The sequence below is a fragment of the Gossypium hirsutum genome, chromosome D13 (genome assembly GCF_007990345.1).
Source record: "Gossypium hirsutum isolate 1008001.06 chromosome D13, Gossypium_hirsutum_v2.1, whole genome shotgun sequence".
Lineage (NCBI taxonomy): Eukaryota > Viridiplantae > Streptophyta > Magnoliopsida > Malvales > Malvaceae > Gossypium > Gossypium hirsutum.
In genome coordinates, this window is record NC_053449.1 from 18,744,486 (window position 1) to 18,809,712 (window position 65,227).

At 33.3% G+C, this 65,227-nt stretch overlaps 4 protein-coding genes and 1 pseudogene across 4 annotated transcripts; 4 read left to right on the forward strand and 1 right to left on the reverse strand.

Moving 5' to 3' along the window:
- The first annotated feature begins 15,881 nt into the window (after positions 1-15,881).
- LOC107919323 (uncharacterized) lies at positions 15,882-16,199 on the forward strand. Its single transcript, XM_016848802.1, has one exon. It carries the CDS (start codon positions 15,882-15,884, stop codon positions 16,197-16,199), a length of 318 nt encoding a protein of 105 aa, XP_016704291.1.
- A 10,337-nt stretch (positions 16,200-26,536) lies between these two features.
- Positions 26,537-30,040, forward strand: LOC107919958 (phosphatidylinositol 4-kinase gamma 5). Its single transcript, XM_016849410.2, has 2 exons — positions 26,537-26,931; positions 27,486-30,040. The coding sequence occupies exon 2, from the start codon at positions 27,793-27,795 to the stop codon at positions 29,716-29,718; it is 1,926 nt and encodes a 641-aa protein (XP_016704899.1). The 5' UTR covers positions 26,537-26,931; positions 27,486-27,792; the 3' UTR covers positions 29,719-30,040.
- A 4,732-nt stretch (positions 30,041-34,772) lies between these two features.
- On the reverse strand, positions 34,773-36,771 carry LOC107919733 (uncharacterized). The gene is made up of 3 exons (XM_016849118.2): positions 35,449-36,771; positions 35,332-35,375; positions 34,773-35,233 (listed from the first exon to the last, which is right to left on the reverse strand). Exons 1-3 carry the CDS (start codon positions 35,528-35,530, stop codon positions 34,925-34,927), a joined length of 435 nt encoding a protein of 144 aa, XP_016704607.1. The 5' UTR covers positions 35,531-36,771; the 3' UTR covers positions 34,773-34,924.
- An 11,704-nt stretch (positions 36,772-48,475) lies between these two features.
- On the forward strand, positions 48,476-49,712 carry LOC107919322 (protein MAINTENANCE OF MERISTEMS-like). Its single transcript, XM_016848801.1, has 3 exons — positions 48,476-49,242; positions 49,325-49,389; positions 49,588-49,712. Exons 1-3 carry the CDS (start codon positions 48,476-48,478, stop codon positions 49,710-49,712), a joined length of 957 nt encoding a protein of 318 aa, XP_016704290.1.
- Positions 49,713-54,063: 4,351 nt separating this feature from the next.
- On the forward strand, positions 54,064-59,568 carry LOC107920529 (heat shock protein 90-5, chloroplastic-like; annotated as a pseudogene).
- The last annotated feature ends 5,659 nt before the right edge of the window (positions 59,569-65,227 follow it).

Below are 65,227 nucleotides of genomic sequence, written 5' to 3' on the forward strand. Positions count from 1 at the left end.
TGAGATTCCAAAAACAAAAGAGAGTGAAAAGAAAAAAGAGATTGAAAAAGAAATTGAAAAAGAAGAAAAAGAAAGAGTGGAAAAAGAAATTGAAAGAGAGCTTGAACAGAAATTGAGTGGAAAAGAAAAAGAGTTTGCAAAAGAAAATAGTGAAAGAGATGAGAGAGAACAAGAAAAAGTGAGCGTTGTTTTTACTAACCCACATGTGAGTTGTTCTTGTTCTATTTCTTCTTTTCAGATTTCTAAAGATTCGTGCGACGATTTTCAATTACAATACTTCCCTAATGAGAGGCGATTCAAGTTGATTCAGAAAGGTAAGAATATAGAAGACCCTTGTCCACCGGCACATAAAGGTAAGAAAGGTGAGGGATCTATGCCGTGTGAGTCTCCATTTTTCCACTTGAACGTTTGTGATAATTTTGATGATGATTTAGTCTTTGAAAAGGTTTCATGTCTTGACATGGCTAATTGTCATTCTTTGTTTGATGATAATTTTATTTTAAATGGAGGCATGAAGAGTTGTGTATTTGACGTGTTTCGTGTTGAAAATTTTGTTGATGATATTGGATTATTTCAGCTTGTGCAAACTTTGGACGTGCGAGATTGGAGGTATCCACATAAAAGGTTTGATTTAGTCAATTGTCATGGTTATGTGAATCATTTATATTCTTATACGAAATCCTTTTGTATAAGCATGCCTGTGAAAATGAAATTTTTACTGCACTATGGAATAAGTGATCAAAATCGTGAGTTCAAACCTAGAATTTGCTATGTTGACTCGTTTTATGGGAAACTTGGGCATTCCAAACTTAGTGCAAATAATTTGATTGATGCTGTGGATTTTGAAAAATATTTGTATCCTGACGCAAATGATTGTTTTCCTTTGGTTAGCCTTGAAGTGTATGTTTTGAACGATGAATGCAAGAATAAAGTTAGTACAAATTGCGATGCTGATCTGCAAACAAATGAAATTTTGTCCCAATTCCAATTCGTCCCGTTCGACCGAGGAAAGCTAAGTAAAAGTTGCTGCGATCGAGTGAACCAATGGCTCGACTTGAGGACAAGTCGTTCTAAAGAAGGGGGGATGATATGACCCTACCCCGAAAACATCCTTGGTTCAGTTCATCAGGCGACAATCGCAAATTCTTGCAAGTTGATCGAGATTGTTTCAGTTCAATGGAGCTCAAATTCGATCTAATTTCAGCTCATTAAATTTGAACTTCAATTTATTTTAACTTATGCTTTTAAATAGTTGCTGGAATAAATTAAGTTCATTAGTTAGTTTATTAATTTCAGCATGCACATGATTTAATTTGGGTCTAATAATTTTTATATTAAATTTGCTTTATTTAGTATATGATTTAATTATGTTTTCAATTAGTACACATTAATTTGTCATAGGTTAAGGCATGCATTTAATTTGTCTATGTTTCAGCCGAATTTATTATGTCTCATTGATGACTTAATGTGCTTGAAGTCCAGCCAAAATTAATATATTAATTAACTTGTTTTGTTCATGCATGAGTTAATTATGTATTAAAGAAAGCTGCCGAATTTAATGAGGGGTTAATTTAAGTCCAGCCGAATTTTATTGTCTTTAGATGCATTATTTGACCGAATTTATTTTGTGTCTGCAGGTCATTGAATTCGGCTACTTAATGGCTAAGGAGACATGCATTTAAGGTGCTGTTACCATGCAAGGAACGGCATTTAAAGAAGGTCATTGAAATTCAGCTACTTAATGGCAAAGGAAACATGCATTAAGGAGATGTTCCCATGCATGGAACGGTATTTAAAGGGAAGTAAAAACATGAATTAAATGAGGTGTTCCCATGCATGGACGGCATTAATTAGTTGCTGGAGCTTGCATGCATGGCATTAATTAGTTAATTTTTCGTGTTCAACAGCAGCAATAAAGGAGTTGCTGGTGCTTTTTCATATGGCCATTTAATGGACGAAATTAATTGTATTGTGCAGCAAAGGAGCTGTCCAGCATGCGTGGGATGGTCATAAAGGAGCTGCTGAATTTCTCCTCCATGCATGGACATCATTTAAAGAAGAGTTGTTGTTTTCTATTTCCCATGAGCCATTTTCGTGTTCCTCAAATGCCATAAAGGTGCCGCCCAATTGAGAGAATGAATGAGCAGTATTTAAAAGGGGAGTTGCAATTAAAGAAAGTGGGCTGTTGGTTTCAAGCTTCCCTTCGAGTATTGCAAGGGTGAATCATAAATTCACATTGCATGGCCGATGGAGTCTCCAAAGCTGCTCATTAATGCTTCCAATAATTTTTCAGCTAATCAAAGTAAATTTTAAATAGCTCATCAAATTGTTGGCCGAACTTAGCTTGTCCCTTTCAGTTCCCAACGTAGATCATTTCTCTTCCTCAAGTTGGCCTTTGAGCTCCCCAAGCAACCATAAGAGCTTTCACACAAGTTGGACGAATTAGGCCAATCTAAACAATTCTATTTAGCCATTTTAGCTCAACCATCACCTCATTAATTCAAGGCTATTAGAAGACATCAAATGGCTGTCCATTGACGTCTCCAAAGCTAGGAATCTTCAAGGAAGCTTCAAGGGACGTTCTAGGAAGCTACATGAAATTTTCAATTCATTTGTTTTGAAAATAAGCTGACTTTTTAGCTGCTCAAGTGTCCATTCGGCTAGCCTAGGAATTTAACTATAAATAGTTTGCTTTGTAATTGTTTTGGCGTTAGACAATATACTTTTAAACTTTATATGAAATCTGATTACTTTGTGAGTTTGTTTTCAACTCTCATTGTTCTCCAAAGACTTGTCTGACTTATCAAGTAACCCTTGTGGCGTCAACCCGTCTTTCTATCCGAACTTATCACTTTAATCCCGAAAGTGTGGCGTTCGATTCGTACTAAGGTTCCTATCATTTTTGATAGCGGGTCGAAGTTTCTATCCACTTAACAAACCTTCCATTGACACCTTACCAACCTAAGCATTCTCATAAGTTACGGGTTAACACACTACTATTGTGTTAGTTCGGCTTTTGAATCCTTAGCCAAATTACATCCATTGTCTTCTAATTCATTTCCTAAACCAACAAAACTCTTTTGAGCCTAAATAATTCCTTTTCTTCTAGCCTATTTTGTAAAGCTTTCAAATTACTCCAATTCACGATCGGGCACATCTACGACTCGACTCTCCTTCCCGAGCCGGGGCGTATCAGTGGCGCTCCTTAGGTCCATCATATCAGCATTAAATGCAACTTGTTGGGTACGCTTGCGAGCGGTTTTCATGTGTGCGTATCTGGTCTTTGAAAATTTATTCATTTTTGTCCGTTCACATTTAGACCGTTGATTTTCTTAGGTTACACGAATCATTTTAGAGGCGAGAAGGGAACTTCTTCTGTAAAAGGATGTCCTTCTGAACCATAAATCATTTATCCATAGAACTTTCTGCAATCAAGAAAAAGGTAATTTTTAGAAATCTTAAAATTTATGTTTTCTTCTTTTACTTGAGTTATAGTGAATATGGGGGGCATCGGTAATCAAATAGTTCAATCTTATTTTTCGCGAGAACGATCGTCTCCGGTTCTACTGACGAATAAACTCTACTCTTGCACTACCAAGTCAAAGGAATTGTGACGAGTGTTGGTCGTCCGAAGAATAAAACTTCCTAATTTTGCATACGAGTTCTCTATTCCAGAGGGGTCACATCAATTGTGTGAGACCACTAAATATAGCTTCCTGCTCCCTCTCTCTCTCTTGAGGCTGAGTTTTACCTGCCATTGCATTCCTTCTTTTGTAGCCTGCTCAAGGACTACAACGTCTCCCTTAATCAACTCTCGAACTTCGCCTAGTGGATAGCCACAGTATATTTTATTAAATGCTCTCGGTGTGGCGAGGTTCCCTTGCTCGCAGTTTTTTAACATCTATATCAATTGAAAGGCCATAACCGTGAGAACTTGTTGGGGTTCTATTATTTCTCTCCTCTTAAGAAGGTGAATATTATTATCGTGAATCAATGCTTGAACCTTCATCTAAATTGGGGGAAGTATAGTCGAGTTTGCAACAAACTCGACGAGAATTTTGGGTTCTCGATAAGTGGTCTTCGTCAAGTCAAGATATGTGCTTGCTCCAACGGAGCTTCCCCTCAAATGAAGTCGTGGCTTAGTTTCAAAGACTTTACATTAGGTGTCTGTTGGTTTTGGATGATCTGACCATAGCGAGGAGACCTAGTAATAGCGAGGAGGTCGTCTGTTCTATCAGTGCACTACCTGAGCGGTGTACATGGCCTCATGACTCCTTTGATGAATAAGGCCTAATATTGATGGTTTGCATAAAAGAGCCAATAAATTTTTATCATTTTTGTGAGATGAAGTTGCACCCATTTGCTCTTGTGGGGAATGTGGTAGTCAACAAGTTAATTTGTTAGCTACTTCTACTGATCACACGGTTATTGCTAGTAAAGGAATTAAACAGGGCTCCAATGATACTTCAAATGGGACTGATAGCATTTCTCACGAGCTCAACGAAGCTATGGACATTGATTCGCTAGTTACTGGGGCGCGCAAGAAACATAAAACCAATGTAGGAGCTGTGCGCATTAGTTTTACAAATGAGGAGGATAGGAACAACATACAGTTGGAGTGTCAAAATAAAAGAAAGTCAGACCATGTTGGTGTTATTACCACTGTTGTTGGAACTCCAAGTCCTCGCAATTCTCAGCGGGAACTCACCATTTATTCCCCTTGTGAGCTCGTCGATCGTCGTCGATAAGGACACGCCTCTAGCTATCTCTCAAGGCTCTCATTTTGTACTTATCATTGAGGAAGTACCCGTCGAGATTAGTGGGGTTTCATATCTGTGGCGTGGGAACTTAAACCCATAAACCCCTCAGTGATGAGTCTTTTCTCGTCTTTGCAATTCTTACTGTCTGATGCCAACATGGTTAGATTAAAGTACGAAGAAGCGCGTTAGAAGGAGCTCGTGGAGATTAAGACAGAGTTGGCAAGAGCTCTTGAGCAATACAATAAGATGATGGAGGAGAACTTGATTATCAATAAGCAAAACTAAGATCTCTAAGAGTGTCTGTCCATTATGGAAGTTAAAGCTGAGGGTTTAAAGTACGAGTTGATTGCTAAAAAGGAGAACAAAGAAGCATTGCAGCTGAGCTAAACAGGGCTACAAAAGAGCACATAGCCGAAAAAGATAGGATTATCCGAGAGTACCACGATAAAGTGGATAGCACGATCAAGGAACAACGTCAGGTCTTGGAGGATTTTAAGAAAAAGACAGCTGAGAATATTTTAGGTTCTATTTTGAAGCTGCAGATGAATACACTGCTCTATGCCCAAGTTGTTGTTGGTCTTTTTGATGTTTACAAAGTGGATCTTAATGCTCTCGTGGGGGTGGATATAAGTTTGCTAAGTTTCGATGTGTTATTCCCCTCGAGTGTTGCATAGGATTCTTTTGTGTCGACTTGGAAGATTTCTCCAGATTTTTACTTGGAAGAGGACCCAGCTAACGCGAACATGGTCCCTTCTAATGCGAATGAGGATGTTACTCATGCGAACAATGCTGTTGCCCTTGCTGATAACACGAACCAATGTGCTGATGGGGAAAATAAAAGTAATGTATTTTAAGTATATTATGCGTGTTGTAATTTATGTTCATAATGAAATGAGGGTTTTTGTTTAAGGAAATCTATTTTTTGCGAGTGTGTTATACTCGTCGTATAATTATATCATTATAAAGGCTTTAAGTAAAATCTTCAAAAATCATCAGCTGCGAATATGGATATACAAGTTGTTTTGTACTTGGGAAAATTTTCTAAAATAATAAGCTGGGAATGTGGATTTGTGAACTTTTTATCCTTGGAAATTTTCTAAAATAATAAGCTGGGAATGTGAATTCGCGAACTATTTTATCCTTGAAATTTTTCTAAAATAATATGCTGGAAATGTGAATCCACGAGCTATTTTATATTTAGAAAATTTTTGAGGATGGTAAGGCTTTGAGATTTTAACTCTGGCTGATTGTGTTTAGGGCTACGGTTGTTCACCTACTAGCTTTAATATGGCAGCTGGGAGCTTTCTTCTCACTAACTGCGTTGGAGGCTACGACTTTTCGCCTGCAAGCTTTAACATGATAGTTGGGAGCTTTGCTCTCGCTAACTATGTTGGAGGCTGTAGCACTTCATTTGTGAGCCTTAATATGATAGCTGGGAGCTTTGATCTTGCTAATTGCTTAGAGGCTGCGGCTGTTTGCTTGAGAGCCTTAATATAATAGTTGGGAGTTCTGCTCTCGCTAATTGTGTTGAAGGCTGCGGCTATTCGCCTGTAAGCCTTAATATGACAACTGGGAACTTTTCTCTCGCTAACTTTATTGGTGGCTACGGCTCTTCGCTTGCAAGCCTTAATATAACAGCTGAGAGCTTTGCTCTCACTAACTACGTTGGAGGGTGCGACTCTTCGCCTACGAGCCTTAATATAACAACTAAGAGTTTTGCTCTCACTATCTGTGTTGGAGGTTGCAGTTCTTCGTCTGTGAGCCTTTATATGACAAAAAATGCTATTGGAAAAATATTTTTATTCATAAGATAAGGACTCATACATAGTATATTTTTATATGTCGAGCATTCCAGGTTCGCAGTACAATTGTGCCCTCCATTCTTACTAGTTTATACGCTCCATAACCTATCTTTTCTATCACTTTGTATGAACCTTCCCAATTCGAATCCATTTTTCCTCGTTGGAAGGTAAGTAGGCCGGCCTCTGTGTTTCTTAAAGTGAGGTTGCTCACTTGAAATTGTTAGTTCCTGAACTTAAAGTTATAGTAGCGAGCTACTTGTTAGGTGCGTGCTGCATTTCTAATTTCAGTTGTTTCTCTTAGTTCGTCGATCAGATCGATGTTAAGCCTGAGGGCTTCTTAGTTAGCTTTTTCATCAAAGTTTTGTATTCTGAGCGATCTCAAACCAATCTCCGCAGCGATTACAACTTCTGCGCTGTAGACGAGAGAAAAAGTTGTTTCTCTCGTCGTAGTGTAAGGTGTAGTTCGCAAAGCCCATAAAATTCCTGGTAATTCTTTCATCCAAGTTCTCTTAGCTTCATCCACTTTTTTCCTGACGGTTGTAAATATTTTTTTGTTCATAGCTTCCACCTACCTGTTGGTTTGTGGCATTTTTACCAAATTTTGAGCTAGTAGTATCCTCGCCTAAAGGTCTTCTGTCCAAGCAGTTTACCTCCTAAGCGGTCGCCACAAATTCCTTCGTGGATCTCTCTCATAATGTATTCAGCTTCAGTTATTATCAAACACCATAATAGTGGGTCTGAAAACCCTTTTTTATACAATACACACTCTAGAAGGGTATACCTCGTAACCTTGTGTTGTAGATTTGTGAACTATTTCCTGTCTTGACTTTCTTGTTCACCTTGCAATGTGCAGATTATCAATGTCATCCATATCTTCTTTTGGGCTTTACAAAGTATCTAAGATGCATCATAGCTTAGGGCATCCCTATGCTCGGGTAGGATTTTTCCTTTTTGTTCAATAATGATGGAGGATGCTAATTTTGACAAAGCATCGGCCCGTGTGTTGTCATTTTTTGGGAGCTGTTTAACCTCAGCTTTGTCGAATTTTGTAAGTAGTTGAGTTGCAATCGCATGGTATTTTTTTCAGCACTACTTCTTTTACATTATATTCGCCATTTATTTTCCTCGCCACTAATTGGAAATCTGTGTGGACGATCAAATCCCTTGCTCCCAACTGACGTGCCAATTGTAATCTTGATATCAACACTTCATATTCAACGGTGTTATTTGATGTTTGGAACTCAAATGATAATCCACATTTCTATTCATTACCACTGGAGTCAATCACAAGTGCGTTCACCCCTGATCTTGTTTTGGCTACGGAGCCGTCAACATAGACTAGCCAAATTTTTGGATTGTCTGTTGTATGTATACTTTCTGGGGGTGGATTTACTATCATGGTGTTCAACAAACAAAAAATAATTTTTATTACAAAATATGAGACACATGATACTTCACCATAAAATTCTAGAGTTGCTAGCATGTTATGCCTTATCATAAAATATATCTGATTAAATTGGTAACTTTCATCAATGTTCATACATCAAATAATCTTTACAAGGTATTTTACTATTCGATATATCAGGTTATAACCCGTATTACCTGTTGCGTTCTTGGTCTTATCAAATGAGCACTTCACTATGAAGTCTGCTAGTACCTATCCTTTTATTGCTGTCCATAGGGCGAAGTCTATCCCGAATTCATTGAGCTTGATACTCTAATTTGTTACTCTTTCCGAGGTATCTTCTTTGGATAGTACCTCTTTCATAGGTTGGTTAGTAACTATGACGAATGGATGGGCTTGGAAGTACGATCGTAATTTACGGGTTGCAATGATCAAGGCATAGATACATTTTTCCATTTTGTGTACATTAGTTCACCGTTTTAGAGTACCTTGCTGACATAGTATACGGGGAATTGATGGGCGCCCTCTAAATTAACTAATACTGTTACGACAATCTCTTCCAAGGTGGCCAAGTAAAGGTAAAGTGTTTCTCTTGTCTGAGGTGACTTTAACAGTGGAGAGGAAATGAGATACTATTTCAGTTTCTCGAAGGCTATGTGGCATTCTTCAGTCCACGAAACCGAGGTTCTTAAAGCTTTGAAGAAATGGATGTATTTTTCTGGTATTCTAGAGATGAATCTGTTAAGTGCCACAACCCTGCTTGTGAGACGTTCGACTTCTTTTGTGGTTCGCGAGGGAGGCATTTCCATGATGGCCTGAATCTTTTTTAGATTCACCTTTATCCCTATTTCTGATATTATAAAGCCCAATAACCTACCGGCTCGCACACCAAATGCGCACTTATCTGGATTTAGCTTTATGCTATAAGTTCTTAGCACTGCGAACGTCTTTGATAGGATTCGCACGTGCTCTCCCATGGACTTACTTTTCACAAGCATATCATCCACATAAACGTTTAGACTGGGACCTCTCTAATTTTTGAATATCCTGTTCACCAACATCTGGTAGGTCGTCCCCGGGCTCTTAAGGCCAAATTGCACGTCTCAATAGCAAAAGATACATTCTTCGGTGTTGAAGGTTGTTTTTTCTTGGTCATCCCAGTCCAGAAGAATCTGATTGTAACCCAAAAAGCATCTATGAAACTCATGAATCGATGGGCCGTGAAGGTGTAAGCTAACCGATCGATCGAGGGTAAGGGAAAACTGTCCTTCGGGCATGCCTTATTGAAGTTTGTGAAGTCAATGCACATTCTTCACTTACCACTCACCTTCTTTATTGTTACCACATTTGTGACCCAGTCTGGGTATTCCATCTTCCTAATAAACCCTGTTGACAGCAACTAGGCAACCTCTTGTCTTACTGCTTCAACCACTTGCGGTGCGAACTTCTTTCTTTTCTGCTTTATTAGCTTTGCCTCGGGGAACACATTCAACTTGTGCATGATTATCTGTAGGTCCACACTTGGCATGTCCACCGTGGACTAGACGAAGACATTCGAGTTTTTTCCTAATGCACTTGATCAATGTGCTTTTTCATCCTCTTTTATGCTAACAAACTCTTGACCATTCTCTCTTCGTTGTCGTAGAAGAGCTGCAGAGTGTCAATATACTCCACAATTGTGGGCTTTTTATTCCTATGCTCGTCTATCACATCTAAACTGTCCAGGTCTAAAGCTTGGCTTTCTAATTCAAACTCCTGCGAACTCTGCCCCACAGTTATGGGTTCATTTGTTTGCTTCACAGACAACATGTAGCATTATCTCGCTATGCACTGATTAGATCACAAGAAACCAACCCTAGTCTTTATTGGAAACTTAATTTTCATGCTGATAGTCACCACTACCATCTTCGCCATTCTCATTATTGGTATCCCAAAAATGGCATTATATGCCATCGAGTAGTCCATTAAGTAAAACTGGAAATACTCTGTGGTTGTATGCTCGTCATCCCTTAAGGTGACTGGAAGGGTGATTGGGTCTTTCACCTCGACTGGATGGTTTGTAAAATCGCATAGCGAGCTGGCTTTTGAAAATGATCATTTTTCTGTATGCTTCACAAGATAGAACCTCCACAGCGTTTCCACTGTCGACCAGTATTCTTTTGACTTCGAAGTCGACGACTGTTTCTAAGATTACTATCAAGGTGTTACCCTCTTTGTCACAGACTAAATCTTTGTCATTGTTATCAAATTCAACACTCCACTTTTCTTATCACCGCGGCCTCTTTGGGGTGCTGACTAATATCACATTTCTCATGTGTGCTCGTCTCTTTGTGTTCGAGCCTGATCAGTCGTCATCGATACCCACAATCACGTGGATGGTACTTGCACCTTCCGTTTGCCCTTGGGGTCACCTCCAGAGCTCTGACCCTACTGCGAGCTACTCTAATTGAAGAATTCAATGAGTTCACCATTTCGGACCACTTCATAATGGCATCCTTCAATGTGAAGCAATATTCGGTTTTGTGCCCTATATCATCGTGGAAAGTACATCAGTTCTTGAAGTTTGCCCTCTTACCAATGTTCCTCATCGGGGACGGTTTAGGTAAGATGCCAAGGCTCTTTACCTGGCTAAGAATGTATGTACATGTGGCGTTCAGAAGGGTGTAGGCCTCAGACCTTCCCTGGGGGGATATCTCCTGGATGTTATTGCTTAAGGGTTCTTGAATGCATCTCTGGGTTTGATTTCATTGAGGTCGGTTATTTCTAACACGCAAGGGTTGGTTAGGGTGCCCTACTTGTTGTGAGGTCCTTCTCTATTTCTAGGTTGTCTATCTTCTTTTTGAAAGGTAGCTTATGATACTCTTTTAAGCTCCTTGGGCTCTACGAACTTATGAACCCGCTCATATAAGTCTGCCAGACTCTGTGGTCTGTTATCTGTAAATGAGTACTACACGTGGTCATTTTGTACTCCCATGATAAAGGCATCTATTGCCCACTGGTCCTCCAAGTGCTTCGTGTTGAGGGTTACTGCATGGAATCTTTTCACATAGTTTTGAAGGGATTCGCCTTTTCGCTGTTTCACTGATATTAATCCCATGGGTGTGTTCATGATCGCTCAGTGGGCTCTGAACCTGCCCAAGAACATTTGGCCCAATTTGAGAAGTTGCGGACCTTTGTTGCGTTTCCTTTTAACGTTGTCAAGAATACTTTTTACTTCGCTGCGTCCGATGCTTCCAATACATTCATATAATCGTTGTATTGCATCAGGTGAGCCCGTGGGTCCCTTTTCCCCTCGAACATGTCTTTTGGGACCTTGAAATCATGTGGTAAGCCTATTGTGGCGATTTCGGAGGCCAACGAGTTGTTGGAGCAGCACAACCAATCCATGTCTTATGACTTAGGATGTAATGCTCGTACGTCTCAGCACAGCTTGTCCATTTCATTTTGTCATTCTTTCACTTGTTTACTGGAGACTTCATCTTATGTATTGACGTTGTCCTGGGAACCAGAGTTGTCTGTGTGCATCTTTCTTCGCATCTCCTCGTTCTATCTTAGTAACTCTTGATAGAAAGCTTATGTTCTACAAATCGTGCTTCTTGAGCGGCCATTTGATCTCTCATGAACTTCATTTGCTCTTGGAAAGCTAGGAATTGTTGTGGGGGTGCCTCTTGATTGAGCGGAAGCGGTAGTCTTTAACCTATGGAGACATTCGGGTCTAAGGAAGGGGAAGGTGCTCGACAAATTGCATTGTCAAGGTTTTTCGGCCTACCGATGAACCATGCAGAAAATAAGTCTGTCTCATTGTATTAAGCACCGAAACCCGACACTCTGACTTGTCCTAACGAAGGGTTGGAGGGGAAGTTTCATTTGGGTGAGCTATTTGCTTCGAATGTTGAAAAAAACTTAATCAAACTAGGAGAAATCTGATGATCGAAAGTAAGCTCCACGCTCACCGCACCAATTGTTGAGTAATATTTTACTTGTGCCTTATTGATATTAGTAGTCAGGTATTTATACATGTTGTTATTGGTACTATTATTGCTTAATATAGGGCCCCACTATTTTTTCTTGACTTTGCTGCTTCCAGTATTAACATTCTCTGTCCCTAGTACTGACATTCTCTACAAACTCTAGGTTTGTTGGGCACGTGTTTACGGAGCACGCAGTCCTTTCTGCTCTAGGGACTGGCATTTTGGGCGAGCTTCGTACCTACTTGACACGTGTTTGGGTGGCCTGTAGAGCATGTGGCACTTTCTACGAGTTCCTTAGGTATATGTGAAATGAGACTGCGACCTTCCTTAGGTCCCCATAAGCTGGGTCTGTAACCTTATCTCACGAGTTGGTTCTACGAGCTATACCTACGATCCTTCCTTATGATCTCGCGCAAGGTTCCTATGAACTGGGTCTATAGCCTTGCCTTACGATATGGTTCACCTTGTTGTCCTCTCATGGTCGGGTCATGGGTCAAAGGCTCGAATATTTTTTAGGATCTAAGTCTCAAGTAATTAACGTATAACAAATAAAAAAATTAAATTAAATTATTTGCAACAAATATAAATCCAACTATTATACAGGGCACTTGTTGATATATTCGCGTGTGAAATGGTATGTGAATTGTGCAAGTATAAAAATCGAATCAAGTAGTAAAGTGATAAGTGAGATCGTCTCAATAGGTATCGGATTAGGTATAAAAGTGGTCAAGTTATTATAACAAATTATGATTAATTTTATGGCAAAAGCAAGTTAAGTACGCAGTGGTAAATTAAAGTAGTAAGGATGTGTACAAAATGTATATTGACTAATACAAAACAATGCTAAGCAAAAGTAAAAATGCAAAGGCAATTACGAGAATAATTATGTAAATAATCTGCAAGCGAATAAATAAATAACTAAGAATGCTATGGCAAAGATACTACCACAAAGGATTAAGGGTCTACGATGTTGATTTGGAAGGTTGGAACTACTAAGAATCTGTCCTTACTTTCAGTAACGCCTCAGCAAATTCGTACTCAATCTAGTGCTCGAAAGAAACCTAAAGTGACTTGCTTCTTTCGAGAGCTAGATCTCAAGTTACCTGGCTTGTCTATAGGCTTTGGTATAGTACCCTACACTGTTTTGTTTTCATTCTATACAAACGCTGCTCTATGTTTAGAGTCTATTGCAAGTATTCGGTCGAATACCCGCTTGTATCATTTAATTCCAATCTAACTAATCTAACCTTTTTACAATTAGATTCAATTTATGGGCATACTGCACACTCATCTATGTCTAAAGAATGTACGCATACAATTTGGAAATAAAAATAATTGAATGAAACAGTAGATTAAATCATATATATGTTTCAACCATTAACGAAAATAAAAGTTTTATCATGTAATCTCAACCCTATGAAATTTAGCTCATGGGTTGGCAATTAAAATTCAAGTTCAAAATAACACCCAACATCGTTTCAATCAAACCAATTCACAGGAGAACAGATTAAGAAATAATGGAAGAACTTAGAAAGATGGTTATCACCAAGTCAATTTGCAATCCAGCAACATAGTGTCCTGTGGTGGCTGAGAGGGACTGCCTTCGGTTTCCTCCTTGTGTCTCTACTTAGCCGCTACTTTTTATTGTTGCCTCCGAATCTCCACACCTTTGAGGGGTTCCTCCTTTGGCTTTTTCTAAGCTTTTCTTCCTAGAGTAACTCCAACAACCCACCATTTTTTCTCTTCTTTTTTAAGTAGATTTTTCTGGTACAAGTAGAGTTAGGCTAAAAATAGTATGCATTGAATGTTGACTCAGTCATCTTCCTGAAATTGCTACAGCATTCGTATTGGCAAATTGTGCAACCTTTTGCCCTGACAAACCTTCACTCATTTATTTCTTTCTCCACATCCTGCACCTGCCAAACCAGCAAACACAACCCTTCCACATGCAATTAAAAGTACCTAACATTTAAACACAGTTCAAGCTCCTAATGCAATGATAAAAATATCAATGAAATGTACTAGAATGCAACTAAATGTACCAAGTACAAGCAATTAGCTAGGTTTAAAGGCATGAAATATAACTCTTTTTAAGAGTTATCAATATAGTAGTTTAGTTTTAAGCATGGGATGTGCCTTTGGTATAGCAAAGATTGTTTATTAAACATTGTGATATTTTGTTGTATAAGATTTCTAGACCACATCACCCTGCTCTTTTAGATGTTGAGAAAATTTTCAATTATCCAAAAATATATGTAATTTATTGTTGTCATACTAAATTTATATTTAATATAAAAATTAAAACTTTTTTCTTTTCTTTTAGCAAATTTAGTGTTTTTTTTTTACATCTAACATGACAGCTCGAAGAACCTTAAATGCTATTTGGAGTTGAGATTGCAACGATGAATTTTTAAATATGTTCTACCTAGTGTGAATAAGTTGATTTTTTTTAATGCAGATTTGATATGATTTGTAGTTGGGTTTCGTATTTGGTCGGAATGAAAGTGATATGCTACAATTTTGTCTTTTGATTGAAAGTTTGTTCTCATGGTAATATTTAGGGCTATAGTATAGTAATGAATCATAATATTTGACAAAGTGAGATGGGTGGATTGTATTTTGTGATGTGTTTCTATTTTTTCCTTTGTCATTTTGATTTTGTTTTGTTTTCCATTGGAAGATTTGGTTTTGTTGGCCTTTTGATTTTGTTGCCTTTACAGAATGAGGGCATGTACTTTTGTTGACTTTAGGGGTTTAGTAAAATTTTATTTTGATTGTGCAAATAAAAAAATAGCATCGTATGTACTGTTTGTCCCACTAAAATCATTAAAAACTTAATATTTTAGTTACTATTTATATGTTTTTAAAAAATAATTTTACTCTTTTTTAAATACAATGGTCAAATTTAAAAAATGAAGTTCATTTTCTTTACCAATTTTTCCCTCTTTCAACCTCGTCCTTCTTAACTACACCCATGCCCTCTTCCTCGATCTCAACCCTCTTCACTATTTACCCAGCTCTAACTAGCATACACCAAACCATCATCGTAACCAGCCTAAATCAGGACCACCTTGCCCAATCCTAAATCTCTCTTGCTCCACTGGTCACCATCTCCAACTTACACACCACTAACATCCTCATCCCCAAATAATTACATCCAAAGCCAGCGAGCAACAATAAGCATCAATAGTCAATAACCAATCAAACCATTTTTTGAAGACCTTTTTCGATCAAAGTTTAATTCGTGGAGATCTCATCACTTTCTTAACGTTCCGGACAATGAAGTTCAAGTCCATGACACGGGGGCAACATACTGGAAACTTGTAACCATGTTAATAAAATCTTATTGTTAATAAAATCAAATTATTTTCCTTATTTCTAGGTAAATAGTTGATGCGCATCAAAGATTTAGTGGTTGAAAATTATGGATTTTTTTTTAGATTTTTCTCTAGTTGTTAGTGCCTATTTTTAGTTTTTCTGTCATGTAAAAGCCTATATAAATAGGCTCTTGGATTATGAATCAGTGTACTCATCATCTTAGTTTTCTCTTTCCTTATTATCTTCATTTGGTTGTTATCTCTTTCAGTAAGTTAACAGTGGTATTAGAGCTAGGTTAAAATAAGAGTATTTTCGATGAGAGGAAAAAGTTCCTATGGCTTTTGAAAATTTTGTGCAACCAACTATTCCACGTTTTGATGGTCACTGTGATCATTTGAGCATGTTGATGAAGAAATTATTGCGGTCTAAAGAATATTGGCAAGTCATTGAGCACGGTGTAGCAACACCAAGAGATGGAGAAAGGCTTGCAGAAGCACAGCAAAATAAACTGAAAAAGCTGAAGCTGAAAGATTTGAAAGCAAAGAATTACTTATTTCAAGCTATTGATTATTTGATCCTGGAAACCATTTTTTGCAAAGAAACTTTCAAGGATATTTAGGACTCTATGAAGACAAAATATCAAGGTTCTTCCAGAGTGAAGCGTGCACAACTTCAGTCCCTACGGAGGGACTTTGAGATTCTTCAGATAAAGGACGATGAGTCTATTACATGCTATTATTTACAAACCATGGGAATCGCAAATAATATGCGATTTCATGGTGAGAAGATGAACGGCACAACCATTGCTGAGAAGATACTACGGTCTTTATCACTAAAGTATGATTATGTTGTCTGCTCAATTGAAGAATCCAATGATATTGATGCACTCACTCTTGATGAAGTTCAGAACTCCTTGTTGGTCCATAAGCAGAAGATGAACTGAACTTCTACCTCAATAGAGCAGGCTTTGAAAGCTTCAGTTCATTCTTTCAAAGGAAGAGGTAAAAGTCGAGGAAGGGGAAGAAGTAGAGGAGACAGTTGGAATAAAGATGGTGTCAGGCATGCCAAACCAAATGATAAAGGCAAACAATGGGATCAACAATTTGACAAATCAAAGGTAGAATGTTTTAGATGTCATAGGTTTGTTCATTATCGTTCTGAATGTCGTACTAATTTGTCTAATGACAAGGAAAAGGGAGAAAAGTCAAATTTTATAGAAAAAGAAGAAATTGAAACCTTGTTGATGGCAATTCATAACAAGCAAGAGGAGTCGTAGAACTCATGTTTATGGTATGTGGATAAGGGCTGTAGCAACCACATGTACGATAATAAGTCTTCTTTCTCTTATCTAAATGAATACTTTCACACTATTGTGTCTTTTAGAGATAAATCTATTGTTGATGTAGTTGGAAAGGGTGATATTAGTATAACCAAGAATGGTTTTGTAGAGAAAATTTCTAATGTTTTCTTTGTGCCTGTTTTAAAAAGTAACTTGTTAAGTGCTAGTCAATTGCAAGAAAAATTTGTTATCCTTCTAGAGGTGCTATTGCAGTGGTTTCTATAAGTTCCAATAGGTGGTTTCCATTGGTGATTGATTGTATTCAACCTTGTTTGATGGTTAAACTGAAGGGCGACGCATGGCTTTGAAATTTTTGTTATGGTCATCTTAATTTTGAGGGTTTGAAGACTCTTAAACAGAAAGAGAGAGTCAACGGTCTTCTTTAAATTGTCATTCTATCCCAGGTGTGTGAAAATTGTGTTGTTAGCAAACAACATCGTGAATAATTTCCCAGTAGAAAGTATTGGAGAGCAAAACGTGTGTTGGAATTGGTTTATTCAAATATTTGTGGACCGATAAAACCATCATCTAATAGAGGTAAAAAATTATTTCCTTACTTTCATTGATGATTATTCCCGAAAAACATGGATTTACTTCTTGCAAGAGAAATCAAAAGCATTTAATGCATTTACTAGCTTCAAAGCACTTGTTAAGAATGAAACCGAGAAAACCATTCAAGTTCTTCATACTGACTGTGGTGGAGAATATTGCTCTAAGGAATTTGAAACATTTTGTAAAAGTCATGGCATTTGAAAAGAGCTTACCACTACATATACCCCTACCAAAATAGCATATCGGAGAGGAAAAATAGAACTATACTGAATATGGTGAGGAGCATGCTTGCTAGTGAAAGGGTCCCAAGACAGTTTTTACCAGAGGCAGTAAATTGGAGCATCCACGTCTTGAATAGAAGCCTAATTTTTTCTGTTCAAAACATGACACCTGAAGAAGCTTGGAGTGGAAGGATACCAGTTGTAGATCACTTCAAAATTTTTGGTTGCATAGCTTATGCACATGTTCCAGATGCAAAGAGAAAGAAGCTTGATGACAAAGGAGAGAAATGTGTCTTTCTAGGTGTAAGTAAAACATCTAAAGCATATAAATTGTTTAATCCTTTAACAGAGAAAATTGTGATTAGCATAGATGTAATTTTTTATGAGGGGAACACTTGGAATTGGAATGACCAGCAACCTTCTCAAACCTTTGTTGACACTAAAATTGAATTTGAAAGGCAGCAACCTTTAGATCAGCAGACTCAAGCAACATTTGAGCTTGAGAGTTCACCAAACGATGCTCCAACAACCATCGAAGTAGAAGTAACTGAACCTCGTCCTAGTCATATTCGATGGAGACCAGCTTGGATGAGAGATTTTGAGGTAATTGGCATTTGTCAAACTGAAGATCCAATCATCCACTTTGCCTTATTTACAGATTGTGATCCAACAACATTTGAAAATGATGTAAAGGAGTCGAAATGGCGAAAGGCAATGGATGAAGGATTGCAGCTATAAAAAGGAATGATACATGGGAGTTGACTGAGCTTCTAGAAGGGCACAAGATAATTGGTGTCAAATGGGTATACAAGACAAAGTTAAAAGAGAATGGAGAAGTTGACAAGTATAAGGCGCGCTTAGTGGTCAAAGGTTATAAGCAAGAGTTTGGGGTGGATTACAAAGAATTTTTTGCTCCTGCTGCAAGGCATGATACAATCAGATTGGTAATTTTGCTTGCAGCCCAGTACTCTTGGCCTATCTTCCAGTTAGATGTGAAGTCGGCATTTTTACATAGTGAGCTCCAAAAGTAAGTATTTATTAAACAACCTACTGGTTATGTTAAACATAGAACTGAAAATAAGGTTTATAAACTAAAAAAGGCTTTATATGGATTGAAACAAGCCCCACATGCTTGGTGTAGTCGAATTGAGGATTATTTCTTGAAAGTTGGTTTTACCAAGTTGCCTTATAAGTCTACTCTTTTTATTAAAACTGGCGATGAAGAGAAAATACTTATTGTGAGTTTATATGTTGATCTTATTTTCACTGGAAACTGTAGTTCCATGTTTAATGAATTCAAGAAATCTATGATGATTGAGTTTGAAATGTCAGATCTTGGTATGATGCATTATTTTTTAGGCATAAAAGTAGTGCAATCAGCTGATGGAATATTTATTTCTCAAAGGAAATATGTTCAAGATATTCTGAACAGGTTTTATATGAAGGATTGCAATCCAGCAAGCACCCTCATTGAGTTTGGTTTGAAGTTGAGAAAAGAGGGAAAGAAAGTGAACAGCACTCTTTATAAGCAAATTGTTGGTAGCTTAACGTACTTAACTGGTACAAGACCTGAAACAATGTATTCTGTGAGTTTGATTAGTAGGTTTATGGAGAATCCTACAGATATGCATTTATTGGTTGTCAAGAGAATCCTTCGTTACTTGCAAGGAACCAAGGGTTTTAGGTTGTTTTATAAAAAAGGTGAAATTTCAGATTTATTTGGGTTCACTGACAGTGACTTTGCAGGAGATCTGGATGATAGAAAAAGTACTTCAGGTTATGTTTTCATAATAGGAACTGGAACTGTTTCATGGTCATCCAAGAAACAATCCATTGTTACTTAATCAATGACTGAAGCTGAATTTATTGCTGCAACAGCCTGTGCTTGTCAAGTTATTTGGCTGAGGAAAATCTTGGAGGAGTTGAAGTTCAAGAGAATGGGAGCTACAACAATTTTCTGTGACAATAATTCAGCTATCAAACTCTCAAAAAATCTAATTTTACGTGGTAGAAGCAAGCATATTGATGTAAAGTACTATTTTTTGAGAAATCTTAACAACGATTGGGTAATTGATCTCAAGTACTGCAAGAGCAAAGATCAACTAGCTGACATATTTACCAAACCTCTCAAATTATTTTCCTTCCAAAATTTGAGGAGGTTAATGGGAGTTTGCACTCTAGAAGATCAGGTTTGAAGAATGGCACCAGTAAACTGAAGTTTAAAGAGTTTTTCAGTTTAAAAGAGGGATTGTTAATAAAATCTGGTTGTTAATAAAATCGGATTGTTTTCCTTATTTCTAGGCAAATAGTTTATGCACATCAAAGATTTAGTGGTTGAAAATTATGGATTTATTTTGTTTAGATTTTTTTCTCTAGTTGTTAGTGCCTATTTTTAGTTTTCCTGTTATGTAAAAGCCTATATAAATAGGCTCTTGGTTTATGAATCAGTGTACTCATCATCTTAGTTTTCTCTTTCCTTATTATCTTCATCTTGCTATTATCTCTTTATGTAAGTTAACAAACCATCCAATGACAGAGCTCCGAGAAAGAAAAGAGAATAGTTAGAGATTAAAGTATCAATTTTGAACAGATAGTGTTGAATTCTCAGATATCTGAACCATGGAAATTAGCTATAGGAAGAAGAGATCTCGGTTAGTGGTGCCCGGTCAGATTTTTTGCGCCAAAGATAGCAGCTCTCAACGATGTTTACGGCAGTGCTAGGATATTCTCGTGAAGGAAGACGTGACACAGACAAACGACGCGGGCGATGTGAGCGGAGCAGGGACTGCGATGGCGTGGCTTGAATGAAGGTGGCTAGGGTTTTTGTTTTTGTCGAAAAGAAAAAGAAAAAAGAAGAAAATGTAAAGAAAGAGGAAAAAATAAAAGGAACAAGAAAGGAAGAGAAAAGAAAAAGAAAAGAAAGTATAAGCGAAAGGAAAGAGGAAAAATAAATAATAAATCAATAAAGTGGTTTTATATATTTAATATATTTAATATTTTTTTTAATAATTTCACATTTTTAAAAGAATATTTTAAAAATGCCACATAAAAGAAAATATGTCATACCAGAGTCGTAAATTTCGTCAAAATTAATCACTAATTTTTGAAAAAATAAAGTAGCATTCAAAATGAGTTTTAACTCCCCACCCGCTTTCCAAACCTCCATCAAAAATAAAGTAGCGCATATATGATATGTTGTTAATGGCCAATAAGTCGACTGAAAATTATCGAGCAAAGGCCTTATCGGAGAATGTCTGCCATTGCCCTTGCTCTTCTTCCATTTCTTTCATGCTTTTCTCTAATTCTTGTGTCATATTTTTACTTGCTTTTTATCACCCTTTTAATGGCCATATTTACATTTACTTGAAGACCATTGGTCATCATGTCTAACCCTAAACAGAAGTTGGCGACCGTCAACTTCGATTTTGCAACTATATTTTCAAGGTTTAATAAAAGTGGCCATTACGAATGTGATGGGCAAAAGGGTGTTGGTGATCTCAATGCAAAGGATAAGAAAGTGGAGCTAGATGCAATGAAGCTCCATCTCTTTACGAATCCAAAGAAGAAGAAGAAAATCCTAAAAATTTGAAACAATACAGAAAAGAAGATGAACAGATGAAATTAGAAATGGAAGGCAACATTAAAATGGAATGTTGTTCAACACAAAGATTAAACATTCAAATCGGGGATCTGTAAGGGCGAAAGTTTAAAGGTCGAACATTGCCACACAAGTTGAATCCGTATAAGACTGTACTTCTTCTATTAGACGTTGATTAGAAAAATACCATCTTGTATTCTTGTTTTTCAATATTAGTGAATTTTTCTTCCTTTGCTCATAATTTTTTTCCAATAAAAATTTTCCACGTAAAATCAGCATGTTCTTATTTTTCTTTTCTTATTACTTTGCGGTCATTCCTACTACCGTTATTAACGTATAGTATAACATATACTTGTATCTAATATTTTTGATTCAGTTTTTCTAATTATTACAGTCTGATGAAATGCTGGACTTCTAAAAAAGGAAAGAAATACTAGGCAAATTGCAAATATTAGTAAGAATAATCAACTTGATGGGAATTATTCTAAATAATTAAAATCTCAATTATTGTTTATCCTTTATACTAGGATTTTCGATATTTCCCCTAACATTTGTGAATATCCACTTTGTTTCGGTTTCTAGTCTTATGATATATTTATATGTTATACTTTTGTATCATATGTAATTTGAATATGTTAACCTCAGCGCTAAATATATAATTATGTTTATTATTCAGTAAGTTTGTGAGCTTTAGTGGTGTAGGGAGAGGATTGACAAGTTCTAGTCTGTCCTTTTGAACTTGTTCACCACTACAAATGTATCTCCCTTATGTTCATGTATTTCCTGTCTTTAGCCAATTTGAGAGCTAATGTGAAAGCCTTGGACTTAACAAGAGTTTGTTTGTTTAAATCCAAATAGTTTTCGGAAAATGATTTTTAAAAAATAATTTATTTTTTTGAAAATTTTAATATTTTTTGTTGTTTGACAAATTTCTTAAAAATATTTCATAAAAATTATTTTCGATGAAACAAATATACATTTGAGATTTTCTTATCTTTTTTTTATTTAATTGATTTTATTTTATATCTATAAATTTATATTTTACATTGCTTTTTCATATATTAAAAATATTTTGTTAAATTCAGGTTCATTACAATGCCATTTTTTAATTACATGACTACCAAGTGAGTCTTTTTTATTTAAAAATGTGACATCAATAAAATTGACAAAAAAAAATTAACAATGTCAATGGACTTGATATTCAAATCTGAAAAGTAGAGGGACTAAATTCTTAAAAATGAAAGTACAAAGACTAAATTGCAAATTCGTAAAGAGTACTCGCCGAAAGAAAGGAAAAGATCTCGTTGTCCCCAGTGAAGGTATTAACATGATTCCATCATCATTTACTTTACCTGTTGTTCCCGTTTGAGAAGCAGTGCCCGTAGGAAGAAGTTTTGCTAAGCTGGTGTCTTCTGATGGGGAGCAAAACATTGTTTTTCCTTAGCGTGCCAAGCTCGATAGGAAAGAATATCATTACTCTCTAGATGATATAACCAGACATTTGGACGAAAGTATGCCGAGAAAAGTAAAAGAGTGTGTGGTGTCTTCTGAATCATCGGCATGCCCTAACGGTCCTTTTATGAAGGATTTGATACTATCCCTTCAATAGCTAGTGCTCACTACTTGTCCTAGTTGGTGAGGTTGGCTAACTCCCCAATAGCTTGCCCATGGTCTGGCGAGCCCTTTGCTAGGACACTGCAACTCTTAGGGGGTAATGTGTTACTACGCATGTAGCTTAACTACCTCTAGCACGTCAGATCAATGAACCGTGCCATATATATATATTTATGTTGATGAATCACTATGAAAATGAAGGAGGAAAAACAAACACTCAACAAGCATCAAATTTAAAATAATCGTCTCTTCTTCCATAGTTCTCTCACATCATATCATATGATTAGTTATTCTTTAAAAATTAAAATACATTAATATCCTTAATTCATTACATTATATATTGTAATTTGAATTTGACTCTTAAGTAATTTCATTGATTGAAGTTGTCTTATTAATTCAATTAGTTTCTTAATAAAAATAATAATAAATTTTATTAAATTACGATAGTATAAACTATAATAATTTCATAAAATTTCATAATTTTTTGTTTGTTAGTATTCTAACGATTCTATCATCATATTTTCTGTTTTATTTATATAAATCGTACAAGTCAATTTTTAAATAAATTAAGATTACCTAATTATTTGTTTGAAATAAAAAAAAACTTTTGATATTTAAATATATATATTAAAAAACATTTTAAATCTATATCAAGTATCAAATTGATTCAAAATTTTACTACGTGCATTACAAGTATAGTTATATTGATGAACTGGACAATCATATTGTTAAAATATTAATACCAACAAGTATTGAGTGCAATGGTAATATGCATTATATTCCCAATAAGAGAACAATGTTTGAATCTCAGAGACGATATTGTTGAAAACAATAGCCATGAACCTTGACCATAGACAATAAAACGTACATGAAAAATACTAAATAATTATTAAAATAATCATATAAAAATATATAATTAGGTTAGCGAAAGTAAATATCGCAGGAATCAAATTATCCTCTTGACTAAAGTCAAACCTTAATCCGAATTTTGAATTTGATGTCTACCTTGATATATAATTTATGAAATAAATTATTAAATTAATTATATTTTTAATTAAAAAAAGGAGAGAGAAGAGTGAGAGAGAAAAAAACGTGAGGCGCAGACGAGCAGAAGCGCCCACAGGAAATTATATTTAATATTCCCTGTCTGACGATATTATCTTTACTTCCCATTTTTTAATTAAAAAATATTTATTTTCCATTTGTCTGTCTGCTTTGGACGAATCTGTCTGACCCTGACGCGGCTCCATATCATTGGATAGACATTGTCGGATTTTCGATTCTGAACCGTGCAAAGCACCTGGTCAGCCGGCAAACTGGACATTAATCTAAAATAATTTTACATGGTTTTCAACACAAACATTCGGATACCCAAAGAATAGATTTTGATCTTTGCTCATAAATATAACCTTAATTAACTTATTTAAGCTTGTTTTGCATAAAACTAATGAACTAATAATATATATAATTAACTTACTTAAGTTAGTTAACCTTAATTAACTTACTTAAGCGTACTTAAGCTTGATTTGGATACCCATCGCATAAATCCCTCACATATTTCATAATGATAATCACATTGCTATGTCACCACTATTAGACAAGAGGGCTCTCCCTATAAATAGCCTCTGGAATAAAGGACAAATGATTTTCCTCATTGGTAACTTTGAGCACTTACTCCCTACAAATCAATCTTCCCAGCCTTCGTAGCAATTTACCTCCTCCTTTTACCTTTTTTTGGCTCTTCGCTTGTTTAGGTGAACCGGCCTTCTTTGCACTATCGCCCTCTCTTCCTTGTCTCCTCCCTTATTGAAATTTGTATCAACAAATCTATATGAGAATAAAATGAAAAAGAGTGAAAAGTTTTATGAGATTATGTTGATTTGCTCCCATCAAAATAACAATGCGTTACATAGAAAAAAATTATGGATCTTCATCAATCACATCGAGTTCATGTAAGAATATTGCAATGCATTCTTCAATTACATCGAGAGGCAAAACTAGGGGTTTCGCCCCCCTAAAATGGAAAATTTTCCATTTAGGTCTTTTAAAATTTTAAATTAGTAAATGTAAAATTACACTTTGGCCCTCTTAAAAATATAAAATTTTGATTTAATCCTTTAAAATTTATAAAGATATAGGATATTAAAATGGTGAAATTACAGTTTTACTATCGTAAAAATTATAATTTAATTTCGACTTCCCTAAAAAAAATTTTCTAATTTCGTCCTTGATTATATCTAAACATACATGTTGAGATTCGATTAGCAACTCTCCTTTAAAACTTTTTTCATATAATTAGTTTATTGAAATACCTCCAAACGCGTATTATTTTTATACAATATATATTTTCATTTATAATCTCTCTTCAACTATTAAATAAGAAAAAAAAAACTCAAATCTCGTTTCTATAATAATAATAGCAATTAAGTTAAAATTGGTTGCTTATGAGAAGTTATGAATTTTCATTTAAATTACATTTCTATCAAGAGTAATGAATGCATGTGTGCGGATACACACAATTTCATCATTGAAAAAGAAATTTTGATTTTAATATGAAAAGAAGGCCTTATAAATATCTTTCGTTTTTTACTTTTGAGTAGAATATAAGATGGAATTTTTTTTCTCTCAATTGACGTAACAATAAATGTTTATATTTTAAAAATAATTAATACTCAATTTGGTCCCAAACTTTACTTGTTTTCTCACTTTGATATCTAGACTTTTTTTGTCTCAATTTAGTAGTCATGTAGTGTTATTAGAACGCATCACATTAGCCTTCTTTTAATTTTTAATATTATATATTATATTGATTAAAAATATAAAAAATCATATATAATATATAAATAATTAAATTTTTTTTTAAAAAAGTTTAAAAAATATTTTTTTATAAATTTAAATTTTAAAAAGTCAAAATAGTGTATAAAAATTGAAAAAAATTATAATTTTTAAAACGTGTTTAAAATTTAGAAAATTACAAAAAAAAATCTTAAATTTTCAAATATATATTCTGGAAAATTTATCATAAATTTTTTTTTCAGAAACTCTAAATTTATCAAAAATGGACAAAGTTCAACTAAAAAAATATAAAGTTTAGAAATTGATTTTTTAAAGAAAAGAGAAATTGAAAACGTGAAAAAGTTTAACGTTGAAAAAATAAAAAAATAAATAGTTTTTAATAAATTGTAAAAAAAATATGTTTTAAAAAAGTTATATTTATGAAGAAATTTAAAATTTAAAGTCAACACTAGTCAACGGTCAATGGTGGGTTAAAGTCAAAAGTTCTTTTAAATATATAAATATATAATTTTTTATTTTTTTGAATTTAAATTCAATGATTTTATTTTAAATAAATTTAATTATCATGTGAGATGTGTGAAATACAAAAACTGAGCTGACCTTAATAATAAAATGATAGTTTACATATGAAATTAAAACAAAAAAGGTTTAGGAACCAAAGTTAGAAAACAGACATAATTTGGGGTAAAACTGAACATTAAATAAAAGAGTATGAATATCTGTGATTATTATCCTATACATTGTCACAAATAATGCCATTTATTTTTACACAAAAGAATTAGATCGCCGATCAAATCGGCAAAGAAAAATAAACCGTAAAAAGATGGGGCTCCGTCCACGTCATATATAAATCCCCCAAGAGAAACAGACAAAGAAATGCCATACAACGGTCCAATTCCGCAATTCCCCTTCCAGTTCCTTTCTACATCCAACGGTCCAAATTTTCTTGTTCTAGAGCCTTCCCACAGAAGCCCCAATTTTCTAGTTCGCGTAATACTTGAATAAAAATAAATTCTAATTAAATGAAAATATTTTGTTGTACATTTTAAAGGTTGGATTCGATGTTTAAGAACACCATAATGTCTCACATTAATAATAACTTTGTCCCAAAGCAACTGAATCGTTATCACTGGGATAGAAACCCTAAATATGAATAAGTTTGGGATATAAAATAAATGAATGGAATGGGAGTATATTAAAATGCTGAGTGGATAAAAGGATAAAGGCCGGTGTTAACTAGGGTTAGTTAATTAACCCTGGAAGGGTAACACAATAGAGTTAAAAAGACCGTTTCTTCCGGAAAGGATAGAGCCATACAGAGTTGGAAGGAAAAGGAAAATAGGCAGTGAGTGAGATAAAGAAGGAGACTTTCCTTTGTTTAGACAACTGAGTCTACTCGGACGAGTCTTTCCCTTGTTTTTTTGCACTTACCTTTAAATTCTTCCTCTTTCTTCACCGATTCTAAAATCAACTCCTCCAATTTATTTTCTTGAAACTTTAAATTTGCGGATAATCGGAGATTTCTATGTGCCCTTTATTCGGATCTTAACAGCCGGTAAGCTAATTTTCATAAAATTTTTGTTTTAAGTTTTTTTTGGAGCTTCAATGTTGGTGTTTTTATGTAAATGGAATGTTGAAGATTCAATGTCCAGAGAGTTCTCGTTATTATGTATTGGTTGAATTAATTGAAAAAAAAAATTACGTTTCAATTCGTGCGTTTCTTTTTAGAAATGAGAGTGACAAAAAAGTTTACTATTGAAATTTCCTTTGCAGTTGCTAATATGAATGTTTTCTAAGCTAATATTCATGTTAACAACTTACTTTGATTCGTTGAATATTGAAGAAATGCATTGATTTCACTCTCTCTCTCTCTCTCTTTCTCTCTCTCTTTTTAGATGTGGGATTTTCTTTGTTTTGGATACCATGAATGCATTCATTTTGTTAACTGATACTTTACTTAGGTCTTAGCTAGCTTTATACACTAGTTTGTCTACGTTCTAATAGATTTCGGGATATTTGGTGTATATATTGATGGTAATACTGTTTTGTGCTAAATCAAAATCAGGGTTGTTTATTCCGAGTCTTTGTTCTTTCTTTTATTTTTTTCAGGTTTTTTGGGGGATTTCTACTGTTTGTGGACACCTTATTGGATGTAGTACAAGGATAGATCTTCATTTTGGTCTGCCGGTTCTGTCAATTGGGTTATGTTCTTCTATTTTCTCTGATTTAGTTTTTGTGTTGGGGTTTTAGTTTTGGTTTCATTGATAGATGATTGTTGGTGAATTAGAGTTTTCCGTTGTTCATTTGCGATTGGGTTCCCAATTTGGGGTCTTCTTGGAGGGGAAGAAGCTCTCTTCTAGTGTTGCTTCTGCCTCCAACTGCCACGAAACCGGTGATCGGTTTTTCTAGACATTTTATGTCTCGCAAGTTGGACAGTCTTGTTCAAACTCAGATGGCAGTGGCAGTGTTCAAAAGTCCTCTTAGAGGGGAATATCCTAGGAACAATAGAATGGAAGGGAAACAACCTGTTGGGAGGAGACGGGTTTTTGTGCAAACAGAGACCGGTTGTGTATTGGGCATGGAGTTGGATCGCAGTGACAGTGCTCATACAGTTAAAAGAAGGTTGCAGGTTGCCCTCAATTTCCCTGCCGAGCAAAGCTCGCTGACTTTTGGGGATGTGGAGTTGAAGAATGATCTTAGTGCCATTCGGAACGACTCTCCGCTTCTCTTAACAAGGAACTATCTACACAGAAGCTCCTCTACTCCCTGTCTTTCGCCTACTGGAAAAGATCTTCAGCAGAGAGATAAAAGTGGTCCTATTGAGATACTGGGACATTCTGATAGCTTTAACGTATTAAAAGTTGTGGTGAAGGACATTGTTAAGGCAATTAAGATGGGTGTTGATCCAGTTCCTGTTCATAGTGGTCTGGGGGGTGCCTACTACTTTAGGAATCCTAGAGGTGAGAATGTTGCTATCGTGAAGCCGACAGATGAAGAACCTTTTGCACCAAACAATCCAAAAGGCTTTGTTGGTAAAGCCCTTGGTCAACCAGGTTTGAAACGTTCGGTTCGTGTGGGGGAGACTGGTTTCAGAGAAGTTGTTGCCTACCTTCTGGACCATGATCATTTTGCCAATGTGCCACCAACCGCGCTGGTGAAGATTACTCACTCAGTCTTCAACGTTAATGATGGTGTGAACAGAAATAGGCCTCACAAGAATCTGGTTAGCAAGATTGCATCGTGCCAACAGTTTATTCGGCATGATTTTGATGCTAGTGATCATGGAACTTCAAGCTTCCCTGTTTCTTCTGTGCACCACATAGGAATACTTGATATACGTATATTCAACACGGACAGGCATGCAGGAAATCTTTTAGTGAGAAAGCTTGATGGTATTGGAAGGTTTGGTCAGATGGAACTCATTCCTATTGATCACGGCCTTTGCTTGCCAGAAACTTTGGAGGATCCATACTTTGAGTGGATTCATTGGCCTCAGGCTTCAATTCCTTTCTCTGAGGATGAACTTGAGTATATACAGAAGCTTGATCCTATGAAGGATTGTGAGATGCTGCGAAGGGAACTCCCCATGATTCGGGAGGCTTGCCTACGCGTTCTGGTACTCTGCACTATTTTCCTCAAGGAAGCTGCTGCTTTTGGTCTCTGTCTTGCTGAAATTGGTGAGATGATGAGTAGAGAATTCCGGGCTGGAGAGGAGGAACCTAGTGAGCTAGAAGTTATTTGTCTTGAGGCAAGGAGGTTGATAGCAGAGAGGGAGCTGTCATCACCTAAGTCTGATGTGCGAGATGCAGAGTTCCAATTTGATATCGACTTTGAGGAACCAGAGTTAGACTTAAACCCGAAAATGGCTACAGATGATTTTATGAGCAGAGCACCATTCCAATTGGGAAATGGATTTGTAAGTAATCATTTTCCACTTTCAAAGCTGGAGGAATGCTTCGAGGAAGACGAAGAAGAAAGTGAAGAAGAAACCGAGCAGCCATGTTTTTCCACTTTCAAAGCTCTTGAAAGGATCCCATCCACTTCAAAGCTGTCAATGTCATTCAAAAATACCAGCTTAGGTGACAAGAGCCAGAAGTATTCAAAATTTTCTGGAACAAAGCAAGAAAATGGTTACCTTAATAACTCATCTGGGCATAGGAGTGCAAATGAGCAGCTCCCAGGAAATGTGAGCTTTGTGAAGCTGGCGGACATGAATGAGGAGGAATGGAATCTTTTCCTAGAGAAGTTCCAGGAGTTGCTCTACCCGGGATTTGAAAAACGAAAATCGGTTACTTTAGGTCAGAAGCAGATACAGAGGCTCGGTACTTCGTGCCAGTTTTGATATCGAGATATCTGTATATCGATACCAGATAGTCGAAATGAGTTTTAGGATTGTTTGCACTTGGTTCTGAAGGACTGTTAGGAGAGATTTGAGTAATATGGGTTTGGCCCCGGGAATTGTTGTAGTTTGGGAGCAGCATTACGAGGAATAGATGTAAATATTCTTTGGCTTCATTTCAGCTAAGTAGAATTGGTTTTATTTCTTCTTTTAAGGTCTTTGATTTTGTTTTTTGTTTTTTGTTTCCTTTTTCTTTCACTTGAATCACCTTCTTATGGACCTTGTTTGATAAATAATATATAAAAAGGGAGAGCATTTATGTAAATAAAGAATAGTTCAATATTTGTGTTTCAGAAAGCTTGCTTTCAAGTTCATAGCGGATTCATTTTGAGATTGGGAATTTTTCTTCTTGCTATTCCATGGGTTCTTCTGGATGTGAAAGTGATGGAACATCCATACAGTTCCGTGTCTAATTCATGAAAGAGATGCATATATCTTTTTCAATAAATAAAAAAAGATCAAGTTTCGATTAAATTTGAGATGGGTTAATAGGGTCAAGTTTTTTTATTGATATTTAAGATAGATTGTATTATTAAAAAAATTCATGTGTTTTGTTGCTTTCAAATTTCACTTTCTTAACTTAGGCAGTCTTGTTTTATAGTTAAAAGTGTAAACTAATCAATGTAATTTTAGAGTGTTTTATATTTGATATTGATATAAACAAAGACAAATTATATTGATCAAATTATTAATGGAAATATCTTAAAAGAAATGACGTGGATTTTGATAATAATCAAGTATTATTGCCGGCTTTTAAGGGGTTTTTTTTTTTTTTAAGTATTTGAGTTGGACCTTTTTTAGATAGAGAAATTAAAAACATTTAATCATAGCAGAAACTATATCGACATTAATATTATTTTGTAAAATCTCCATTTTAATTATCTTGATGGAGAAGGTCGTAAATTCTGAAAAAAATTATATGAAAACAGAAGAGTGAAAAGGCGATGATAAATTAGATGAGGTGTTTTGAGTGAGTGATTGAAAAACAAATGGATGGCAATTGAATTTCATTTTTCTTTTTCGGCCTGGAGGATTTTTATTTTCTTTAAAACCAACCACTTTTTATGATTTTCCTTTTCAAAAAGACAGATGCTTGTCTAATTCCATGAAAATGAAACATTATTTTGGCACCAACATGGTGCAGTACGCTTATGTGTCTGATTCAATAGGTGGGTTTGAATCCACCTCAGTATGTAGAATTGGAATTTTTCTTATTAACTGGATGTCTTACTTGAATTGAATGTATGTTGAGATAAAATCCCTACCAGGATTTGATTGAAAGTGAGGACTTAAAATGGACAAAACCAGAGTGGTTTGAAAGAAAGCATGGAGGTGGATGCTAACATTGAAAGCAAGGGACATATAATTAGAAAGCAACAAAAGAACTTCACATAATGTTGGTTGGGGTCCCAATTAAGACACTGCCATTTTATCAGTTAACCAAAGGTTGGACCCCCTTCTATCCCATGCTCTTACACTTGCCTTTCTTTCTTTTGCCTTGTTCACAATATCCCATGTGTCTTTCGAAAATTATGTAGAAAGAAAAGCTGGAAGAATGGAGCTGCCCTCTGCCTGCAAGTTGGATTGTTTGTTTTGGGAAGTCTTTCAATGGCTGGAACATGGTTTTTCTTTCCCTTTAATTTGTCAGCTGTTTTCATTTAATGAAATGTATTTTTGGACTTTTCAAAATTATATTTGATTTATTGTTACATGTTATTATTTACTATCATCAAAAAATTAGTTCAAATTAAAAGTGATCTAAGTTAAGGTTTATTGAGATTTAGTTATTAAATATAGTATCGGCTAAATATGTGTAGATACTCTAGTAATTAATTTCTAATTGATGATAGACTGATTAGAAATTAGGGTTAGGGTTATGACCCTTAAATTAAGCATACATAATTTTTCTCTGAATTACTTGTGTGCTAATTTGGAAGATCAAAACTATAAGATCAAAGATTCTAAAAAAATCAATAGATTTAGATACGTTTATGCATTTAGTTTTATTCTTAATGATTTGTCATAATAAATCTTAATTAATAAAATCTTGTATCAGATCTTATTTTTATAATTCTTACCCCTCTGCTTCAATATATATATATTTCTTAATAAAAGGGAAAGGGAAGGACTTCTATATGTAAACATAAATCACTTTATTTGTTATTTAATCTATTGAATATGATTTTTTTTTAAAGTTAGTTTATTATTTTTAGTAAGTCAAAAGAATTTATTAAAATTCTGAAAGTCACAAACTAGCTTAAAATGTGGTCATTTTTTTTAATGATATATAATTGTAATTTTGAAATTAGAAGGAAGTAAATAGCAAAAATATCAATATAACATTATTAGAAGAAGAAGAAGATATTTGTAGTTCCACTAAGTCTCCATTGATGTGATTCTGCTGTATAGTTTGTCGAATAGTGAAGTGAACAAACTGATCAGAGGTGGAACTGGAAGTACACAAAATTTAACTTATATATAAGTTTATAATCATCTAGATATAAAAATTTAGTGTAAAAAAATATGTAATATTTTAAATACACAAAAAAAAACTCAAATATTATTTTAAAAAAAAACAACACAGGAAAAGCAAATTATAATTTTGAATAAAATATTTAAAGGTTAGTATTTATATATATGGGAGTCAAAAAGAAGATCTTCTGCCTTAAACTTAGCCTGCAGATGAACCTCAAACGGTATACAGATTTATTTTCATATAATAAGGAAAAGTTTAAAAAATGAAGATGATAAAAGTGTAGAAAGCAGAGTTGAACTAAATCAGGATAAACGTTGAAAGCTGGTTTGGTGAAGCAGAATAGGGCTTTGTAACAGCCTGCTTAAAAACTGTTTTGGATAGAGTTGGAGGTGGAGCCCTATTCCTAATCCCGTTTTCATAAACCTGGGTCTTGTTTCTTGCTTATCTTGCTGCCACTTGTGGGTCGTCGTCTATCTCATACTTAATATATATATAGGGAATAGGGATTGATTGTAATTGAAGATACAATGATAAATCCCTAGAGAAAAGCAAACAATGATTAGCAGGAGACCGCTAATAGTATCCTGCCCTCTTAGGAACTATGTTATGCATACTTGCAGGTGAAGTACTCATTCAAGTACGTAAAAATATATGAGAAGATGACAGAAATGGAGGTTCCGCAACAAATTATTAGTATTATTTGTGAAAAGGGGGAAATTAATTAAGCAACAGTCAGACCTTGTGTCTGAGGAATAATATTATATGCTGTGTAAGTTACATACATGCATGCATTGGGATGGTGGCATGCGTGGCTTGAGATCAGCATGTTAGATACTCAAGCAGGCGTCGTCCCCAGCCCACTCAAATCTCAAAAACAGGCCATTTTTTCAGTTTGTTTGGGCAACTACCCAATAGGCCTAGCCTAAGCCCCAACCCTCTTACATTTCTTAATTTTATTATTGAAATCTATAGGCTTAATATATTATTTAGTACTTGAATTTGACACTTTTTCTTAATGTGATATTTGTGTTTTTTTGTCCAATCTGGTGACCATATTTGACAAAAATTATATATTTTGGTGTCCAAAAGTAACGGTGTTAACATTTTAATATTTAATTCAGGTTTTAGAGTTGATTTGACAAAGTTTAATTACTAATATTATTAATATAAAAAAGTATCAAATTTAAGTATAAAATTATGCATTACGCCAAATTTATAACTACGGAATATATGTTTGAAAATTATTTGATAATTTAATAAAAATTAAGTACTAAATGTAATTATATTATTTTAAATCTTTACTTTTAAAAATTATTTATCTTTTAATTTTATTAATATTAACTTGACTAAACATGCATGATATATAGTTTTAACATTAGTAAGGGAAACACAAATTCCCCTCGTGCTTTAAATATGATAAATAGGCTTCTAAGATAGCTTAAGAGCTAAAATCTCTATGTACTTTTCTTGAAAAGAATACATTAAATTAATCTTTCACATGTTTCAGTTAAGTCTTTTAGTTAATAGTTCATGTTATTGACGTTACTATGCTAGTATGGTGATTAATGAGCATTGAATCAGCTATCTTAATGTTGGTACGTGATGTGATAACTATCGTATGAGTTTGAATTAACAAGGCATTGCGATAACTTTCACTCGTGCCAAGATGATTTTTAAATATGACTTGATATTTTATTCCATTTTAAATCATATTTAATTTTAGTTTTACCTCCACTTAACAGCCTTTCTTCTTTCTCAAGAATCACTTTGCTCTCTTTCTTGTTTTTTTTAAGGTTTTTCCAGAGGTGTGCCTCTTCAAATAATAGCTCTTACCCATTAATCTTCTACTATGTATATGTTTGAAATTGAGATGTAAGCCAAATGCTGATCCAATCACCATCTAAAGGGACTCTCTAATTCTGTGGTCAAACGAAAGTAAATAAAGGTTGAAGAAGCCTCAATTTTTTGTTGGAATCAGCTACTTGTATTTTATATTTAAAGACAAATTTACCTTGTATTATAGAATTTATTATGTACTCAAAATTATTTTAATATAATTTAAAGACCACAAAAAAAAACCTCGTACTGTATTTTGAAAGGATATATTAAAAATTATAAAATTTTCATAAAAAATTACAAATAATATAATTTAAAGCTAAATTTTACAAATGAAATTTAAGAAATGGTAGTCAAATCTATAATTATGTGTTATTTTTTTTAAAAAAAATTAATAAACCCAAGCTTACAAATATGAAATATCTATAATAATAATAATAACTAAAGATGCTAAGGGAGGGGTTGATGCCCCGACCAGCCCCCTCTTTAGTTAGGTCCTGATTAGTATTTAAATTTTAAAAATGACAATCGAAAGTAAAATATACACTCTGAATGCAGAGATTATAATTAGAATGGTCTGGTTTTTCCTACATCCTTTCAATACTTAAGTTGATTCTGGGCAATTTAAGCTCTGTCGGTCATGCATCAAATGACCCCCCAAAAAAGGACAGTCGAAAGTAAAGTATAATTACAAAAAGAAGGCATAAATACTTTATGTTTTAACAACATTCATACATAGATGTAAGCAAAACCAGAACTGTATTTTAACAGAATATTCCCCATCAAAACTAACATTCCTTATTCAAAGAAAACTATTAATATATATATTTTCCATGATTAGTTATTCTTAGGAGGGTGGTGCCTTGGTGCATGATAATCAGCATTGAAAGCCACAAAACCTGACTGATGTTCATCCACTTCATCAGGCAAATTCACAGTAATTTGGTCGCACCCTTTATTATTATTATTATTATTATCCCCACACTTTGATAACTTTGAAGTCGACCCACCAAGTCCAAAGGCACCACTCATATTTTCCACATCATTCAGCTTCTTCATTTGCACCATTTTCCTCCCTCTTAGCCATTTCTTGTTTATAGCAGCAGTTACACTTGCAGCATGTTCATCACCACCTTTCAACAATCCCTGGTAAAACCCCACTTCTTTTTTTCAGATATACAAAACATTCATTTATAATGCAACAAGAAAAGTTAAATTAGACACCTTGTTATTAGTTTTATTACCTTTCTAATTGGAACTGTCATATGGTTTGAATCTGGGATCCCATCTGTATAAAACAAAATTATAAGCAACATGCAATATTAAATAAAAAGGATTTTGATGTAGTGTTATGTATGTACCTTTGGTGGCTTGTGCAATGGAGATCAATGCAGCAAATAGAAGCAAAATGGAGAGGCATGTTATGACCCTCTCAGCAGCCATTTGTCTTGCTAGAAATGGCTTATGTTGAGTAAATGAAAAGAGAAGCAAACTAGGGTTTTAGAGGTAGGGAGATTGATTGATTGATGACCAAATTATCAAGTCAAATATAGGTTATAGCACCTATGTAGCAAAACCCAAGTCAAGGCTATGGTTTCCAACATCTGCCTAGCTTTTCAAAGTGATTATATATAGAGAGAAGAAATCTAGTTGAATTGATTTTTTTTTTTAATATTTACACATGGAAGATATTTGAATACTATAATATATTGCATCTGAACACTCCAATATATCACCCCACTTGTGTCAACGAGATTGAAGTTGAAACTATATGGGAATCTCAATGCTTTTTTCGTTTGCAATCACAAACGGAATTTGTAGTAAATTTAAGTACTTGTTTCAAGGTCCAAGATGAAAACTGGGGTCTAAGAGAGAGGGTTTTTTTTTTTTTTTTTGTTCGTAACAAATTTGCGTGGAAAACATCGAAGCTATGGTAACAATGCAAAAAGTTTTGAAAGAGAGAGGATCCAAGGGTTTAAAAGTGGTCCATCAAGCAGCTTAGTATTAGAGGTAATGGTGGAAGCTTAGATAACGTAAAATGCAAGGTACGTGTGTTCTGCGCCTGTCTGCCGCCATGCAGTCAACGAGAAATATTAGGTTTTCGTTTTTGTTTGCCCCAAGCAGGCTATATTGATATACGGTTTCAAATCTTGATTTCCCAAATGAGTAGGCTACTATTCCCCAATCCCCACACCTTTGTTTTTCTTGAATGATTTTCAGCCTTTTCAAATCCTCCCTCTATTGAAATTTGGCAAACAATGGTTGCTACATCTTAAAATATTTAAAGTATTAATATCATATTGATCAAGTTCTTTCGTTTACTTATCTTTTAATTTAGATGTTAATTACTAAGTCAAATATAATGAATAGATGATGTTATAAGCATATATCTATACTTATTACATTAATAACTTCGATATAATGTACAAAAAAAAAAGAATCCTTCTAAACTTTTATTGGGTCTATCTACTTATTTAATCTATCAAATTTAGATTATCTATATGGTAGGTTTAAACATGTTATAATCTATCCATATGTTTTAATTATGCTGCAAAACCATTGTTAATTTGTTAACCTAACTATATATATTTACAATTTATGCATCATTGATAGGAATAAATCAACATCTCACACATTTTACTAATAAGTAATTCTTACTAATAAGATTGAGTCAAACAACCTGAATATATTATTTAAACATAGGAAAAACAAGATAAATTCTTTTATAAATCATTCTCATCACATTATCCATAGTCCTTTTTCAATTATTTAATAACATTTCAACAATTTTTTCTATGTTATTGATATATAATTTTAGTATGTTTTTACCTAGAACCCTAAAACTCGAATCCAAAACATTAAATCATAAACTCTAAATCTCAAATCTCAAACCTCAAATTCTAATCATAAACCCTAAGTTTTAAACCTTGAATCTAAAACTTCAAACTTTGAACACTAAACTTCAAATCCTACACTTTAAACCCGAAACCCTCAAAAATTGGAATTTAAGCTTGAGCTCAGGGATTAAGATTTAAGGTTTGGAGTTTGAATTCGAAATTTAAGGTTAAGGTTTTGGGATTGGAATTCAATATTCAAAATAAAAAATATTAAAATGATGTATTAATAATATGAAAATTTTGTTAAAATATTATTAAATAATTAAGAAGTAACAGGGAAGGGTCCAAAAACAGACCCAATGGGGATGTAAACCAAGACACCGCAATCTTTTTTAATAGCTAAGAATTTGTGAAACCCTGGTCCTAAGGGTAGGATAGGTTAGCATAGGTGGGTAGCTCGAGCGTAGTTTCCACAACACCATTTGAATGATTCGGTGGGTCTAAACCCGCCAGCCACCACCGGCTAACATATTTTCACACACCTACACGTCGAAGTATGTGCCATAGTTGTGTCGGAATACAACCAGAAGCATGTTCTGCCACATGCCCACCACATAATTATATTGTACGAAACCGTAGTTGGAGAAGAAACAATCTAGGAAGAAACTGCTTCAGCGTTTGCTAGCTTATAAACATGAGATTGGATGATAGATAAAATTAGTAATGCAAGTACTTCTAAACTAGTAAGTACTATAGAATATATGTCATCTGGAAACAGATTATATTTTAAAAATAATTGTATAACCAATACAAATGAAAACTTAGTTTTACCCTCTAGTTCTCAACCCGAGGAAGAAGAGGATAATATTAGTACAAACAGTACACCAATAGGAATTAAAACTGTACAAATTCTTATATTTCCTACCGAACCTAGTAATAATTCTAGAAAAACTAGAATGGAAGAAATTCAAACTTCAACAATTGACAAAAAGTCAAAAGTTGAAATAAAGATTAAAGTTACATTTCAATTTAGAAAATATAAAAAATATTCTCTAAATGCTTTGGTTGACACTGGAGCTACAATTTGTAGTTGCAGAAAAAATGCGATTTCTATAGAAAAATGGGAATTAATGAGAAAACCTATAAAAATATTAGGGATAGATGGTAGCAAAAATATAATAAAATATAAAGCAAAAAATATACAAATTTACATAAACAATGTTAAATTTATAATTCCTAAGATAGTTTGTTTTCCAAAAATGAAAACAGATTTCTTATATCTAATAATCTAGGCTGGATTTCAGTAGTGAACCGGTTTGGTTCAAAGAGTTCAATAATTTTGTTATTAATCTCTTTTATTTCTACTTCAGCAGTATTTGTATATTCATTAATAGAAGTCCAACTGATTGCTAGATCTTCTGCTAAATCATTAATATCAGAATTTTTTGTCTGAATTCTAAGGCAAAGACACTCTTCTATTAGAGGGTCTGTAATGGAAATAAAGTAATTGGGTTTAACTTTAAATCCTATTACGCCTGTATGTAAATTAGACTGAATTCCTCCAATAAGTGCTTTTATTGGATTTTCAAATCTTTTATCTAAAAGTACTGCTATAATAGGAATATCATGACCTCTCCTAAATAAGGCTCTTATAGTAATCATGATTATACCTAAATGAATATATCTAACTTGAGGATATTTCTTTCTAATCCTCTTAATTTTTTCTTTAGTAAAGAGTGGGATTTCTGTTAATCCTCCTCTTGTATCTTTAGCGACTGTATTACCGCTAATTTTTTCTATATGTCTCTGTGTCCAGATTTTGAACTTAGAGATCTTATAGATTTCTTCTTTAGAGATATGATTTTTGTTAATCTTCTCTATCATTTCATCAGAAAAGTCTTTTTCTTCTCCGATTATACTTCCTAATTTAATATTCTGTTGTTCAGAATTAGGAATTTCTTCTAATTGATTTTTAGAATTATTTCCTATATTAAACATAAAAATATATTCATCATTATAAATTCTTTTTCTTTTGTTAGAAATGTTTTTAACAATATAATCTATTTTAATATTATTAAACTCTTTAGAAGTTTTTCTTCTAAAATATTGACTTAAAGTTTGACTAGAAAACTTTTTATTTTCTAGTTTTCTTATAACATGTTTTTTATATTTCTTTTTATGTCTATGATGAGTATTAGGATTTATTATTTTATATCCTAATAAATGTTTATAAATATTTTCCGTATTTTCGGAATTAATAGTTAAGTTTTCTAATTTACTAGTCAAAATACTGTTTGTATTTTGATCTATCTCAAATTCTAATAGATAATCATTTGTTTGACTATCTGAATCTAACTTCCTTTTCCCTCTAGGATCTGGTGGTTCAATATCCATGGGTTCAGGAATTTCTATATTTTCTTCTTCAAATGAAGTGGTTTCTTCATCAGAAGTATAGGTTGAGACTTTTATGTCTTCATCCTGATCTGTTGAAGTTTTTTCTTCATCAGATAAATTTCTGTTTTTTATTTCCTGATCTGTTGAAGTTTTTTCTTCATCAGATTGTTTCTTATATAATTCTGTTTTTTCAGAATTACTTGTACTACTACTATCATCATATTTTAACATATAATGATAATTAAACATACTAAAAAGATCTTTATGTTTTTCATAAAGTTCTTCTATTAATTTTAAATATTCAACTCTTTCAAGTTGATCATCAGTAGTAGTAAATTTTTCTTTCCAATGTTCTATAAGTGTTTTATAGGACTGGAAATCATATTCTTTTTGTTTATCTTCTTTTTTACGTTTTTTATGTTTTTTATAATTTTTTATCATAGATGATGACTCATCAGATGAAGTGTTTTCTTCATCAGATAAAACAAAAATATTATCTTTACCATTACCATAATATAAAGGACTTAAATCTACATTGGACTCTATATTATTATTAAAAACTTGATCTAATTTATTATTAATATTAGTTAGTATTTCTTTAGACTCATGGTTTAAGTCTAAATCTTTTATATTACCTATGTTATTTACTTTTTCTTCTACAAAACTGACCTTACTATATAATTTACCAAAATAAAAAGAAGTCATATCAACAAGACTATTAATACCCTTACTCAGAGATGAAATGTTATTTTCATTTCTAGAGTCTATATGCGTAATATGATCACAAGTTTTATCTTTAAACTGACACTCGATTTGCTCCATATTATTTGCTTCGGGTACCTAAGACCGGCCTGTAATCCTAACGTCTTCACCAAACGCCTAAACGTCCACTCCGGACTCAACGGCAACAAGAAGACAAATTAACAAATATAGGTTTTGAAACAAATAATCGTGAAACAAACAGAAATGTAAATCAAAGATAAGAACTTACAATAAATATTACGATATTATTTCTCCAGAAACTCGTTACACCGGCACCTCTGATACCAACAGGGGGAGGGGACGAGTACAGGGTATGTGAGTATGAGCGGAAGGGAATATAGACTCTTTATTAACAAAAGGAAAATGTTTACAAAAGAGAGAAAACTAAAAAGTAAAGTAGTTAGTAAATTTTTCGATGCTGTACAATTGAACTTTCCTCTCTATTTATAGAGGAGATTAAAAATTCTATACAATTGTATTTTGAATCCTGAACAATGTTTCTGATAACGATTCGGCTTTTTTGTGGATGTGGTTGCTTCCACGTTTCCATCTTTTTGTATCTTTAATTGCATGGACCTGGTTGTTTCCACGTTGCATGCTTGTATTAATGGCTGCTTCCATCACTTGCTTGTGTTATGGTAGCTTCCATCATTGCTTACATCATCATTGGTTTGATGATAGCTTCCACGTTGCAAGACTTGTTTGTCTGCATATGGATTGTCTTCTTTTGTCTTCATCATGGATTTGATAATGACATCCACGTTGCCAAACTTTGTTGTCGGTATGTGGATTTCCTCCTTTTCAGGTTGCCATCTTTGTTGACTTCAACCCTCTTGCATGTTGTTGAGATTCATTTCTTCGATCTCATCCAAATGTAAAGAATCTGATGAGAGTCTTGGTGGTGAGTTCCACGTCTCCCATATATTTTTTATTTTTTCTGTGATGTGAGATGGAAATTCTTCTATCTCCATTTCTGCTATCTTTTTTTAATAGCTTCACAGATTCTTCATTTCTTTCCTCCTGGATGTTTTCATTCGGAAATGCCAAAATTCTTCTACCATCCGTCCAGAGTTTGTAAACTTCATCATGGAGAAGATAATGGGCTTGTGATAATAAATCTAGTCCTGTTTGGACTTGATAATCTTCAAATTTATTATGACATTTATCAATTGTTTTTGACAAATGTTCTTTATCTTCATTAACAGCAGATAATTAGGGTGTTCCTATCATCCTTTTAATAACCCAAATTTGATACGGCTGATAGAATTTTTCTTGTTCAGCTATACCAATTAGACTACTAATATCAATATGAAAATAGTAATAAAAATCATCATTGTTTATGATGTTTTGTAAAACAAACTTTACTATAGCTGGAAAATCTTTTAAAAGATGAAAAGAAAGATTTTGCACAACTATTTCTTTAGTGAAACCCCATTCAATATTGGTTATATCAAATGGTTCATGATCAAGTCTGTATTTTAAAGTAGAAAATTCATTATCTAAATAATCAGTAAAAACATAAGCTTGTAGAAAATATTCTGAAAAAGCTTTTTGAAATTGAATTTGCTGTCTGCAAATTTCATTATTTAATTTTGTAAATATTTCTACTGGTAATAATTTCCTAGCTTTATTATACATACATATTCTAAATACTTTATTCATAATAGAATTGTTTTTTCCTTTATGAATAAAATATTGAATAATATCAAGAAGATTGTTTATCTCCTTAATATCCATAAATTCGAGTTGGAATTCATCCCAACCTCTATATAAAATAGATTTTAGTAATAAATCTTCAGCTTCATTTTCTTTAGTTGTTTTTTCAACTAAGAATGATGAAAATCTGGTAAGAGCTTTACGGAAATTGGCCCTTTGTTGTGAAACATGGGTTTTCCATATTTCATTTATAAAATCATAAATTTCTGGTAATAGACCAGGGTTATAAAAATCTTTAATTTTTGAAAGATCTTTTTCTTCTTCAATTTGTTGTTGTTTCAACAAATTGTCTGATCTTTTGATGACTTCAGCAAAGCTGTTTTGCATTACTGAATTTAAGTTTTGAGACCATTGACTCACCGTGTTTGGGGTCAATGAAAAAGTATTTCCCATTGGTTGGTTTACCATCGGGTAATTTAAAACATTTGTTCCAAGTGGTTGGTTTACCATTGGATAAGGCACATAATATCCTTGGTTAGGATAAAATGGTGTTTGTGCAGGTACAAATCCTTTTTTGGAGTTTGCTTCTGCTTTCCCTTTGTTGGGTTTTTTATGAACGGTAGTCCATTCACCCATAATCAGAGGTTGTTTACCTCTATCCATGAGGCCTGCTCAAGAAATCAGCAAATATTAGTAATAAATTGCAAGTATTAGCTAATTATTTTTAACTGGTGTAAATTTTTTATTACACACAATTTTATTATCTTCTTCAATTGGAACTTCAATAAAATCATCTCTTGCTGATAACCAAATAGAGTAAAAGGTAAATACTTACATATAAAATTATTACTTAATAATATTCTTCATCAGAATCAGTTTCTGATATTAATTCATATAATATTTCATTAGGATTTGTTTCCTGTATGAAACATATTTCTAAATCTTGTTCTTCAAGATTTTTGATCATTTTTCTAGCATTTTTCCCTTTATTAGGACAATTGTTAGCTAGATGACCAACTTCATCACAAATAAAACATTTACATATTTGTTTCTTTTGGTTGGAAGACTTTTTCCTAACCACTTTTTTATTTTGACCAGAAATTTTTTTATTACCTGGTTTCCATTTTCTAAATTTATATTTTTTACGTTTTTTATAAGTTTTGGGATATATTTGTTTACACCCAAATTCCCATTCATTTTCTAATATTTTAGAACAATATTTATGACTTAACTTATTTTTGACTTGTTTAGCCACTTTACTTTGCAAACAGTGTAAAGTTATTCTTTCTTTTGCAAAATTAATTCTATTACCTATAGTATCTATATTATCTTTTGAAAGCCCTGAGTTTCTACAGTACTTATCTACATAAGATACGTATTTGTTTATACATATCTCATCCCAAGGTGGGGGTAACTTATGAAAGTATTGGTTTTTCCAAAACTCTATATTTTCATTTCTTAATTTTTGATATTCATTAAGAAATTTTTTAGAAAATTCTTCTAAATATCTAATATCACATAATTTTATTTTTGAAAGAGTATAACTAGCTACACTATCTTGATCTTTTTTATCACAATAACCACAAAATTCTGTTTTTAGAATTGAGGTTAATCCTTTTAGAAGATCTTTAGGAGTTCCTATTTGGTTTAATAAAAGCTCCTTTTGTTCTTTTCCTTTCTCAGACTCTTCCCATCGTCTAAGAAATTGAAGAACAACTCCTTGAAAAGTTCCAACAAAATAGTTTAAAAACTTTTCTTTTGACCAATTGTTGTTGTTTACAACAATAGTCATTGACTGTGCCCAATCATCTATGACTTTTTCATAGTCTGCTATAGGAGTATTAGTTAGATCTAAATATATTCCTCCTTAAGCAACATTTCTTTTATTTAAGTCATCTATTCTTTGTTGAACAGGTTGACTTGATGATTCACCTGGGTATTCAGGCTTGACATCATTAGTAGCAATATTTTCAGTGTTATCACTAAAAATTCTCATTGTATCATTATTTATTTCAAAATCTCTATTTAAATTTCTAAGATAATCATCTGTTTGATCATCTAATTCTAACTTCCTTTTTCCACGAGGATCTGGTGGTTCAGTATCCATGGGTTCAGGAATCTCAGTATTTTCTTCTTCAGATGAAGTGGTTTCTTCATCAGAAGTATAGGTTGAGACTTTTATGTCTTCATCCTGATCTGTTGAAGTTTTTTCTTCATCAGATAAATTTCTATTTTTTATTTTCTGATCTGTTGAAGTTCTTTCTTCACCAGATTGATTTTTGAATAATTTTGTATTTTTAGAATTACTCGACTTACTACTGTCAGTATCATCATATTTTAACATATAATGATAATTAAACATGGAAAATAGATCTTTATGTTTTTCATAAAGTTCTTCTATTAATTTTAAATATTCAACTCTTTCAAGTTGATCTGTAGTGTTAGTAAATTTTTCTTTCCAATGTTCTATAAGTGTTTTATAGGACTGGAAATCATATTCTTTTTGTTTATCTTCTTTTTTGCGTTTTTTATGTTTTTTATAATTTTTTAACATAGATGATGACTCATCAGATGAAGTGTTTTCTTCATCAGATAAAACAAAAATATGATCTTGACCATTACCATAATATAAAGGACCTAAATCTACATCGGACTCTATATTATTATTAAAAACTTGATCTAATTTATTATTAATATTAGTTAATATTTCTTTAGACTCATGGTTTAAGTCTAAATCTTTTATATTACCTATGTTATTTACTTTTTCTTCTGCAGAACTGACCTTACTATATAATTTACCAAAATAAAAAGAAGTTATATCAACAAGACTATTAATACCCTTACTCAGAGATGAAATGTTATTTTCATTTCTAGAGTCTATATGCGTAATATGATCACAAGTTTTATCTTTAAACTGACACTCGATTTGCTCCATAATGTTTGCTTCGGGTACCTAAGACCGGCCTGTTATCCTAACGTCTTCACACAACGCCTAAATGTCCTCCCTGGACTCAACGGCAACAAGAAGACAGATAAACAGATATAGGTTTTGAAACAAACAACCGTGAAACAAACAGAAATGTAAATCAAAGATAAAAACTTACAATAAATATTACGCTACTTTCTCCAGAAACTCGTTACACCGGCACCTCTGATACCAACAGGGGGAGGGGGACGAGGGTATGTGATTTATAATAATTCGTAAAAATAATTTTATTATCAATCCTTATTTATAAATCATAATTAATATACTGATAAATAAAGTTATAGAATAAATAAAAATAATGTATAATTTTAAAATATCACATCTACTGTTGTTTTACTATTAAGAAAAAGGGGATATTTTTTATTTTAATTATACTTAAATTTTATTTGGGAGAAATAAAACTAATTAAATTAATAAAAACAAAGGACAAATTTTTCTAGAATTTCAAATTAGACCCATAATTTTAGATAATCTAAGTAATGGGTGATTTTAGGATTACATTTTATATTCTAATATTTTGACACCATTTAAGAATGTGAGATTACGAGTGTCTAAAATATTTTGAACCGGGAATGTGAGATTACATGAAAACTAAACAAAAAGAAGAATATGAAAATATACATGGATTATTACTTTGATAATACAATCGGTGTTTCATAAATGATATTAACAGCCTGTCATATGTCTCATTTATATTTATATATTTTTATTTTTATTTTTTAAATATAAAAAAGGGTACTTGTAATCTTTTAACTTTGTGTGTAAAATAAAAAAAAATTTCTATCCTCGATATATCAAATAATTATCCAATAAATATATCATTGACAATATATATTGTTTTTTTTTCAAGTCCATGGTTAAAGTTTATAACTGACTTTCCAATAATTCTTTTTCTCAAAATTGAAATTTAAATTCTCTTAGCGTAATATATATGACTGCACCCAATAGTTATATTGGTATAGATTAGACTTGTCCATGGGCCGGGTCGGGCCGGGCCCGGAAAAAATTTCGACCCGACTCTTAGGCCCGGCCCGACCCAAAATATGGGCTTGAAATTTTGCCCAGGCCCGGCCTGGGAAAAAATAATAAGACCGAGCCCGGCCCGGTTTTTAATAAACACAAAAAAATATTTTAAAAATAAAAATAAAAATAAAAATAAAAATATTTTTAAAATATTTTTAAAATATTTTAAAATTAAAAATAAAAATAAAAATATATATATTTATTATATTTGGGCCGGGCCAGGCCGGGCCCGGGCCAAAAAAGTTGAGCCCAAGCCTGGCTCATTTAAACGGGCCTCGTTTTTTTGCCCAAGCCCATATTTCGAGCTTATATTTTTACCTGAACCCTCCCATATTTCGAGCGGGCCGTCAGGCCAGGCCGGGCCGCCCGGCCCATGGATAGTTCTAGTATAGATTAGGCTGTATTGGTTGAATGTTATTATATTTCCTTCATTGGAAAAGCCAATGCCAGTTGATCAATCTTCTTTCTATTGACAACATTTCTTCTCCATATGCATCGAAAACGTAAGACAATTACTTGAAGTTTTGTTGTGTTAATTTACTGTTGTTTTTGCAAGTTCCATAGGTCCGTTAGGTCCAAGAAGCTGACTGTGGCTAACTATGGCCTTAAACCCATTTACAGAAACTAGAAATTCAGGGTCAAGTAGAAACCAAGTGATCCAAGACTTAGCCCGTTATAGTTGACTACTTCATTGGTCCCAAGCCCACAGTAGCCGTAGCCGTAATTTTTTCTCTGTTTATAATTTTGATCATTTGTATTTGCTGCATAGGATTTTTTTGGGTTTTTTATCCAAATAATATAAAAAATTAAAATAATACCAAACTAGTACCACAATTTTATTACGTACCAAAATGGTACAAACAATAAAAAAAAAAGCTAGCTGATGAAGTGACAGGACCCTAGTCGAGGGTCTGCCACAGGTGACACCAAAAGTGCCAGTGGCAAAGGTAGCACCAAAGGTGTGCCACTGCCACAGGCGGCACCCCTTTGGGACCATTATAATGGTCCCCAAAGTGGCAAAATGAAGATGCAGGAAAGAAAAGAAGAGAAGAAGAGAAGAGAAGAAGGAGAAGAAGGGGAAGGAGGCGTAGAAAGAAGAAAAAAGAAAAAAGAAAAAGAGAAGGAGAAGAAGAAGAGGGAGAGAAGGAAGAAGAAAGGAAAAAAAATAAAGTATAAAGGAAATTTGCTTATTTTTGTTGTTATTATTATAATGTGATTGGTTTTGATTTAATTGAGATTTAATTTTAAATTTATTTTTTTGCAAGGTATTATTTGATTAAAAAGAGATATTAAGGTATGTTTATATTTATCTATATTTTCATTCATTCATAATTTAATTTTAATTTTTATGTTATGTACATACTATGTCTTATTATTTTATTATTTATGTTATTATTTATGTTATGTACATTCTATGTTTTATTATTTTATTTAATTTATTTGTTAAGTGTGTTTTATGTTGATTAGATATATTTTTTATGAAATTTATTTAGCATGTTGTAATGAGATTTTTTTACAAAAATAGAATTAAAAATAAAATACCGAAAAAATATGTTTATGAAAAAATAAAATACGAAAAGAAATAAAAAAAAACGAAAATAGTATATTTTTTGAAAGTAATAAAATTCGAAAATAAGAAAAATACGAACAAAGGACCAAAATAAGGGGTTTTTACTAAATTTATAAAAAAAACACACTAAAATAATACATTTCAAACATTATGTACTAAAACAATATAAAATAATAAAATACGAAAATAGTATATTTTTTGAAAGTAATAAAATCCGAAAATAAGAAAAATACGAACAAAGGGCCAAAATAAGGGTTTTTACTAAATTTATATAAAAACACACACTAAATTAATACATTTCAAACTTTACGTACTAAAATAATATAAAATAATAAAATACGAAAATAGTATATTTTTTGAAAGTAATAAAATCCGAAAATAAGAAAAATACGAAACAAGGGCCAAAATAAGGGTTATTTACTAAATTTATATAAGAAAACACACTAAATTAATACATTTCAAACTTTATGTACTAAAATAATATAGAATAATAATATACGAAAATAGTATATTTTTTGAAAGTAATAAAATCTGAAAATAAGAAAAATACGAATAAAGGGCCAAAATAAGGGTTATTTACTAAATTTATATAAGAAAACACACTAAATTAATACATTTCAAACTTTATGTACTAAAATAATATAAAATAATAAAATACGAAAATAATATATTTTTTGAAAGTAATAAAATCTGAAAATAAGAAAAATACGAACAAATGGCCAAAATAAGGGTTATTTACTAAATTTATATAAGAAAACACACTAAATTAATACATTTCAAATATTATGTACTAAAACAATATAAAATAATAAAATATGAAAATAATATATTTTTTGAAAGTAATAAAATCCGAAATTAAGAAAAATCTGAAAATAAGAAAAATACATTGAAATTAAAAATAGAAATTTATTTTGAAGTTGCAGGCATCGCCATGGCTCGATTGATTAACAACGATCCCCACATATCTGATGCGGCTAATAATATGGTAATATATTGTTATTTGTTAATCATGAGTTATATTAAAAAAGGATATACATAATATATAGAAATAAATCATGTTATCCTAATATTTATTTTCAGTAATTTAACACTATCAAGGCTCGTACCGCGTATTAAGGGGCCGGGTGAATGGTATAGGATATCCTCCAGATGAACGATTGATGCCCTACTTGGAGCAAGCTGGATTCGAGTCAGCAACATTGATCCGAACGTTCGACTTGCGATACGATTTATTATCTACACTAGTAGAGCGGTGGCGCCCGGAGACCCACACTTTTCATTTTCCGTGTGGGGAGTGCACAGTGACTTTAGAGGATGTTGCACTGCAGCTTGGGCTCCAAATCGATGGGAGTCCCGTAACGGGAGTAGGTGCATTTGCTGAGCCGACTGCACTATGTTATAGCCTACTAGGAGACTCGCTTGACAATGATGAATCAAATTTTTCGGGCTTGAAATTTACATGGTTGAAAGGCAAATTTAGACACTTATCAGCTAATGCAACTGAAGGAGAGTTGATGTGCGCTGCTCGAGCGTATATCATGCATATTATAGGGGGAGTACTGATGCCCAGTTCAAACAATAACAAGGTTCATATCATGTACTTACCTAATGCCACTGAAGGTGAGTTGATGTGCGCTGCTCGAGCGTACATCATGCATATTATAGGGGGAGTACTGATGCTCAGTTCAAACAATAACAAGGTTCATATCATGTACTTACCTCTATTAGCTGATTTGAGTAATGTTCGCTCGTATAGCTGGGGCTCCGCAGTTCTGGCAGTGTTGTATCGGGAGCTTTGTCGGACGACAAAGCCTACTATCGTAGACATGGGCGGATGCCTTACATTGTTGCAGTCCTGGGCACTTTATCGGATGCCATTCTTGGCATCAATTAGTCATCAACCATATGTATATCCCCTAGTTAACAGGTGATAAAATATAATTTGTCATTAATTGTAACGATACTATATTCACTTGAAATTTATTTTCGTAGATGAAGTATTTATCCAGGTATCAGGAGGTCGTACACTGTCCCGATATACCGTCTGATGATCGAACAGCATACCGGGGAAGGGGTAAGCTATTCTAATATTCGTGACATGTTACTTTCTATATCTTACTCACACCGTGTTAAATTATAACCATGTTATTAATCATGCAGTTTATATGGATGCCATATCGTAGACCGAAAATTACAGCTATTATACCCTCGTTTGCCTACGTTCATTCTCATATGTGGTGCACTAACGCACCAATTATAAATTTCAATGTAGTCGAGTGGTACCATGGGGATCGAGTGCTACGACAGTTTGGTTGCGTCCAATATATCCCAGATCCGCCATGCGAGGTGGGGGTGGTTCACGGCATCAACAAGAGAGGGAAACCGCAGTTGAATTGAGGGGTTAAGCACCGGATATTTGTTGCGTTGTGGAATAATCGGATGGCTCGAATACCTCAGATGGTTATGGCTTCCGATTTGCAACCATCAGTAGAGTACATACAATGGTACTTTAGTTTGGCAAAGCAAGAAGTAGGATCTGTGTATATTTTCCATATAGCCAGGTCCCATCCACCTGCACAAACGGCTTGCAGTAGGGAAATATCCGCACACATGGATCAAACGTCCAGAACATCCGATGGAAAATTCTTTTCCCCAGCTGTAATTGGTCGTCCGGGTCATAATAAGGTCTTGCCTGTAACTCAACCACAGTCTTCGGTACGTACTCCCGCATAATAGCTATCCATCCTTGTAGCTCGTTATACAACGAATCATAATCCCCATACAATTGCTCCATTGTCATCTGTTTAGCTATCCATGCCTTTCGATATGATACTTGATACTGGAATAGTGCTTGCATTTCGACAATCAGTATCGAAACTTTAATGGTCGGTATGTCCTTCACCATTGGCATGATACACATACAGATAGTTTTGGAATCAAGTTTTCGATGATCTTCTGTCATACGTGTTGATGTGCATGTATGAGGCCCAACAAATTTTCGTATCTCCCACATCTGCGAATTTTGAATGAATGCAGCTCGTACCCACCAATTGCAGCCTTTCGTTGCCTTCCAACACTCCTCAATATACACTGTCGGTTTAGACACTACGACTTTATAATCCACTGATATGTTCATGCTATACCGTTAAATAGCAAATACGCACTCTTCTTTACTTTCGAATCTCTGGCCGACAAATAACTCCTTATGATCGGAATTTATGGCCAGCCGGTGAGTAATAAGTATTTTAGGGTACTACGGGAACTCAACTACATGTGCTGTGTCGGGATCTATGAGCGACATGTGTGGCCCAGGATTATTGTGTATCACAATACGTCACATCTAGTTCTCGACCGAAGACGCGTTAATGTTTCCATCGTTATTCACATCTTCATCGTCAATATCATCAGGTACATCGTCCACATCGGGATCACTGTCACTATCGACCTCTTGATCACAATGATCGCTACCATTGTATCCATCATCACCAACCACATCAATATCGGGTGTAATATTGGATTGTTACCGATCCCACCTATAGTCGATTCACTATCAACGTACGATATTGGAGCCACCATGCACGGTTCTTGAGCTCTATGTTCTTCACCATATGCATTGACATCTTCATTTTGCTCCATATCGGCTAACTCAGCAAATAAGTGAATCGGTGCATTTTTGTCACTCTCATTCCCACAGTAAAGAGCGATCATTGTCTCCACGTCTTCGTCGTCTACAATTTCCATTTTGATGAATTTGATCGGATCTGTCGAAACTGGAAACTTGTAGAAAATTTTTGATATCCTTCTACCACAACGTCTAACAATTTTTGCATTAATCCTTCCCTTCATATCATCCAACGAGACATTTCTATTAAATCTTATTGCTATTTGTTGCCGACATTCAAATATACATCCAACAGTTGTTGTCAAGATGATTCCATTGAAATAAATGCATACGGAAAACTTATCATCCATCTTCAATATTCAATCTGTTAAAAAATAAACAAAATTTCAAAAAACAATTTTGAACAGTAAATAAATTACTTAAATAAAAAAATAATATTTCAATATGCAATTTTTTTCATTCATAAGCTCATACTATTTCAGTTATCATTTTGTACATGAACAATATTTAACCATTAATCCTAATAACTAACACAATAATAATAATAATAGTTTTTTACTAAAAATAATACTAACTAACAATAATAATTAGGGTTTTACTAGAAATAATAACTAACAATAATATAGTGTAAAAACTAACAATCATACTAACTAAAATAATAATTAGGGTTTTTACTAATCCTAATAACTAACCATAATAATAATATTAATTTTTTACTAACAATAATACTAAGTAACAATAATTATTAATAACTAAACTCTAAAAACTAACAATAATAATACTAACTAAAATAATAATTAGGGTTTTTATTAATCCTAATAACTAACAACAATAACTAAACTAACAACAAAAAACAATAAATAATATACAAAAAAACATAATAACAAGATAATCCATTATTTTTTTTAAAATATCTTATTTTTTTCTATTTTTTTCTTCTCTTTCTTTCTCCTTTCTCTATTCTCTTTCTCTCTTTTTCTTTTCTTTTTCCAGCACTGCCCTCTCTTTCTCCTCCTTCTCCTCCTCCTCCTCCTCCTTCTTCTCTTCTTCTTCTTCTTTTTTCTCCTTTCCTTTTCTTTCTTCTTCTTCGTGCAGCTGAAGTGAATTGGGGACGATTATAAGGCTGGGGTGCCGCCTGTGGCAGTGGCACCTTTGGTGCCACCTCTGTTACTGACACATTTGGTGCCGCCTGTGGCAAACCCTCGACCAAGGTCCTGTCACTTCATCAGCTAGCTTTTTTTTTATTGTTTGTACCATTTTAGTACATAATAAAATTGTGGTACTATTTTGGTATTATTTTAATTTTTTTGTATTATTTGGGTAAAAAACCCCGAATTTTTTCAGTGTGTTGATACAAGATATGTAATTCACATGGAGTACTAAAAATGGATAGTTGGGTTCATATAGAATAAGAGTTTGGAGGCAGCTGTTTTGTACAAATGTCTTCTGAAATAAGATCATAGAGTGTTCTACTAAGATGTGATTTAATTGTACCTTATAGAATTAATGGTGAAATTTTAAAAATTTTATTGGATTGAGTGAATCTTGATATGATCTAGTAACAATTCACATGATAAATCTATAGAAATCTTTTTATGGACCAACCTCACTTTAATCAAAGTGGTTAACTTAATGAACAAGATTAGAGACATGTACTTATCATTGTAAAATGATTCACAAAGGATTCCAGGTACTCGCACAAACAAATAGTAAAGAGTGGTATAAGTTAGAGTTGTTTTCAATTTTCATTTTCCTTTCATAGTTGATTTAAGTGTGCTTCAGTGGTGACGTGGTGGGATAAAATGATCACTTATCCATCGATTATCGTTAACCCCTTAATAAAATGACGACGTGATACTTTAATTCAAGAGTGAATAACTTAACTTCTAAATTAAGGCTAAAATTAGAAAATTTATTACAGGTGTATGCGTCTAATATTTATTTGGCATAATAATTTATTTGACCTTTCGACTTTAAAAAAAATTATTTTTGTCTATCATTTATTTATTTTTTATTTTTTTAACTATTAAACTTGTGTTATTTGTCAAATCACTTCAAATTGGATAGAAAAGTTAATATATATATATATATTAACTTTGCTGATGCAACATCCTCGTGTATACCATGTATATGCCATGTCATCATTAAAATCTTTTTATATTTTTTTATACTTTTTAATAACATTAATTAGTTATTTAATAATTTTTATAAATTTTTTAGTAAGATTAATTAATGACATCCACGTGATAATTTATATGTATGTCATATCAGTAAAGATAATAAATATAATTTACATGTATGTCATATCAGTAAAGATAATAAATATTAATTTTCTATCCATTTTAGACAAATTGTTCTTTTAAAGATTAAAAATAAAAAATTAAATAAAGAGTTACACCTATTTGTTTTTATGAAATAAATGAGATTATCATTATTTTCAAATATGAAAGAGAAGTAATGCTTCTCAAATTTGAGTTGGATTCATGACGGCAGTGGATGGGCGCTTAATTAAAAATTTTAATAATTTTAAGAGTTTAAATGGACATTTTTAAAAAAATTGAAGTTTAATTAAAAATTTTAAAAATTTTGTGAAATTAATGAAAATTTTCAAAAGTTTTAGAAGAATTAAATAAAAAGTTTCAAAAAAAACTAAAAGGCCTTAATTAAACATTTTCAAAATTGAAATATTTTTTATGGGAGGCTCCATTGGCCACCATTACCTTCTGCCCCTGATTCATGGAATATTGTTGAAACATACATATAAGGGGAAAGATAACTTGATGAGCATCAAGATTCAAATGAAGCCAAACATTGCTGATTTCTCAGCAAGAGCAATTTTAAATTCTTTTGGAATTTTAGATAAAAAAATTAGATTTTTAAATAATTAATATTATTTTTATAGTTTCATAAAACTAAACTATGAATTTTCAGATTTTTTAAAGAAATTTATGATATTTGTAGAAGTTTTTAGAATTATGCTAAAAAAATTCCAAAAGTACTAAATTGATAATAGAATTATATGAATAGATTAAAGGAATGAGTGACTTTATTGTAATTGTCTATAGTATAGTGACTAATACCATAGTTTACCCAAAAAAGAATAGGGGGGATCTAGAATAATTGGCCTCTGAACTCTAACCTTCCCCACCTTATTTCCGGGTTTCTAGAACCTCCATTCATTCCCTTAACCCCCTCTCAGTAGGGTTTTTAGTTTCTTATCTCCATTTCTGCTTATTCCCACACTCTCACTTTCTCTTAAGCATTGCCTTTATGGCTTCAGTTCCAACTAGAAGCTTAGCTACCCCATCTTTAGCTACTTCTCTCCCTTTAACAAACCCCAACAAGGCCTTCACTCTCCGAACCCCCTTTCTAACCCCAAATGCTCTCAACAACGCCTTCTCTTGCTCTGGCTTAAGGTGGAAACTTGAGAAGACAACCAACCTGATTGCGGTTCAGTGTGTGACGTCCACAGTTGCTGAGAAAGAGACCCAAGTGACTTCCGGGGAAAAATTTGAGTACCAAGCCGAGGTGGCTTTCTTTTTCTATTGGATATAATAGCTTTTGTTTATTAATGGGTAGGTGTTTGTTTAATATTGATGGTTTCTCTCCTATGTTTTGGCACGATTTTTACATGGTTGCAGGTTAGCCACTTGTTGGATTTGATTGTTCATAGTCTATATAGCCACAAAGAGGTGTTTCTGAGAGAGCTTGTAAGGTGAGAGAACTTTTGTTTTCTATAACTAGTCATTTCTTTTCTTTCTTTCTTTCTTTTTTTTTTTTACAATGAAGACTCCTAGTTTTGAATTGAAACTAATGAAGAATTCATGTTTTTGCGCTCTAGTAATGCTAGTGATGCTTTAGATAAGCTTAGATTCTTAAGTGTGACTGAGCCCTCACTGCTTGGAGATGCTGGGGAACTTGAGATACGCATTAAGCCTGATCCAGATAATGGGACTATCACTATCACGTACGTTTGCTTATGACCTTTCTTACTGAAAAAGTTGAAATGGAGGACTTATTTTCTTAAAATTTCTTTTCATGGATTTACAGAGATACTGGTATTGGCATGACAAAAAAAGAGCTTGTTGACTGTCTTGGAACAATTGCTCAAAGTGGTACTTCAAAATTTCTTAAGGCTCTTAAGGTAACCTCTTTCATATATATTTTTTTAAATAAAAGAGTTTACTGTTTTTGGTCACTTACTTGGCATCTAATTCTCTGTAGGAAAATAAGGATCTAGGGGCAGACAATGGCTTGATCGGTCAATTTGGTGTTGGATTCTATTCTGCCTTTCTTGTTGCAGAGAAGGTAACATGCTATCTGCTTAATTGGTATCTTGCATTATGATCTTTCCGTTCCTATTTGAAGCCTCTTTTTGGTTCAATAATTTTCATGTTTAAGCGTTAATTGCATTTGTTTGCTTAAAATTATTCTTCATCAGGTTGTTGTGTCCACAAAGAGTCCAAAGTCAAAGAAGCAATATGTTTGGGAAGCTGTAGCAGATAGTAGCTCCTATGTGATCAGGGAGGAAACTAATCTTGAAAAGCTTCTAAACCGTGGTACCCAGATTACACTGTATTTAAGGGTACTCAACATGTTCCTTTTTTTTGTCCCATTACATCCTGTTTGAATATTTCTGTTTAACTAGTGTATTTGTATGTTGAAATATGAAAAGAAGATTGTAGATGGAGTTTTGAGATTTTAATGTTGTATTTATTGGTATAATGGCCTTTACATTCTGGTTCTTCCAAGTGCCAAATTTGGTCTAAGATGTTTTTCTCTTGCAGTTAGATGACAAGTATGAATTCTCTGATCCGATCAGAATTCAGAATTTGGTGAAGAATTACTCCCAATTCGTTTCTTTCCCCATCTACTGTTGACAAGAAAAATCAAGGACAGTCGAGGTTAGTGTATGTTTGTATGTACTTCTCTACTAGTTCTTTAAGCAAGGGTACGCAATTTACAAATATCAGACTGACTAATTGTTACCCCTCTCCATTGCCTTCAGACTTCTCATGTTCTTAATCAGTACTGACTTTGAACCTCATGGATGTCTCAAGTTGTATAAACCAGTGTTAAAATCCTCACCATGTTTGAGATTTATAACTATATATGTATATATATACACAAACTGTGACTATATATATGTATATACAAACTATGAAAAGAATTTGTTTCTTTTGAAGATGTTACCATTTGGCTTAAGCCCATCAATGGACTTCTATTTTTTCCCTGTCTCCATAGCCAATGCGAAAGAGTCACTCTATTTTGTTATGTGCACTTGAACTCTGAGCGCATGGAAAGTTCTTGACCATTCTTTACTATATTCAACCTTTGAGCGGGTAGAGGAGGAAGAAAAACCAAAAGAAGGAGAAGAAGAAAAGCCAGAGGTAACCTTTCCCTGCTTTTGATATTAATTTTTGTAGCAAACTTTCTTTTTTGTAAATATTGTGTTATAGTGGGCTTATCTGCTTGTTGACAGGGTGAGAAGAAAAAGAAGACAACTAAAACTGAGAAGTATTGGGACTAGGAATTAGCAAATGAAACAAAACCAATATGGGTGAGTTTGTTGTTCTGTCACCTCTATAAATGCAAGTTTTAATGCCTGCTTTTTCTTAAGAATATCCTCTATTTTCCATATGTTTTTTATTGTTATAAACCATCATTTACATGTCTTTTGGGAGGTCTGTTGTAGATGCGAAATCCGAAGGAAGTTGAAAAGGATGAGTACAATGAATTCTACAAGAAGACTTTCAATGAATTCTTGGATCCTCTTGGATACACTCACTTCACTATAGAGGTAAGTGTGTATTTATAGTTTTATAAATTAACAACTTATGCCTAGCAAAAGCCATTAATGTTTCCCTTGTAATTATGCAGGGTGAGGTGGAGTTTAGGAGTGTTCTGTACATTCCTGGCATGGGTCCTCTCAACAATGAGGATGTTATGAATCCTAAAACAAAGAATAAACGATTGTATGTGAAACGTGTATTTATCTCGGATGATTTTGATGGAGAGCTGGTAAGTTTTAACTTGGTCACTTGATAGCTCTATTTATAGAGTACTAAATTTTGCAGTTCTGAGTTCTTTTGTGGGGACTTATTATATTGCTTTGCATCGAATAAAACTCAGATGACTAGAAAATTTTAGTCTGTTTTGGTTTAAGTATCCTTCCATTTCTTGCTTGTTTAATGATAAAGCTATAGAAAGCTTCGGTTTTTTTTTGTGTGTGTGTGTACTTTCATATAAGGTGACTGAATCCTGAAATTTTGCAAGTGGGGGTTGTGATAATAGTTGATCCTCTGTTTGTAGCTTGTGTTATCAAGCTTTAACTTGTATTTAATCTTTACGTTATTTTTCAATTTCCACGATACTTGAGCTTTGTGAAGGGTGTTGTGGACTCAAATGATCTTCCCCTAAATGTTTCTCGAGAGATCCTTCAAGAGAGTCGAATTGTAAGATTAATTTTGTTTACACTTCTGTAGTTATATCAGCAAAAATTTTACATCCACAAGCATGCTCATTTATTGCCAAGTACAATTCTTATTTTCAGTTTAGGGGCTATGTGCAGTGCAACTAGCTATTTAATTACTACTGTTACTTGTGTTATTTACTATTCTATAGTTAGTATGTGTTAGGTGAGAATCATGAGAAAGAGGCTTGTCAGGAAAACATTTGACATGATTCAAGAGATCTCTGAAAGTGAAAATAAGGAGGTACATAGCATGGTGGGGATCATATGTTTTTTCATTATTTCTGACTTGAACTTTGTTGATTAACTTAGCTGATGATGAAAATTAATTACAGGATTACAAAAAATTCTGGGAGAACTTTGGCAGGTTTCTAAAGTTGGGCTGCATTGAAGACTCTGGTAATCACAAGCGTATAACTCCATTGCTTAGGTTTTACACATCAAAAAGTGAAGAGGAATTGACAAGTTTGGATACCTATGTTGAAAATATGAGTGAGAATCAAAATGCAATTTATTACTTAGCAACTGACAGCTTAAAAAGTGTCAAGACTGCTCAATTCTTGGAGAAATTGGTTCAAAAAGACATTGAGGTATGTTTGTAGATTTGCATTGGATGTACAAGGTTATAAATAAACTTGGCATTTGGTCTTTAGGCTGCCGAACATGAAATTTGTAGTCTTTAATAATGTGATTAAATTTGATAGATGTCACCTAATAGTGAATTGCCTGAATCATGTTTGGGCAGTCTTCTATTTAGAAATACCATGAAAGACTTAGCTTAAGAACAGAAAAGAGATAACATTTGTTGTTTCTTATAATGATAGGATGAAAGAGACCTTTATATTCTTGTTTTTACTAAACCCTTGTTTGTCTTTTTCTTGTAGTGGATATGGTCTCTTTGCTTTTGATGTTCCATGATAACTGATATAGCTTCTTGTTTTATAGGTTCTCTATTTAATAGAACCTATCGACGAGGTTGCCATCCAAAATCTGCAGACCTACAAAGAAAAGAAATTTGTTGATATTAGCAAGGAAGATTTAGAACTTGGTTGGTGTTTATGACTTCATCTTTTCATTTACTTATTTTTGCTCTTAATTTCTGATGGCTTTGGAGTGAATATGATGGAATTTGTCATCATACAGGTGATGAAGATGAGGTAAAAGAGAGGGAAACTAAACAAGAATACAACCTTCTCTGTGATTGGGTAAAGCAACAACTTGGAGACAAAGTGGCCAAAGTCCAAATTTCGAAGCGTCTATCCTCTTCACCTAGTGTGCTTGTTTCTGGCAAGTTTGGATGGTCAGCCAACATGGAAAGGTAAGCAGTTTGCTTTTACTTCTCAATATGAATCATAGAAATATTTGAAACCTATTCTTCAACTAGTATTTTCAAATGCATAATGAAGGTTGATGAAAGCACAAGCCCTTGGAGATACTGCAAGTTTGGAGTTCATGAGGGGAAGGAGGATACTAGAGATTAATCCAGATCATCCAATTATCAAGGATTTGAATGTAAGACCGTGTTAGTTAAACTTGATATAAGATGTTGTAGTTTGAGTGTGTAGTTACGATGTTAATTTTGGTTCTATTTTCCATGCAAGCTGCATGCAAGAATGCACTCGAAAGCAGTGATGCCAAGAGAGCTGTTGACTTGTTGTATGATACAACATTGATCTCCAGTGGTTTCTCTGTAAGTGGATAGAATCCTTTATTTGATTTAGGTTTAACATATTTGCAGATTTTTATGTATCATGTTATTCTTACATTCATCTTTGATTGTACAGCCTGAGAGCCCTGCTGAGTTGGGAAACAAGATATACGAGATGATATCAATGGCACTTGGAGGCAGATGGGGTAGATCAGAGGAGGAAGATGAGATTGAAGCATCAGAAGCTAGTGCTGCTGAAACCTATATGGGTGACGATGAAATTTCAGAGACCCAAGTTATCGAACCATTGGAAGTACGGACAGAGAGTGATCATTGGCAAGATTAAATATGGTCAAAATTATATTGTAAATTTTCATATATTATTTGATTGGGATTTAGCAAAATAATCCGGAAAATAAAAGTGAAGAATTTTGTGGGTTGAGTTGGGGTAAAGCCACTGAAACAGACAAGTTTTTGATGGTTTAATATGATCATTTTGGCTGTGCATAAACTGATTGATATTTAGCGAATTTTAGAGCATTTAAGTTACTAAATGCAGACATTTGTTAAGTAAAACCAAATTGATCTAACAACTTAGATTAGTGGGCAATTAACTAAACAAAATTGGATAGGAAGCACGCCAAGATTTAGTGCATAAATTAATAATATTTATTTAAAGATTTATATTTGATCGATGATAATGCATAAATTTGCACACCAGAAAAGTCTTTACATTTTCAAAAATCTATCCGTGTTAATCTGAGCTCGCAAGTCTGAAAATTTTTGAGTTCGGAAAAGTTCCAGCTCGAAAAAGCTCAAATTTGAGCTTGGCAGAATCCGAACCTGAAATCAATCTGACTAGAGCTAAAGATAAATTCAACTCAAAGCTCAACTTTATAATTGAACAACCATAATTGACATTAATAATTATTGACATTAATAATTAATATAATTTTATGATAATTTTTTAGTTTTTGAAAATGTATTAATAAGTCTTACATATTTATATTAAAATTTTATTAATAGGAAAAGTAGTTAATAATATTTTTATGTTAAATTATAAAGTGAAATAAATTTTTAAAAACATTAATTTAATATAAAATATTTTAATACTATAATTATATATGTATAATAAATATATAAAATTAATAATTATTAAAATCTATAAAATTAAATTTTAATGATAATATAACAATATATTATATAACTATTACCGAAATTAAAATCAATTACCTAACTTGACTTTAAACTAATATAATAAATTAGTATATTATTAATACCTAAAATAATAAAATATATATAACTATTACTAATACTAACACATAATATAACAATATATTATAATGTATTAGTAAGGTAATATAATAATATATTATAATGTATTAGTATTACTAATACATAAAATAATATTATAACATATAACTATTACTAAAAATATATTAACTACTACTATAATATAGATTAGGTTAATTCACGATTTGACCCTTAAATATACTTGCTTTCTCACTTTAGTACCTAAACTTTTTTTGGTCCTAGTTTAGTAGCTTAAGTACACTCAACTTCCCAATTTGCCATCTAAAGAATGCTTTCATTATATTTTTTTAATCCATTTTTGGCAGACATTAAAAAAAATCTTATAGCCAATCATAAAGCGACACGTGATGCCTTTATGTAAAAAATATGTTTTATTTTATTAAATGTATATGCACATTAAAAAATATAATAATTGGAAATAAATATAAAAAAATTCAGAAAAAAATATAAAATCTAGAAAACAACATAAAAATTATAAAAATAAAATTCACAAAAACATACAATAATTGCAAAGAAATTAGTTCAAATTGATAATATTATTACAAAAAATGTAAAAACTTATAATAAAATATTGTAACTTTTTTAAAAAGGTTTAAAAATATATTTTTTAAAATTCTAAAAAGGTATTCAAAATTTCAAGTTTTTTTTTTTGCAATTACTTGAAATTTAAATACTTTTTTTAATTTTTATAACATTTTTCAATTTTATAAATTATTTAGACTTTTTAAAATTTATAATTATATATTTTAGAGTTTTATTAAAAAAATAATTAAAAAAAATTATTTATTATATATATTGTCGAAACCCTTTTTTTTGTTCAACTTGTTATTTTAAAATGGAAATGGAGTCGTCACCAAGCCTTTTATTAGGTGTGATTGGATCACCTCGAAATTTCATCATTTTAATAAAAGGTTAAAATTATTAAAACGATAATTTTCAATCTACGAAATCTAGGAAGTGAATTCGGGAGTCGGTTACGTATGGGGATTAGCACCCATGCCCAAAATTGGTACCTAGTTGATTATTTGAGGTCTTAGTGTCGGAAATTCAGAATTAGAAGAGAATTTAAAATGAAATCCCCTTTTGCATGATGTTATTTGAGAAAATATTACCATCTAAATTAAATTTTATGGAGAAGGCTCTCTTATTTCGAGTTAATCGAGAAGAAGAGGTCATGTCCTGTAAGTTAGGTCATGACATCTCGAATCCCTGAAAACAAGAATACTCATCATTTGATTATTACCTAAATCCTATATGTTTTAAATTTTAAAAGGACATTCGATTATTTCTGTTCCAGGAGGAAGTCGTACCCTGTAAGTTAGGGGCACAATTTCTCGAATCCCCCAATTATAGAACATCGCCTCGGTTCATATGACGTGATACGCGATCAATTTATTTGAATATGGTACGAAAATGATCAAATATATTTAAACATGATATATAATGTGATGATGGCAAAAACAAAATAAAATAACTACGAGGGTAAAAACAAAATGATAATATAATAAAATAATAAAGTAATAAAATAATAGTAATCGTATTAGTAAATAATAATACAACTACAACATTAATCGATGACGATGACAATGTCAATAATTATAACATGATCAATACCATAATAATAATGTAGATAAAAGAATAAAATAACAACTTAAAAATGAAATTTAGGATTGCATAATTTGAAGGGCTAAAGCACGAATAATGAAATTGAAAGGACCAAAAATTTAAAACATGAAGTAAAGGAATCGAATTAAATAAAGGGACTAAATTGAAAATCTAATAAAATTTAAAGCATAAATTATAAAATAGGAACATAAAGGATCAAATTAGAATAAGATAGGAAAGTAAAAGGACTCAGAGGACAATTATCCCAACCCCATTACACGTGTCATTCCTGGGGGGATTATCAGTGAGTCAGGGGGACTAAATTGCACAAGAGTAAAATTATAGGGGAAAAATAAAATAAATAAAAAACACAAGATGAAATCGAAACAAAAAAAAGTGGAAGAGCCAAAATAGAGATTAGACCCTCCCCTTGAAAACACACGGATCTTGGAGAGGTTCAGGTTGGATTGTCGGGTTAAGCTCAAAACGACGTCGTTTTGGGCGTCTGAACGTCAAGCCCAAAACGGTGTCGTAGTAGGAACCTTTATAAGCAAAAATTTTTAGAAAAAAAAATCATTTCTCATTTGTTTAAAAAAAACTTTTTTTTCTCTCTCAAGCCTCCTTTATGTCTGGCCATCGGGCCATCATGGCTCCGTCATGGCCACCGGTCATCAGCGACTGTGACCGCTACCTCCGGTGGCCAGAAATCGCCAAAATTACCCTTTCGAACCCCCTTAACTTGTTAAGTCCATATCTGGGCTTCAAATCCCTAGAAACCTAGTCGAAGTTCGACTAGAAGGCGAGGAACCTTTCGGTTTCCCCATCCCAGACAAAGCCCTCGATGAACCTTAAGGGTTCGGAGACCTTTCAAATCGAAAGGGGGACCTCCCACGACGACGACTAACAGGTAAACCAATTTTTTTAATCTTTTGTTATATTTTTTTATATGTATGTTCTTCAAAAAATAAAAAAAGTAAAGGGACTACCTTTTTTTTAAAAATTTTGTTGTTTTTTCTTTTGTTGTCCATATTACAACTAGTTTTCGGTTTTTTATAGCTGAAGTATATTACAAGATATTACTAATTTTCTTTTTCTGTTCTACTTCTTTTTTTTATGCTTTTTGTCATTTGCTTTTGTTTTTTTTCTTTTTTTGCAGGTGTTCGGGGCAGTCAACGACGCTGGGGATCCATGCCTTTGCCATTTTGATGAAAAAAGGTAGACGAGGCGTCAGACCTTGGGTGACGCATTTGCTGATGTGGCGGAGGTTGTGGCGCAGATGACTTTAGGGTTCTAGGGTTTTCTATTTAGTTTTTAAGTTTTTGGGCTTTGGGATGTTGGGTTAGTATTTGGGCTTGGGTGTATTGGGTTTAGGTTAGCAGGTTTGGGTTAGGGTTTAAGCTTATAAATGGACTGGACTTTTAATTAATGAGCTTGTTTTTATTTTTGATTATTTGTCTTTTTGGTCTTTTGGTTTGTTTGGGCCAGATAAAATTGGGCCTTTATAACTACCCCTCTTTGCTTATTGTCGTGTAACGGGAAGGGAGCAAAGACTTTAAGGAGGACCAATTTTGTCTGGTCCTGTAGAATCTCGACTTTTTTGGTGCTCCTCTTTTTCATGTAGCTCATTCATTCAATCTATTTGTTACTCTACTTCACTTTATCCGGTTCACTACAAGTTTAGGAAGGTAGGATTTAGTGTCACAGCTTCACCTTACTCCATTGCAACTTCAAGGAGATAATGTTTGCTGTTGTAGTTTTATTTCAACCCGTTGCAACTTCAGAGGGACTAGAATCATTGATTTATCCCTTTCACTGCAACTTTAGGAAGATGTGATTTGACTTTATCTGGCTCCACTGCATCCTTAGGGAGATGAGATTTGTCGTTGTAGTTTCAATCTGTTCCACTACAACTTCAGAGGTATAGGATTTGTAGCTTTATCTTGCTCTATTGCAACTACATGGAGATAAGATTTGCCATTGTAGTTTCATTCGACCCACTACAACTTCAGGGGTATAGGATTTGTAGTTTCATCTTGTTCGACTGCAACTTCAGGGAGATAAGATTCGCCATTGTAGTTTCATTCTGACCTACTGCAACTTTAGGGGTATAGGATTTGTAGCTCCATCTTGCTCCACTACTACTTCAAGGAGATAAGATTCACCGTTGTAGTTTCATTTCGACCTACTACAACTTCAGGGGTATAGGATTTGTAGCTTCATCTTGCTCCACTGCAACTTCAGGGAGATAAGATTTATAATTGTAGTTTCATTTTGACCAATTGGAACTTCAGAGGTATAGGATTTGTAGCTTCATCTTGCTCCATTATGACTTCAGGGAGATAAGATTCGCCATTGTAGTTTCATTCCGACCCACTGCAATTTTAGGGGTATAGGATTTGTAGCTCCATCTTGTTCCATTACAACTTCAAGGAGATAATATTTGCCATTGTAATTTCATTCTGACCTACTGCAACTTCAAGGGTATAGGACTTATAGCTTCATCTTGCTCTACTGCATCTTTAGGGAGATAAGATTCGTCGTTGTAGTTTCAATCCATTCCACTGTAACTTTAGGGATATAGGATTTGTAGCTTCATCTTGCTCCACTGCATCTTCAGGGAGATAAGATTCGCCATTGTAGTTTCATTCCAACCCACTGTAACTTCTGGGGTATAGGATTTGTAGCTTCATCTTACTCCACTGCATCTTTAGGAAGATAAGATTCTCCGCTGTAGTTTTATTCCAACCTACTACAACTTTAGAGGTATAGGATTTGTAGTTTCATCTTGCTCCATTGCATCTTTAAGGAGATAAGATTCGCCACTATAGTTTTATTCCAACCCACTGCAACTTTAGGGGGACTAGAATTACTGCTTTTATCTGTTTCACTGTAATTTTAGGAAGGCATGATTTAATGTCATTACAAATTTACCCTATTCCACTACAACTTTAGGGATATGGAGTTTGTTTTAATGATCTGTTACGCCATTCTCTAGGGGAACAGGACTTATAGAATCTATTTCACAGGCTTCTATTTTTCCAAGCAATTAAGATGTTATGATTATAATGAATCAAATGCTTCTATCTAAATGCATATGAATGATGAATGCAACATGTCATTTTTTAGAATGGATTTGTCTTTTAACGTTTAGGTCGAGATTGCTCATGGTTCGTCTAGGTTCTATCACTAATGTGTTACTATGCCTTCCATTTAGGTCTGATATCTTTGACAAGAAACCCGAAGAGGTAGTC

What these genes read in the sequence shown, in the direction of transcription:
- LOC107919323 (XM_016848802.1), top strand. Translation starts at nt 15,882, where the DNA reads ATGAAGACAAAATATCAAGGTTCTTCCAGAGTGAAGCGTGCACAACTT.
- LOC107919322 (XM_016848801.1), top strand. Translation starts at nt 48,476, where the DNA reads ATGCCCTACTTGGAGCAAGCTGGATTCGAGTCAGCAACATTGATCCGA. An exon ending in GTATATCCCCTAGTTAACAG is followed by an intron (nt 49,243 to 49,324) that starts GTGATAAAATAT and finishes GTATTTATCCAG; the next exon opens with GTATCAGGAGGTCGTACACT. An exon ending in AACAGCATACCGGGGAAGGG is followed by an intron (nt 49,390 to 49,587) that starts GTAAGCTATTCT and finishes ATTTCAATGTAG; the next exon opens with TCGAGTGGTACCATGGGGAT.
- LOC107919958 (XM_016849410.2), top strand. Translation starts at nt 27,793, where the DNA reads ATGTCTCGCAAGTTGGACAGTCTTGTTCAAACTCAGATGGCAGTGGCA.
- LOC107919733 (XM_016849118.2), bottom strand. Translation starts at nt 35,530, where the DNA reads ATGGCTGCTGAGAGGGTCATAACATGCCTCTCCATTTTGCTTCTATTT. An exon ending in CATTGCACAAGCCACCAAAG is followed by an intron (nt 35,376 to 35,448) that starts GTACATACATAA and finishes TGTTTTATACAG; the next exon opens with ATGGGATCCCAGATTCAAAC. An exon ending in TGACAGTTCCAATTAGAAAG is followed by an intron (nt 35,234 to 35,331) that starts GTAATAAAACTA and finishes GGGTTTTACCAG; the next exon opens with GGATTGTTGAAAGGTGGTGA.